This window comes from Manihot esculenta, chromosome 7, assembly GCF_001659605.2.
Source record: "Manihot esculenta cultivar AM560-2 chromosome 7, M.esculenta_v8, whole genome shotgun sequence".
Lineage (NCBI taxonomy): Eukaryota > Viridiplantae > Streptophyta > Magnoliopsida > Malpighiales > Euphorbiaceae > Manihot > Manihot esculenta.
In genome coordinates, this window is record NC_035167.2 from 5,781,069 (window position 1) to 5,835,283 (window position 54,215).

At 35.4% G+C, this 54,215-nt stretch overlaps 6 protein-coding genes across 16 annotated transcripts; 4 read left to right on the forward strand and 2 right to left on the reverse strand.

Moving 5' to 3' along the window:
• Window positions 1–975: 975 nt before the first annotated feature.
• On the forward strand, window positions 976–3,189 carry LOC110619668 (ABC transporter I family member 17). Of its 2 annotated transcripts, none has more exons than XM_021763202.2 (4): window positions 976–1,299; window positions 1,377–1,712; window positions 2,400–2,587; window positions 2,730–3,189. In XM_021763202.2, the coding sequence occupies exons 1-4, from the start codon at window positions 1,224–1,226 to the stop codon at window positions 2,982–2,984; spliced, it is 855 nt and encodes a 284-aa protein (XP_021618894.1). In that variant the 5' UTR covers window positions 976–1,223; the 3' UTR covers window positions 2,985–3,189. The 2 variants fall into 2 exon arrangements, with proteins under 2 accessions (XP_021618894.1, XP_021618895.1); XM_021763203.2 differs by having other exon boundaries at window positions 2,406–2,587.
• A 336-nt stretch (window positions 3,190–3,525) lies between these two features.
• LOC110619667 lies at window positions 3,526–6,830 on the reverse strand. 2 transcript variants are annotated; one of them, XM_021763201.2, is made up of 10 exons: window positions 6,580–6,830; window positions 6,314–6,378; window positions 6,163–6,224; window positions 5,118–6,059; window positions 4,943–5,018; window positions 4,729–4,851; window positions 4,517–4,642; window positions 4,347–4,436; window positions 4,049–4,254; window positions 3,526–3,961 (listed from the first exon to the last, which is right to left on the reverse strand). In XM_021763201.2, exons 1-10 carry the CDS (start codon window positions 6,728–6,730, stop codon window positions 3,721–3,723), a joined length of 2,082 nt encoding a protein of 693 aa, XP_021618893.1. In that variant the 5' UTR covers window positions 6,731–6,830; the 3' UTR covers window positions 3,526–3,720. The 2 variants fall into 2 exon arrangements, with proteins under 2 accessions (XP_021618893.1, XP_021618891.1); XM_021763199.2 differs by having other exon boundaries at window positions 4,049–4,263.
• A 633-nt stretch (window positions 6,831–7,463) lies between these two features.
• Window positions 7,464–10,911, forward strand: LOC110618809 (squalene monooxygenase SE1). Of its 2 annotated transcripts, XM_021762054.2 has the most exons (8): window positions 7,464–8,653; window positions 8,761–8,872; window positions 8,970–9,144; window positions 9,282–9,450; window positions 9,570–9,791; window positions 9,885–10,160; window positions 10,274–10,552; window positions 10,644–10,911. In XM_021762054.2, exons 1-8 carry the CDS (start codon window positions 8,423–8,425, stop codon window positions 10,743–10,745), a joined length of 1,566 nt encoding a protein of 521 aa, XP_021617746.1. In that variant the 5' UTR covers window positions 7,464–8,422; the 3' UTR covers window positions 10,746–10,911. The 2 variants fall into 2 exon arrangements, with proteins under 2 accessions (XP_021617746.1, XP_043814012.1); XM_043958077.1 differs by having other exon boundaries at window positions 9,570–10,160.
• A 6,684-nt stretch (window positions 10,912–17,595) lies between these two features.
• On the forward strand, window positions 17,596–20,934 carry LOC110619422. 6 transcript variants are annotated; one of them, XM_043958076.1, is made up of 3 exons: window positions 17,596–17,879; window positions 18,246–18,389; window positions 19,036–20,934. In XM_043958076.1, exon 3 carries the CDS (start codon window positions 19,063–19,065, stop codon window positions 20,812–20,814), a length of 1,752 nt encoding a protein of 583 aa, XP_043814011.1. In that variant the 5' UTR covers window positions 17,596–17,879; window positions 18,246–18,389; window positions 19,036–19,062; the 3' UTR covers window positions 20,815–20,934. The 6 variants fall into 6 exon arrangements, with proteins under 6 accessions (XP_043814011.1, XP_021618553.1, XP_021618551.1 ...); XM_021762861.2 differs by having other exon boundaries at window positions 18,291–18,389; XM_021762859.2 differs by having other exon boundaries at window positions 17,598–17,879; window positions 18,956–20,934.
• A 986-nt stretch (window positions 20,935–21,920) lies between these two features.
• On the reverse strand, window positions 21,921–27,379 carry LOC110619555 (LL-diaminopimelate aminotransferase, chloroplastic). 2 transcript variants are annotated; one of them, XM_021763066.2, is made up of 10 exons: window positions 27,172–27,379; window positions 27,013–27,083; window positions 26,804–26,871; window positions 25,712–25,828; window positions 25,363–25,425; window positions 24,853–24,957; window positions 24,702–24,752; window positions 23,324–23,644; window positions 22,487–22,693; window positions 21,921–22,383 (listed from the first exon to the last, which is right to left on the reverse strand). In XM_021763066.2, the coding sequence occupies exons 1-10, from the start codon at window positions 27,249–27,251 to the stop codon at window positions 22,090–22,092; spliced, it is 1,377 nt and encodes a 458-aa protein (XP_021618758.1). In that variant the 5' UTR covers window positions 27,252–27,379; the 3' UTR covers window positions 21,921–22,089. The 2 variants fall into 2 exon arrangements, with proteins under 2 accessions (XP_021618758.1, XP_021618757.1); XM_021763065.2 differs by having other exon boundaries at window positions 27,013–27,089.
• Window positions 27,380–46,091: 18,712 nt separating this feature from the next.
• LOC110619763 lies at window positions 46,092–49,480 on the forward strand. 2 transcript variants are annotated; one of them, XM_021763311.2, is made up of 4 exons: window positions 46,092–46,453; window positions 47,263–47,437; window positions 48,496–48,736; window positions 48,843–49,480. In XM_021763311.2, exons 2-4 carry the CDS (start codon window positions 47,269–47,271, stop codon window positions 49,159–49,161), a joined length of 729 nt encoding a protein of 242 aa, XP_021619003.1. In that variant the 5' UTR covers window positions 46,092–46,453; window positions 47,263–47,268; the 3' UTR covers window positions 49,162–49,480. The 2 variants fall into 2 exon arrangements, with proteins under 2 accessions (XP_021619003.1, XP_043813915.1); XM_043957980.1 differs by lacking the exon at window positions 46,092–46,453 and adding an exon at window positions 46,483–46,504.
• Window positions 49,481–54,215: the final 4,735 nt, after the last annotated feature.

The following is a 54,215-nucleotide window of genomic DNA, read 5'->3' on the forward strand; positions in this document are numbered from 1 at the left end:
AAAATAAAATTAAAATAATCAAAAATTTTAAAAATAAAATTAAATAAAATTAAAAAAATTAAAAATTAAAATAAAATTTTAAATTAATTTAATTTAATTAATTTTTTAATTTCAACCTAATATTATTCGCACCTAATTATAAGGGATTTAAAAAAATACTTTAAGACGATATTTGCCTTTTTAGACATTTCACCCAGAGCAGTTGACCTAACATTTCAAATGGATAGAATGGTTATTTTTTAATAGATGACCAGAAAATACAAAGATCCAAGTGTTTTGTTTTAATTATGCTGGACTGTTTTATTAATTAAATTAAAATTTAAAAATTAAAAATATAATTTATTTTAAAAATAATAAAAATAGGAATGACTACAAAATATATTTATTTTTATTTAAAATTGACAAAATAAATTATATAAAAAAAATTAAATAATATAATCAGCTTATAAAAATAACAATTTATATTATAATAATAAATAATTAAATATAATTAATTAAAAATTAACATATTACATCATAAGAAATTAATAAAACAATTATATATAAAAATAAATTATAAATTGTGCGAGTAAATAACGTGAACATTGGAATAAATTAATTATTTCTAAAGAAAAATTATTATTTATTTTTTATATTATAAAAAATTTATTAATTATTTTTAATTATAAAAAATATACTCAAATATTTTATTATTTTAAGAAATTTATTAATTAATTTTTTTATAAATTTAATTATTAAATATTTTAATATTTAATTTTTATGATTTTAAAAAGTTATATTAATTAATAGATAAATTTAAAAAATTAATTAATAATTTTTTTAAAAAATTATAAAAATTAAATAATAAAATATTTAATAATTAAAATTAATGAAAAAATTAATTAGTAAATTTTTTAAGGTAAAATTTTTTAAAAACAAAGCTAAGTACCAATGAGTTGCAAGCAATAAATATTAAATTTCCCATTTTTAAATAATCAAGAAAGAAAGCAATGCCGTGAGAGTTTAACTCCAGAGAGAATGAAAGTGAAGTTGCAGCAGAAAAGAATTGAATGATCTAAAAAAATCTCTGCAATTTGGAGTGTTGAAAATGATAATGTCTTCATACAAGAGAACTAGAAAATGGAAGAAGAAATCTTGTATCTTGATTCTTGAAGGATCGTCTGGTGACAGGTGCAGGGACGACCAGGGAAGGCTTCTCTGGCTTTTTCTTTCGCAAAATAGCAATGGCCGCTGTTTCCCCTCTGGCCATTGAAATTCCTATGGCTTCCGGTTCAATCTTCCAACCTGAGGCCTCTACGGGTACGCTTCTCATCTTTTCTTGATTTCTTTTTTGGTCCCCATCAAAACTTTGACCGCTGTGATTTTGATTTGGGTAGATGATGATTCTCAAGAACATTTATTGGCTGCGGGAGACATTGAAGCAGGTGGAGATGATGCTCAAACCAAGTTTCGTATACGCAACTTGACCAAGAAATCCGATGCCGGCGTTACTATTCTCGGCGGAGTCAACTTGGACATACCAAAGGGCGTTGTCTTTGGGATCATAGGTCCTAGCGGAAGCGGTAAATCTACGCTCTTGAGGTCGCTGAACCGCCTGTGGGAGCCACCGCCCGGTACTGTGTTTATGGATGACCGAGATATTCGGAACCTCGATGTTGTCAGCCTCCGCCGTAAGGTTGGAATGCTCTTCCAGATTCCGGCTCTATTCGAAGGTTAACTTTTTCCTCCCTTTTTAATCAGCATAGTGTTTTGTTTTCAATGATAAGTTTTTTGTCTTTATTTAATTCTAAATTAACATATTAGGGTTATGTTAATTATATCAGATATTATTTGTTCTGGCTATGGAGTGTTGAAAGACAAAATCTTAGAGAAAATGAAGGAAAATGAGAGAACCAAAAAGAAAGTGAAAAAGAAAATAAAAAAGATGGTTTGATTTAAAGCTACCTATTGATCCACCTGCTTTGATTAATATTTGCAAGTATTATCATTTGGTTTGATTTGATCTGGAAAAGTGAATTTTATAGCAAATGAAGCCTGACCCAAATAGAGCAAAAACAGAATTGAATTGGTTTGAATCAAATTCTGCTCACACCTAGGTTTATTGGAAATTCTCATCTAAGCTAGGTAGTAGATCAGACCATTGATATCGCAAAATTTTTAATTTTAATCAAAGCTTATAGTGAAGTACAATACCTTTGATGCTATGATGCCATGTAGAATAAAACTGAAATACCTTTGATGCTATGATGCCATGTAGAATCCATGAGAGATTTTCAGCGCAAAAACTTCTCTTTGATTCTGTGATTTTTTTTTTTCACATTAATTTATCTTCACTTTGGATGTGCCATACATGACAAAGCATGCTAGTGCCTGTTGAATGTTGGCTTTCATCTCTTTAGGTACAGTCGCAGATAACATTCGATTCGGACCACAATTGAGGGGGAAGAAACTTACTAATCATGAGGTGCATAAGTTGCTTACACTTGCTGATCTTGATTACTCCTTTCATGAGAAGAATGGTAGTGAGTTATCTGTTGGTCAAACTCAAAAGGTTGCACTTGCTAGGACTCTAGCTAATGAACCAGAGGTAAACCCAGTTTGATAATTTTGCAAATTTTTATTCCTTTGCACCATATTATGATACCCATTATGCATTTCTTTTAATTATAGATGTGAACTTTCTGTTGGAATTATGTGTTGTACTTCTAATTACATCCCGCCTTGTAAAGGTTTTGCTACTAGATGAGCCAACGAGTGCCTTGGATCCAATATCAACACAAAATATAGAGGATGCTATTGTGAAACTGAAGAAGAACCAAGGAATGACAATTGTTATGGTTTCTCACAGTATCAAACAGATCCAGAGAATTGCTGATGTAGTTTGCCTCCTTGTAAATGGAGAGGTTGCTGAAATTTTAAAACCTGATGAACTCTCACAAGCCAACCATTCCATGGCACAAAGGTTTCTTCAACTCAGCTCTTGAGAATTTGTCGTTGTATGCTTTCTTCTTATCTTGATGTTTTTGTCTACGTAATTATCTTGTAAACTATTTCCTGGTATTTTAAGTGCTTGTTTGGCATTGTAGTTGAAGGGCCAAATCTGCTTTGAGGAAAAACCAAACATACTTAATGATTTGTTTTTAGAGAATGTAATGATTTTTTGATGCATGTTTGGAAAAATTAAGAATACAGTTGTGTTTTGATAGTTGTCGGTTATTGGTATTCAGATTTATGCATTGTAACCGACTTAAATGACTACTTGTTTTGAGAATGTAACGATATTCTGATGCATGTTTGGGAAAACTAAGAATACAGTTGTGTTTTGATAGTTACCGGTTATTGGCATTCAGATTTGTGCATTGAGCCCTTAAATGTGGCAGCATTAAACAAGAAAAAAAAAATTCCCTAAATCATTTGGAGAACTGGAGTACCTGACCCGGGAGGTTCTCCCTTTAGGTCATCCCCGTCTCTCACATTCTTTGTTGAATAAAATGATTTCTCTTATTGCTAGAAAATGAAGTGTTAATGATAGCAAGCCTCTCTTGTTTATACAATGGAATACAAATCATAGTATGAATACTATAAAAATTGCTACAAAAAAATGGACCTAGGACTTCCTCATGTGGCCTGATAAAAGAATTTGTAGACAACACAGGATTTGCTGTAAAGAAGATATAATTCAATGAATGAATTGAACGACAATGAAGATATGGGTTACACTCAACAGGTAATTTGAACCTTGGTGCAGCTCTTTGGCACGTGGATAGTATGAAAGTTTGGTTCCTTTGGAAGGGTTTTGAACCTTTTCCCCTGTAATGAGGGCCTGGAAGCAGGAGAAATGAGACCTTTGGTCACCAGGGAAGCATCAGCACCACTTTCGGTTGGTGCAGCTTCCTTGGCTTTTAAAATTGTTGGTGAGGTTTCCTTTATTGTGCCTAATTGACCTGTTGTCACAATGGACCTGCAGAGAGTAGGCTCCTTAAATTTAGTACAAAAGGGATTATCAATTCTTCATTGATGAAAACATTTTAAGACAGGGTAAACTCACCCTTGAGTCCTAGCAAGTTGTCTGATGCATGTTGATTTGGTCCTTCTCGAGCTATTTCCCAATTTTAGACTTGAGTTATCGTGGTTATGTTCCTTCTTCGAAGCCACAAGCTTCCTTTGAGAAGAAATTGTATGTCTCTGAGGAGTTGAAGATATTTTTTGTCCCACCTTCTCTTTCGAAATTTTCAAGCTAAATGACTCCTTTTGCTGCACAAGCTAATATTTATCATTTGGAGGCTTTAGCCAATGTCTATTTACCGCATGATTGCTTTCAAGTGTCCATAACGAGAGAGACTTACACACTGATCCCTCTGTGCTCTATTAGTTTCCTTTTGGATGTCTTCACATGAGTCGTGATTTTCCGTTTGCTCAAGGAGCTTTCCATTTTTCTGTAATCATAAACAGCGGATCAGTCCATTGAACCAACAATAAAGGCCAAAGAGCTCGCATTCTGAATGAAAGAACCCACCTTGAGTGTATTTTGATGTTTTTTCTGTGAGTTTCCTCCTGTTACCCTTGGGACTGGTGTGATTTCACCAAGAGGTGCAGGACAGAGTTTCTTTTCCAGATTTGCTTCCTTGAGAATTCCCCTTTCCTATATTAACACAAATTCTACTTAAAAAAAAAGGAAAAAAAAATATTTCAAAAAATAAGAAAAACATTATAATAGAATGCACATACATCAGTTCTTAGCCTGAAAGGCTTTGGATTTGTAGGCTTAGGTTTTTTATGCTTCAGCCCTTGAGCACTGGTGGCAGCAGTTGTGGAGCTTTCTTTATAGTGCTTACTTTTTGCTTCAGTGCGCTGTAGTATTTTATGTGCAGAAAGAAATCAGTAACTGAAATGAATGAAAAGTACTTGAAAGCAGATATGATTATGTATAAAGCTAAGGTACCTTTAGATTGCCCTTGGGTGTCTCATGCTTGCCTTGAATGTCATGTTCTATGTTATTAGTCTTTAGATCCGTTTCTCTGCACCCAGAAAGCTCACCAGTAAATGATGGGAGAAAGCATTAACAATAACCTTAGGAGAATCTGTCAAGAAAGAAGAAAGAGGAATGAGTTTCTAACCTGTTATCATCAGAGGCTGATGCATTCTCCTTATCATCATTTTCCATTACTTCATTATCATTTTCCTTGTCATGAGATGTTGAACTATGCCTTTTATCATCATCTTCTGGGCTCCGCCATTCAGAATTTGACAGGGAGTTGGTATCACTATTGATAGCATCTGATGGAGCTTCAACTTTATTCTCATCCAATGATGGTTTTGAGACTTCTATAGTTAAAGGCTCTTCATTTACATTTCCTTCATCGATCTTAGAAGTAGAGCACACTTCCTCAGAACCATTCTCCCTTTTGTCCTCAATCTCCTTACCACTGAAATCATTTTCATCTTTTTCATGAGGCAGAGAGTTACGAAACACCCCTAAGTTCTTTTCCTTATTATTTTTCTTCACACATTTAGAAGATTTGGCTTCCACACCCTTGTGATTTTGAGAACGTAACCCATCAAAGACTCTGCTCTTAACCTCTCTTCCTCTCAATTGTTTTTTAGCAGCATCAGGAGGCAACAGCCGAGGATATCCCAACACTTGCTTTTTTGCGCTAGTGATCTCAAGTTTCTTCATCCCAGCACACAATTTCCTTACGGGTGAATTCAATTCTAACGAACTCTTTATTCTCACCGACTTCATAGGTGAATGAAATACCAAAGTCTTGGCTACTACTCTATTCTTTGGTACTGCAACAGCTGTTGTTTTCGTGTTTCTAACGCTCCGAAATGCATCTGGATTTGATAGCTTCTTTTTCGTCCTCTGAGTAGTCAAAGCCTTGGCTACAGAAGAAGACTGCTTTGTCTTTGCATTTGGTGTTGCACTTTGCTTAGAAAGGGGCTTCACTTTCACTTTAGGATCAACTATCCTTTTAGATATTGAAGAAATCAGGGCCATTCTTGATACTCTAGACCTCGAATGTTTTGCAGGAACTGTCCGCGGACATTTGAGTTGGGTACTATTGCATAGGAACAAGTAAATGACATTTAGTGTATGCTTAGCTACAGCTATAAGAGAATAAACAACTGTGTTGTAGATACTGAAAGGCTTTGTAAACTCACCCTGAATCCTTTCTATACAGTGCTTTTCGAAGCCGTACATTGGGACTTCTTGCAGCCATAACCTGCAGGGTTCAGTAGCTTAATACTCAATTCTTATGATCTTCCATAGAAACCAATATTGAGAACAGATATATATAGAAATTGTAACTACCCGAAGAACAAAATTTCTGTAGATTGCTTCGGAGTCCATTTCTTCTTCATGCTTCTGGTCACAGCCTGGGAGTCGCAATGAATGGAAGCATGGAAATCGAGAAATTAGAATTCAAAGAACTGTGAACATATCAAGTTGGAGCCTAATTTTCTCAATTGTAGTTGAATCTAACCACAATTAAAACATACACTCTTCCTTGACGATATTCAACAACCCAAACAGAGCATATCGCAACTTTAATCTAAAAGAGGAAATATTTAACTCACCAAAACGCGAGCAGAACCAGTAGCGATCATCGCCGGGGTGGTAGGGATCTGGTGCGGTGAGGTCGACGAACTTCGGAGCCTCGATCTTCTCGTAGAACTCATCTCCATTCTCTTCTTCCCCGATGATATGCAGAGAATCAGATTCGTCCATTGCGTAGAGAGAGGGAGAGAGAGAGAGAGAAGGTGCTTAGAGGAGGAGCGTGTAGAAGGTAAGATGGGATTGAAGTTTGGTAATGGCGAGACACCGAAGAGATTTTAAAATTTGGCCTCACTGTAAGTAGCCGTTAAGAAAGGCAACATTCGGACAAGATGGTCATAGTGACTGATCTCAGGGTATTTTCGTAATTCTAATGTTCAGGCAGGGGTGGATTTTAATTCGGGTCCAACAGACATTTTAGATTCTTGTATTGGGCTAAGCCCCGCCTTTATATTTACTTTAACTAAGGCTCCGAACCTCAGCCTCTTGATGAAAATAATAATACTTTTTTCCTTTTATAATTTTTGTCCTTTTTTTATTATTTTAAAAATTATATTTATTTGTTATATTATAATAATATATAAATTAATTATTATAATTTATTTTGTTTTTTAAATTTTTTTTAATATATAATAAAATATAATATATTTAAAATAATTATAATAAAAAATAATAAAAAATTATTTTTTAATATATGTTAAAAAAGAAAGTGAGTGAAAAAAATTATAAGAGGAAGAGAGTAATAATAATAAAATTAATTATAATTTATATTTTAATTTAAATATTTTATTATTGATAATAAAAATTTAAAATGTTCATTTGAATTAAAATATAAATACATAAAATAAATAAGTAAATAAATTTATTATTCTTATATATAAAATTTATTTTTTACTTTTGCCAGTTATCATTTTCCTGACTTTTCCCGGTTCCCGCAATTTTCTTAGCAACCAAACAAAAATTTACCAACTCGTTTACCAATATCAAACGGTTTTTCAAATGATTCAAAGTCGATATCAAACTCTATAACCTCAAAATAAAACAAAACTGTGAGATTAGAAGCTTCAAACTGCTACAATTGCTAAGTATTGCAGGCCATTTTTCCGGTAGGCACTGCCGCCATATGTGGACATCATTGATTGCTGGTGACTCTTAGAATCAAAATGTTCGAAAATTCATTCTAACACTCTGATTAGATCCCTATGAATCAAACACAAAATGTCTATTCTGAGTTTCCTCTCCTCTCCTGCTTCCTCCTTTTCACCTATGGAGTAATCAATCACATCAAAACCCTAAACTTGTCAACTGTGTTACGGATGAGAAATTCGACTATTGCGAACCTTAATGGTGTTTTTGTTCAAATTCAGAGTAACATTGAGGCAGGTTCTTTTTTTTTTTTTCCTTCTCTTTCTGTTCTTCTTAAAATTATGTATGCCTAGAAGGGAGAGATACAGTGTTTGATTCATGGACTAGAGAAAGAAAAGGGAATTGCAAAAGATAGAAATTTTCTTTACAACAAGTTTGGGTTCAATAGATCACACAAGAAAATGTCAAAGAAATACTCTTGAAGGTGAATAGGCCTTGCTTTACCCATTTTACAGTTTCAAGTCAATTGTCTTGACAACATTTTTGACCTCACTTGGGAAACTTTTATGTATGTATCTGTCCACATCCCACTTTACAAAATTTACTTCATCCATTTGATTATTTTAGTCATGCAGTAGGAGACCTATTCTCAAGCTATTCTTTGAACAACTAAACTATATAAATGAATGAAAAGATCAGTTTCCAACACAAGTTGCAAATTCACCACCTCCAAAACAGGGAAAAAAGTGTCCCATCTCTTCTGCAATATTAGTTTTGGAAATGGAATCTGAATATGTAATAGGAGGAATCATGGCTTTTCTGTTGGGGTTCATATTTTTTTATAAATCAGCAGGAAGGAGAAAAATTGCCATTTCAAGGGAAGTTGTGAAATGTGAAACGTTGAAGTCTTCTGAAAATGGAGTAAAGCAGGCAGAGAAACCTGCATATTCAGATATAATTATTGTTGGAGCTGGTGTGGCTGGTTCTGCTCTTGCTTATACTCTTGGCAAGGTGACTCTCTCTTTCCATATTAGTTGGTCCATCTGTGTATCTTGCTTACACTTTAATCTGTGGGAGGATAAATTATTTAAACAATTGTTTCCTTCTTTCAATTGCAGGATGGAAGAAGAGTACATGTAATTGAAAGAGACTTGACTGAGCCTGATAGAATTGTTGGAGAACTCCTACAACCAGGTGGCTACCTCAAACTAATGGAGTTGGGCCTTCAAGGTAAACAAGAAATCAGCTACAAACTCATTTATAATACAACCTTGAAAATTTTATTGCTGCATACCAAAGTTCTTAGCCTACATACATGTGAATGTAGATTGTGTGGAAGATATTGATGCTCAACAAGTATTTGGATATGCTCTGTACAAAGGTGGGAGAAGTACTAAACTTTCCTATCCCTTGGAAGGACTTGATTCAAATGTGTGTGGAAGAAGCTTTCATAATGGACGTTTCATTCAAAGGATGCGGGAAAAAGCTGCCTCTCTACCTAAGTAATTTTCCTTTTCATTCACATACCATCTAAGAATAATTGCTCTGTTTAGTGGTCCAACCTGTACATATGGAAGGCCATTTCCTCTTTCCTTCAATAGCTAATGCAAAATCTATTTGCTTTTTTTTTCCTTTACAGTGTAAGATTGGAAGAAGGAACTGTCACATCCTTACTTGAAGTAAAGGGAACAATCAAGGGTGTGCAATACAAGACAAGGACTGGTCAAGAACTTACAGCTTGTGCACCACTCACAATAGTTTGTGATGGTTGTTTTTCAAACTTGCGACGTTCTCTTTGCAACCCCAAGGTCGAGATTATGCTCCATTCCATGAGCATATTTATAATTTATTTTATGTTTGTTGCATTGAACATCATAGGTTCCTTTCAAAAATTCTAATGTTTAGTCTTACCTGGTTATGCATGCAGGTTGATATTCCCTCCTGTTTTGTTGCTTTGATATTAGAGAATTGTGAGCTTCCATATCCAAATCATGGGCATGTCATTTTGGCAGACCCTTCACCAATCCTGTTTTATCGAATCAGTAGCTTAGAAATTCGTTGTTTGGTTGACATTCCTGCTTGCCATCAAATGCCTTCTATTTCAAATGGTGAAATGACCAACTATTTAAAATCCAAGGTGGCTCCCCAGGTATTCAAAGTTTCTTTAATTACTGGGCTAATATATTATTTTCTTTTTTCGATTTCTGATTCCAAAGACTTAACAATTTTTTGCATGTTTCAGATTCCACCTGAACTATTTGACGCCTTCATTTCTGCGATTAACAAAGGAAACATAAGAACAATGCCTAATAGAAGCATGCCTGCAGCTCCTCATCCCACTCCAGGTGCTCTTCTCTTAGGCGATGCGTTCAATATGAGGCATCCTTTAACTGGAGGGGGAATGACTGTGGCACTCTCCGATATAGTTGTCCTAAGAAATCTTCTCAGACCTCTATGTGATTTTAGTGATGCCAAAGCCCTTTGTGAATATCTTAAATCGTTTTACACTCTTCGCAAGGTAACCCAACTTTTGGTTTTTATGGTCTTTGGAAAGATTGTGAACAGCTAATCTTCATTCTAACAAAGAGAGTAAATTCGTACTAACCGCATGAATGCATTTCTTTTCTCCAGCCAGTGGCATCTACAATAAATACATTAGCAGGAGCCTTATACAAGGTATTTAGTACATCTCATGATCCAGCACAGAAAGAAATGCGTGAAGCATGTTTTGACTATTTAAGCCTTGGAGGTGTATTTTCGAATGGGCCAATAGCTTTACTATCAGGTCTTAACCCTCGCCCATTAAACTTGGTCATACATTTTTTTGCTGTGGCTATTTATGGAGTTGGCCGCTTGATATTTCCATTGCCATCGGCTAAGCGCATGTGGATGGGTGCTAGAATGATCTCAGTATGTATAACTAATCACAGTAGTTTTTGCTGAAACATAATCAGTATTATATTTTTGTTTGCTTGACATGTTTTTTTTTCCCTTCCAACAGGTTGCATTAGGGATAATATTTCCAATAATAAGGGATGAAGGAGCTCAGCAGATGTTCTTCCCCAGAACCATACCAGCATTTTGCAGATCTCTTGTTGTTTGAATGCAAGAAACAGAAGGAGCAATAGTAATGAAACTTGGCAGCTTTGCACTTCTTTTATTAAGTGAATGAACTAACAATTTTTGGGTTAGTTTTAAAGTAGGGTTAATTGCTTAAATTTTATAATTTTTTGTAATTTTATTATATATTTTAAAAATAATTAATTTAAGTCTATATTTTAAATTTTTTAAAACTTACACCTAATTATTAAAATCTTTTATTAATACATCAACAAAAATATCACTATCACTGGTACGATATTTCATATTATCTTAATATAATACAAAATAATTATAAAAAAATCTTTTACTTTATAAGCTTTTTATAATTTTAACTCTATATTTTAGAAGTAGCTAATTTTATTTTGTGTTTTTGAAATTTTCATCCGACCGTTAAAAAAATATTAATTAGAGAAAGGATAATTGTTGGACCTTTGTTAGCTAGCTATAAAAGAAAAGCTTACAGCCAAAAGCAAAGTTCCTCATATTTGCCTGCGAATGAAGAGCATTTTGTTTCACCCTTCACCAGATAATTCCATTCAGATCAAACATAAAAATTTATATAAAAATTATTTAAATTAATCCATTTTATTTTTAAATATTGGCTAAAAAAGTCAAGAAATTCAAAATTTTATTCCGACTTTATCCAATTTTAAAAATCAAATTGAAAAACATGTATATTATTTTGAAAGATTTATTATTTAGTTTATAAGTGTTATCATTATTAATAAGTCAGTCTCTATATTTTTAAAAATTTATTAAAACATCCTTATTTTTTATTTGCATTAACGAAATAATTTTTTTATTATTTTTTTCATTAAAAATAAATAAAGGATAAGAGAGAAAATTTTTAAAATTCAATTTTAACTTCAAATAAAACCCCTTATTTAATTCTTAGATATTATTATTATCAATAAGTCAGTTTTTATATTTTTAAAAATTTATTAAAATATTTTTATTTTTTTTTATATTTATTAAAATATTTTTATCATTTATTTTCGTTAACGAAATAATTTATTTTTCTTCTCGACAAAAACAAGAAATAGAAGATGCCGATGGTGATAATGAAAGAGAAAAAGAAAAAACAAAAAGAAAGAGAAGAAGAAAATGATAAAAAAAAGGAAAAAAAAGTTACCTCCTTAAAAAAAAAAATAAATAAAGAAAAAAAATTAAAAAAAAAGAAAAAGTTGAAGAAGAGTCAACGAAAGAGCAAAAGGAGAAAAACAAAAGAATTGAATAATTTAATTTTTTATTATATTTTTAATGATAAAAATAAATAAAAATTTATTTTATTAATAAAAAAAATTTTAATAAATTTTTAAAAATATAAAAACTGACTTATTAATCATGATAATATTTAAAAATTACACTATAAAGTTTTTCATTATTTTCTCATAAAATCTTGAAAATATCCCTAATTTTACCATGAATAAATTTCTTTTACAAGAAAAAAGTCCATGTCTCATGTAGAAAAAACAAAAAATGCACACATAAATTTATATTTAATATGGAAAATTAAATGAAAGAGAGTAAAGTAATAAGCCTATTCGAAAATAGACCTCCAATTCCAAAGCTCAAATAGTCAAAAACATCAATTCATTACCTTCAATCAATTAATGCAATAAACAACTTTGCACAAAGGCCTTACCCAATTCATTTATGGCAGATGTCAATTGGCTATAATTACTATTTTCCACACACTTCTTCATGAAAGCAACAAGGCTCAGCATCCTCGTGGAGAAGATAAGTGCTTTGAGAAAGATGGTTCTATTAGCTTCTTTTTTCCATAGAATAATAATAATAATAAAAAAAAAGCAATGCATTACATTCTTGCAAGATGATTATCTGTCTGATGATCTCCAGACTTTTGATAATTGGGATAAGATCGAATCTAAATAAATATAGATTTAAAATTCATCAAATCATCTTTAAACAGATCGATTCAATACCAAAAATTCTAGTTCAAATACATGGAGCAAGTTAGATCAATTATAAGTGGATAAGATCGGATCTAAACAAATATAGATTTAAAATTCATCAAACCATCTTTAAACAGATCGATTCAATACCGGAAATTCTAGTTCAAATACATAAAGCAAGTTAGATCAATTATAAGTAGGAATCCAACGAGAGATAATTCGGCTCAGTAATATGATGTGAGGGAAAATAGCTGGTCCGGTCATTTTGCAACTCTATTCGTATATGCATTGGGAGAATTAAATAGTCACATGACGTGTCATATGTAGGGCTGAGCAGAATTCGGTTCAAACCGAAAAAATCGACCGAACCGAACCGATTTGAAAATTTGGTTCGGTTTTTTATACATTTCGGTTCGGTTCGGTTTTAAATTTCAGAAATTCCGGTTATTTCGGTTCGGTTCGGTTTTGATCAGAAAAAAACCGAAAAAACTGAACCGAACCGATTAGGGATAATAATATATTTTTTCAATAATATAGAGAAATTAAATTATATTAAAATTAAAATATTTTAATTAAATTTTAAAATACTAAAAATAAAGAGTAAAAAATTAAAAAAAATATTAAAAATCGAAACCGATCAAACCGAACCGAACCAGACCGGTTCGGTTCGATTCGGTTTCTGACCAAAATCGGTTCGGTTCGGTTTTCATAAAAACTAAAATTTTAGTTTTCGGTTTATTCGGTTCGGTTCGGTTTTGAACCGAACCGACCGAATGCTCACCCCTAGTCATATGTACGGATCTGAGTGACAAAAATAGATGTCGAAAGACGATTAGACGTTATTAACAAATAAAATTAGACCATCATATATATGGATCTGAATGACAAAAACAGATGCCGAAAAACGATTAGACGTTACTAGCAGAAAAAAAAAATAAAATGAAAGAAATGTCTCTAGCCAAACTTACACCCAACCTGTAATACCCGGCTAGACCCCGGTATCGGAATTCCTACGTTCCGGCGGATTTTCCGTTGGAAGTCGGGATTCGAGGATGTCGGAGCTTGCCCTAAGGGTATAAGAAAGGTTTTTAAGATGTTTTTAAAGTGTTTTTATCATGTTTGCATGTTTTTTAGTTAAGCAAATTGAGTTTTGACATGAAAAGGCCAAGGGGACAAGCCAGGTTCGGCCGCCGAAGGTGAAGTTCGGCCGCCGAAAGTTGCATGGTTTCGCATGCACGTTAGGCCGCCGAAGGAAGAGTCGGTTGGCCACTACAAAAGCCCCTTTGCCCGAGACTTGAGTGGTAAACACTCTGTTTTTGGGTCAAAGGTGGGTTCAAGCTCTCCTTGGTGTGATTTCTCATGTTTTCCTCAAATCTTGCATGTTTTAACTTGATTTGAGCTTTGTTTTAGAGTTTTGAGCAAAAGGAAGCAAAGTTGAGCACTTGGAGCTTTTGATTGAGTTTTCCCCCATCTCCAAGCTTGGATCATCAATCCTCTAGTTCTTCAAGAGGTAAGCATGGATCCTCACCTCCCCTTATGTTTAAAGCAAGTTTTAAGAAGTTTTGGAGAGTTTTATGGCATGTTTTGGGGTATAAGCATGAGTTTGAGCATATGTTGAGCATATGCGTGTTGTTGTTTTTGGGGCTTGAGCTAGGTTTTAGGCCTCTATATGCATGAGATATGTTATAGGTTAGTTGAGAAGTGTTGGTATGCATGTTATGGGTGTTTGATAGGATTTTGGAGGCTGAGAGCATGAGTTGTGCTGGATTCTGCCTTTCTGGAGAATCCAGGTTCGGCCGCCGAAGCAAGGTTCGGCCGCCGAAGCAAGGTTCGGCCGCCGAACCCCTTGTGGAGGCAGTTTCGGCTGCCAAACCTTGCCCCCGAAAGCTAGGCTTTCGGGTAAGAAAGGGACTTTCGGCCGCCGAAAGAGGGAGTTCGGCCGCCGAAAGTGCATGAGTTTCGTCTCTGGAGGGGGGTTTCGGCCGCCGAACCAGCCGCCGAAAGTGCCCTGTCCAGCTTTCTTTTGCCCATTTTTCCATGCATGCCTATGATGTTTTAGAGGGGTTTTGGGGAGATATTAAGAGTTATGTTTAAGTAAGTTTGGTCCTCATTTGAGTCCACCTGTGTAGGTGCGGACCCGAGAGACCAAGGAGGCCCACAGAGTTAGAGTTACAGAGACTGCTCAGTAGTGGACAGAGGTGAGTGGAACAGAACTTTGTTTTAAAGTTACGGAATGTTTTAGCATGATTCATGCATCATTATGCCATGTGTATGTAGGATGCTTTGCATTGCATTAGTATTCACCAAGTTGATGCATTGCATTATTACTTGTATATGTGGATTGGACCGAGGCGACTCCAATAGCCCATAGTCTGTCATTATTGTATGTCCTGTGTGAGCTCCTTTGGGGCCGGGCATTTTACTTGGATAAGTCCTGTGAGAGCCCTTCTTGGGTCGGGCACCATGAGTAGAGTAGTGAAAGTCCTGTGTGAGCTCCTTTGGGGGCCGGGCACTGACAGAGGGAGTTCTGGGGTCATGTCCAATCTGAGCTGTGAAATGTTTGTGCAGTGACGCATTTCATTATAGCATATTTTAAATGTTTTTATGGTTTCCGCTCACTGGGCTCTAGTAGCTCATCCCTCTCCCTAACCCCATTTTTCAGGGCCTCAGAGAAGAGAAAGAGAAAGAGAAAGCAAGGGTAAAAGTATATGTAATAGCATAGAGTAATGGACATGATGTACAGTACATAGTTTATGTAATGTATAGAAATGATGTAATAGCAAGTTATGTACTGAGTTATAGAATTGTGCTTGGCCCAAGTGTATGTTTATCCCTTTGCACATGATCATTTTATGATTGAGATAATGTTGTTATGATGCGCTAGGCTTGGTGCATGGTAGTCTTTCTATCTCTGTAGTTACTGTATGGTACCATAGCAGGTATCACTCTTCGAGTGCATACAGACAGAGCATGCATAGTCCAGGCTTAGTTGATGAGAAAAGTTTCAAGAAAAGAACAGTTAGAAAAGCAAAGAAAGAAAAAAAAAATAATATAGAGAGAGTACGTGACAGTTTTACGTTTAGCTGTGATCATGTATGGGATTTATCAGGTACACAGAGTTGACAGTAGGCTTACTACGGGTCCCGGCGGCCTTAAACCGATCTGGATCCTAGTGCCGGTGATGGTCCGGTAAGCGGGCTGTTACACAACCCCAACGATAACCTTATATTCTAAATTTTAAAATATTATCGCAATATATAATAATTTTTTTAAATTAATAATAAATTGTAATTATTTTTTAAAAAATTTTAACTTAATGTAAAATAAAATTTTAATACAAATAATTTAAATGTTAAAAAATTTTTCCTATCATGAAAGTTAACTATAATTTAAATGTTAAGAGATTTTTTATTATTTGAATTTAAATAAAATATTAATATAATTAAATAATTAAATTAAATATTTTTAAATAATAATTAAATTATAATTAATAAAATATAGTAAGAATAATTTAAGAAGTCTCAATATTCTCTTTTTTCACTCTTATAATATAGATTATAGAATATATTCTATAAAAATAAAATTAAAGATTTATTGAAAAGTAAATATTTATTTTTTATAAATAAACAAGGTTTGGTGTTTTATTTTTCTTTTAATTTTAATAAATTTTTCAAAAGATTTTATAAGGATTAAATAGTAAATGTCACTTAAAATTTACTATGACATGCTATGACGAAAATACCCCCATACCAGAGCTGAAGCAATGGTAGCACCATTAGGGCTGTGCAATCGGTCGGTTCGGTTCCGAACCGAACCGAACCGATTAAACCGAAAACCGATTTGTTAAAATTTATAAAACCGAAAAAACCGATTATGAAGGTATAACCGAACCGAATCGAACCGATAAAAATCGGTTCGGTTCGGTTCGGTTCGGTTCAAACCGAAATCTGTATTTTTTTTAATTTTTTATTTTTAATTTCAACAAAATAATTTAATAAATATTCTATTAATCTCTGGATCTAATACCTCAAACTCCACTTCTATCGCCGCCTGCAACTCCTCTAGCTTACTCACCTCCTCATCCAACGCTGCCACCGTAGCAGCATCAGACGCCGACGCAGAAACCTTCTCCTCGAGCTTAAATCCAGCAGCGGACGTCCCGCCGGAAGCCGAAGAAGCAGGTAATGGGTCCCTCTGGTCGATGATGGTACCAGCAGCAGTGGACCCACTTAAAGCATATGAAATTCTTAGTTCCCTTCCCACATTGAATACCCAACAACTCAACTCTGTTTCGATGTTGTGAGTTACTGTGCAATGCATGGCTGTGTCTGTGTGAATTGAAGGTCAAACTCAAACCCACTACCTTCGCCTTTCACCATTCTACCTACGACACCTCCCATGTGTTATTCCTCTTTCTTCCATTGAATAATAATATTCTTCACAAGAATCTAGACAACCCACTTTCCCCCCTCCGTAGATTTGTGTCTCAGATTTCGATTTTACTTTGGTTGATAATATTTAAAATTCCTCTTGTCATCTGAGTCTCTTCTCGCGTGTGAGCCGTTTCGACGGTGTAGACGAAGAGCTGGATGTCGAGAGCCAAACTCTTCTTCACCGTCTTCATCCTCGTCACCGTCTTCCTCCTCGTCGTCGTCATCGTCGTCTCCGCCTTCACCATCGTCATCTTCATCGTCATCCTCGTCGTCGTCAGCCGACTGAACCGGTTCGTAGTCTTCGTCGTCCTCATCTTTCGGGAGAATAGGGGTGGGGGAATCGGGAGATCGGAGAATGTGGAAAATGGGATGGAGGGGAGGGGTTCGGCGAAAGGTATGGAGGGGGTTGGGTTGCTGGCCTGCTGGGTTGGGTTGGGTTGGGTTTGGTTTTTCGGTTTGATCGATTATTTAACATGTTTAAACCGAACCGAACCGAAAACCGAATAATTTTAAATCTACTAACCGAACCAAACCGATTTTTCCAACTAACCGAACCGATAAACCGAATTTAATCGGTTCGGTTCGGTTTTTCGGTTTAGACCGAGAATTGCTCAGCCCTAACTGCACCATCATACTGTGACATAATCAACCCTAATCTTTAGTCCAAATTCCGTAACTGTTCGCAGATATACATCCGTTCTCTCTCTCTCTCTCTCTCCCCCTGAGCTCTGTTTCTAATTCTATCCCCAGAGCTTCTGCTTGCAGACCTCTGTTCTCGAATCAAAGGTCAGTAAATCTTTTGCAAAGCAATCTCACACCCATGGATGCATATCGTATATGGCTTCATAATTTCTTTTGAAAAAAAAATTCTTCCCTTTTCACTGGACTCTTGTTATGTAGCTCTGATCTTCTGCATCTAAGGGAAAATTTAGAGGATGGTTTTTTATAATTCCCTTTTCTGTTTAATTTTTCTAGTTTTTTCTTGTCATTTTAGTTCTGAGTTTGTTTTGTAAATATGTTCAAATTCATCTTTTTGCCATTTTGTTTTGGCAATTGATTACAAATATAGCCTCTATCTGGAATTTTGCCTTTGCTTACCTTTCTTCACCAGCTTGAAATGAAATGAGTATTCTTTTCTTTTTCTTTTGGAAGGATTTAAAATTGAGCTCTAACATGCAAAAGCATGGCAATTTGCAGCTGCGTGGGCTGGAGGATCATAATTGGGTAATGGCCGTTTAATCTCTAAGAGCAACATAGGCTGCTTCTTTTTTTAACATTTTAACACAAAGCCAAATGGTAAGTGTCTTTCTTTTTCTTTTTTTTTTTCTTTTTTTTTTTTCTAAAAAAGGGTTCATCCTACTTTCCTGAGTACTAGAAATTAGAAAAAAATGTGTAAATATTCTTGATTTATTGAATTGTTAATAGTAAACGTTGGCAATAAAAATGCCATCTTTGAATTAGTAGTTATTGTACCGTTGACTTTATGATAAATTCTTCTTTAAGGAAATGATGTTTTGATTCATGCTTAGTACACTAGGTCCTGGGAAGTCTTCTAATACCATCCATAAAAATTTCAAATTTTCTAGTTTATCAGCTTTTTTTTTCCCTTTGAGGTAGAAAGAGGGGGCATGGCAGTCTTCTTGGTTATGCACTGAACTAATGAAGTTCTGTTTATAGAAGTACTTTGCATTGTAGTCGTTTTGCATATATACAGTCAACTTAAGCTGATAATCAGTTGAGTAGATTGATTCTTTTATGAATGAATACTGTGCATCCTATGAAAGAATTGAAACATGATTTTGTGGCATATTTCTGGCCTTATCCAGATGGTTGCTGAAGCAAGCTTATGTTGGAATGTTCAGGCAATCTTGAATATATTCTTCAATGGTGGTGTTGGCGCAAATTTTTGTGGGGTTAAATGACTGATCAGTTAATCAAACAGGTGGACTTCTGCTTTTGATTTGTTTCCATGGAGGACCACACTTTTGTTGTTGGTCAGGAGTTCCCTGATGTCAAAGCTTTCCGGAATGCAATCAAAGAAGCTGCAATTGCACAACACTTTGAACTTCGTATTATAAAAAGTGACCTGATTCGATACTTTGCAAAGTGTGCCTCAGAAGGTTGTCCATGGCGCATTCGTGCTGTTAAACTTCCTAATGCTCCAACCTTCACAATAAGAAGCCTTGAAGGGACTCATACTTGCGGGAGAAATGCACAAAATGGTCACCATCAAGCTTCTGTGGATTGGATTGTGAGCTTTATAGAGGAACGATTACGAAATAATATCAATTATAAACCAAAGGATATATTACATGACATTCATAAGCAATATGGAATCACCATCCCTTACAAGCAGGCATGGCGTGCTAAGGAACGGGGACTTGCAGCAATTTATGGCTCTTCTGAAGAAGGATACTGCCTGCTTCCTTCATACTGTGAACAAATAAAAAGAGCTAATCCTGGAAGTATTGCAGAGGTGTTCACTACTGGTGCTGACAATCGGTTCCAAAGGCTTTTTGTTTCTTTCTATGCATCCTTATATGGATTCTTGAATGGGTGTGTGCCCATCATTGGGCTTGGTGGAATTCAACTTAAGAGCAAGTATCTTGGTACCTTACTTGTAGCCTCATCTTTTGATGCTGATGGTGGATTCTTCCCGCTTGCATTTGGTGTTGTTGATGTAGAGAATGATGAGAGCTGGATGTGGTTCTTGTCCGAGTTACAGAAAGCATTAGAGATGAACACTGAGAATATGCCTAAGCTTGCATTTTTATCTGATGGACCAAAAGGCATTGTAGATGCAGTAAAAAGAAAATTCCCAAATTCTTCCTGTGCATTTTGTATGCGGCATTTGAGTGAAAGCATTGGCAAAGAGTTCAAAAACTCAAGACTTGTCCATCTTTTGTGGAAAGCTGCTTGTGCTACCACTACCATTGGTTTCAAAGAAAAAATGGCTGAAATTTCAGAAGTTTCATCTGCAGCTGCTAAGTGGTTGCAACAATTTCCTCCTTCTCACTGGTCCTTAGTGTATTATGAAGGAACACGGTATGGTCATTTGTCTTCAAATATTGAGGAATTTAATATGTGGATTCTTGAAGCCCGAGAGTTGCCTATAATCCAGGTCATTGAGCGGATTCACTGTAAACTAATGTCTGAGTTTGAGGACCGGCGACTGAAGAGTAGTTCCTGGTTTTCAGTGCTGGCTCCATCTGCCGAGAAACACATGGTTGAAGCTATCAATCGAGCATCAATGTATCAAGTCCTTCGATCAGATGAAGTTGAATTTGAAGTTATATCAGCAGAGCGCTCGGACATTGTGAATATTGGGACACGCTCTTGTTCCTGCCGAGATTGGCAGCTTCATGGGATGCCATGTGCACACGCAGTTGCAGCACTAATTTCATGTAGAAAAGATGTATATGCCTTTACAGAGAAATGCTTTACAGTTGCCAGTTACCGGGAAGCTTATGCAGAAGAGATACGCCCCATCCCTGAAAAAATGAGAAAGATCGGTGATGCTCCAATGGATGATGATGATGATTCTCAAGTTGTTCGGCCTCCAAAGATTCGTCGTCCGCCCGGACGTCCAGAAAAGAAACGAATATGCGTAGAGGACCTTAATCGTGAGAAACATACTGTGCATTGTAGTAAATGTAACCAGACTGGTCATTATAAGACAACTTGCAAGTCGGAGATTATGAAAGGCATTGAACAGTTTTAGGTGTAACTTTGTAACTTAATCATCTGATCAACTAGTTCTTGTAATCCTGAGTAGAATAGTATTGAAGGTATACCTGTTTTTCATGTATGTAAAATTGGAAATATGTCCATTGTAGTTGAAGTTTATGTGTAACTGATATGTTTAGCTTAGATTAATATGACAGGGAAGCTATGGAGTTTGACCCTCTACTTTTTACAGGAAAACATTCATTAGATTTGGTTAAGTGCAATCGATTACTATTTCATCCCAAATGGAGAAGCAATCATATGGAGCTTGACTTGATTAACAGCAAAAATTAGTTACCAAGCCACCACCATGTTTCATTCCCTGTTCCTGGTGTAAACAAACAAAGCAGACCTTAGCTTTACAAAACTAAGTTTGGTTTATCAGAATCTTTTTGAGGTGAATTCAAACCTGACTCGGTTCGAATTTAAAATTAATATCAATAAGCTCAATTTAGTTTATTTAGCAAACGAATAAAGTTTTTATCAAATAAATCTCAAATAACTCCTGATTAATTTATTTAAATTAAAAATTTTAATTAAATAAATATATTTATACATCAGTTTGCTGGCCTATGAATAAATAAACTATCAAATTTTATCGAGTTGAATATTTGCAAACTTAAATTAGACTCGAACTTAACTCATGTACAAAACAAATTATGGTGAGTTTTTATCAAGCCAAGTTTATTTATCAAACAACTTGATTCATTTATAGCCCTTTGTTATCTGTATGTGATGATCTCACTAATCCTTAGATGGGAAATGAAATGGAACACCCATCAACCTTTAACTACACATCTCTTGTTCCAAAAAGTTTCCATTAGAATTGGCAAATACCCTGTTAAAAGTACAATTCCTTGTTCCTGCGGAGAGATCCCTGGACTTCATTCCAAAGTAGGGCTACTCAGAACCAAAGAAGAAAAATCTTGGTATGCATTCGCATCTTGAACCTGGAATAAACATGGTACACGGAATAGCTATCACTATTCCAATGCAATGATTAGGCATCAGTAGACCTAGATCCACTAGTAATTATCATTGACAAACATTTTGGAAACCATGAATATGAAGAATGGAGCAATTTTGAGAGAAGTAGCAGCGTCACAGAAAAATCTAGACCTCCAGAATAAATGAGAATAGCCTTCTACAATTGCTCAATGTCTTGCATTTCATTGTTTGAAATGATCAATACAACTATAATCAACAACGTAAAGGAAGCTGCATTGATGTTCAGGTCAAAAAGGAAATAAAGATACAGCAGTAATCAGGTTCACTTGTAGAGCTGCTTGAACCTTCTGCAGGCTTCTAATACATTGTCCCTGTGACCAAAAGCACTAACCCTGATAAAACCTTCACCACCAGGTCCAAATCCGCTGCCTGGAGTGGTAACAACATGAGTCTTCTCAAGAATCTCACTAAATACATCCCATGAACTCCGGCCAGGGAAGTGAACCCAAACATATGGTGCATTTCTTCCACCGTACACATTAAAACCGAGTGAATTAAATGTATCCATTATAATATCAGCATTTTCTTTGTAAAATCCAACCACCTTTTGCATTGCCTGCATGGAGATGAAATCCATCAGTTTAATCATCATTTTATTATCACATCTGATGAATTATATTGGAAAATATAATAAGATAAGCTCAGACAGTAAAACTCACGTTACGGCCTTCTGGTGAAAGGCAAGCCAGACCACCAGCTTGGACTACATTGGATGCACCATTAAAGCAAGTACAGACAATACGGTTAAAGTCCTTGGCAACAGGAAAGCCATCTGAAAAGAGAAGCTCCTTTGGAACCACAGTCCAACCTAGACGGACTCCAGTAAAACCAGCATACTTGCTAAAGGATGCTGTCTCAAGTGCAACCTGAAGAAATGCAGAAACCAGCACATCACAACTCTGTGTCTATAGAGAGCATTTAGAAGGAAAGTCAAATATTTAACACATAATACATTAAAAAAAATTGTCTTATTCAAAAGTCAGCAAAACAATGTTGTGCCAAATAGGAATTTAGCAAAGCATTATCGTAGATATCATTTCTACATTACACAAGGTCTATCTAATTTATTACATAAAACAAATGCTATTCTTGCACCAAGGCATCAGTTAAAATGTCCGATCATACACATATCATAGCTCATTTCCTTGACAAATGCAAGCATTCTGTTGATGTAGAAACATACATGCAACATTTGCAGATGCCCATGTTTCCAATATCTTCATGTTAACCAGAAACCCACTCATGATGTAGAATTAGAACAACCAACCAAGGATTCATTTCACAAAAAGGAATCATAGAATGCAAAATCCTTAAATCCCACAATTATATTCTGTTTCATATTGCGTTATGTCATAACACATAGCTCCCATAATTCTTGTAGAACATTACGCATCTTCATGAGCTGACCAAGAAATGTTAAATATAAGAATTGGTAAAAAGAAAGAAACAAGCAATGAAATCAAGGCCACTCTGGCAGAGGAGAGAAAGTAGGTTACCTCTTTGGCTCCAGGAATTTCAAATATGGATCTTGGCTTATCTTCAGTTATATACATCGCATATGCTGAATCATAGACAATAATTGACCCATTATCCTTGGCAAACTGTACTAGTCGTGTCAGTTGCTCTCTTGTTGCAGCAGAACCAGTAGGATTGTTTGGTGAACAGAAAAATATGATATCTGTCCTGCTGACCTTAGATAAATCAGGAAAGAAGCCATTCTCTGGATTACACCTCATGTATTCAATATTTTGAAATTTCTCTGCATCCTTCTCATACAGTCCTGTCTGGCCCATGATGACACTTGAGTCTACATAAGCCTGCATATTGACAGACATCAATTAGACATCAACTCCTATAACTATCTTTGACTTCCACTAACCACCTTCAACTCATAACCAATTCTCCCTCCAAAATACGAGTCCCTAGCCTGCATATGCTTTAATCCCTTGTATGTGACAGTATATTTATAACATCAAGGTCAACCCCACATCAAGAGTGGGATGCCAGCCGGCCCAGCTCCAGCATCATGAGGTTCATACCTATTAGGAGCATTGGCCAAGAGATTAAAAGGGAGGGGGGGAGTCTATGGGAAATTAACAAATCCACCACTGAATTGTTTATACAATATTGTCATACAAATCCACTACTAAATTGTGTGTACAATGATTAGGGAAAAAAAATCAACAAAACAGATAGAATAGCTCACAGCAGCATACTATGAACAAAGCTTGCCAGATTAAAAGATTAAACAGTAACAGCAAGATAGAAGCATTAACTGACTTTTAGCTTAACTACCTGGGAAACATCTGCATCTAAAATACAAGTATTTAAATTCAGTTGTGGCGCAAGGAAGGGAAGTGATATGGTAGAAACAGTAAAATATAAGTTCATCATGAGCATTAAGCCATTACTATAAATTGTACATAGTACAGGATTTCATAAGATCACAGCCTTAATGAAATTTTATCCAAAAAAAAAAAAGCTATGGCAACAGAAGTCCAACTCAGCCATTGTCTAACATGGAATTAAAATTGAAAAAGAAAAAAGAAAAAAAAAAAAAGAGTTGTCATCCATTGATCCTACAAAAGGCCATGTATTGGAAAGGATTCGGAGACCATCTTCTCCAGTACTTTTTATTAAGCAGTTGTTTTGAGGCCTTAAAATGATAACCTATAACCTCCAGCTTGCAAGTTTTGCAAGTCCAAGGCTTTTACCATTGTACCAGATTTCCCTTGCATCTAATAGGTCAAATAGACAAATAAACACAAGCCTTTGAAGGAATGTTAAAGACAGAACAAAAAAGAAAAGAAAGTGGGAAAATAAGACAGGAAACAAAATGTCCAATTATACTCCTAATGGAGAAACATAAATTACCGGGTATGATGGATCTTGCACTGCAATAGTGACTTCAGACCCAAAAAGAACCTGTCACAAAATTAAAAAATAAAGTTTGATAAAATGTGGAACCAGAAAAAAAAATCACAAAAATGAAGCAAAAACTTAGAAACAAATAAGTTAACTAAACCTGAAGGCGGGATATGTCACATTTTGCACCATCAGAGACAAAGATATCGTCTTCTTCAATGCCGAGCCCTCCATAAAATGTTGAAGCAATCGCAGCTCTCAATGGCTGCACAGTTTAACAATTTATGTTACACCTCATGTGCCTCAAATTTAATAGTGTAAACATTTTTTGAGGGGAAGGGAAATGAAACAGAAGACCACAAATACCAGACAAATTTTTATTGTTTGTTTTTGTGTGTTAATGCCATTCCCCGTTCTAAATACATTGATTCTAACAAAATAAAAAAAATATCCAACAGCTGAAGTTTAACTATTTGAATAAATATTTTTACAATAAATTATATTTACATAGCTGATCTGATGTTGCTGTTTCTGCCAGTCTAGGCTCTTGTCTGCACAAGAGTTATTGACCATGGCCAGAAAAAAAAAATGAAATTCAGAATAATAATAATAATAATATATAAACTAAAATTCTGAATTCTGTCAGCCAGTTATCAAGATTCCCACATACTTTTTCACCTTGTTCAGCTCCATAACCGCTGTAACCCTCAAGAGTGGACAATGCTTGTGATCTCTGTCAAGAGGGATAGATTTCTTAGTCTCAGATAAATAATATAAATCTTCATCTTTCAGTTGAGCTGCATGCTCACCACATGCCCATACACAAGAATTAGCTTGAGATGAAAAATTAAACCTTAAAATTACAATCATAATTCTAGTTGTTGACTACTTCATTTACAAAAAGTAAACATCACATCAATGCCAAGAAAAGTAAAGGGACTAGACATCTAATAAAAAATAGTACATATGCAATGATTTGAGCAACAGTAATCAACAGGTTAATTGGAAGGAAGCCGTACCTTTGCCATTGCAGAAGTTATGACTTCTGGAATGGGTTCAGTGGTGTCACCAATTCCAAGGCTTATTACTTTTGAATCAGGGTATTTCTGCAAGTGGGCATTCCTCCTACGAGCAATCTTCACAAAGATGGACCAAAAAGAAGAGGCAAAGGAGAAAAGTGAATGACCAAAGCCAAAAATCCCAGAAAAGATAATACTAGTAGAAGAAAATAATAACTGTTTTGAAACCATCAATTTCTTACAGCCATTTAGACATATAAGCAATAAACAGTCTAGAAAGTAATAACATTTCAGCCTTCATGGACTCAATCAATTAACTGAGATTGGATATACATATTAAATATCAGGCAGTAACCTTGAATTACTCATGGCTCCCACAGCCCAAATCCCGCCTCCTTAGGAGTGTGCTCAATATCTGAGGCGTGGGACTGGGAGGTGACTAGTGATACCATCAGTAATTTTAACTGAATAAGCAAATGAGAGACAAGGACAAGGATGGAATATGAAAAGTAAGTCTGCCCCTATAAATAGATAAACAGATCAACATGAAGGAATCTTTCTCTCCTCTCTAAATCTATATTATTCTCTATTGGCTACTAACTTTAAGCATCAAAGATGGCATGTCCTGGCACCTTCCTTTATGCTTCCTCTCTATTTCGCAGGTTTGTTTCGCAGCTACGGTTATTCCTAGTTAACCAGGAATTTGCACCATCTATCATCGAGTACACAGGCACACAGGAGGAAAAAATAATACCTTTACAAAGATTATACATAAGTTTCCTTTTTTGTGCTTATTTTCCTCAATTGTTGCTTGGAATGAGATTGATGCGGGCGTTTTTCACTAACAGGTAAAAAAACTACTGTTCAAAGACATCCAAAATTACAATTCTGTTTATAACTTAAAACATTCAACTTCAGCAAATATAGTAGAGGACTATGGGACAACTAAAAAGAAGAATAATGGGAGGCCACGTAGAATTGGATCACATCTAATAAACTGATTTGGTTTGAAACCCAAATGGTAAGGACAAACATGTTATTCAAAGAACGTTTTAGCAGCAGAAAACTTTAGAGATAGTACCAAATGCAGACCTCTGGAAAAAGGTATCCAGCTTGAAGCTTGGCCATGTTTGCATTACGAGAAACCTTTGTCTTGTAGGCTTAACGGCAAACATGAACAGCACAAACAAAATTTATCAAAAACAGAAGAATTCAGTCCAATCCAAACAACACCCAAATAACACCAAATATAACAGCATTTATTTCTATCAAAATCCCAACAATCATGGGGGAAAACTCACTGATCTTCTCTTCCTGAGGGATTGCTACACACCTACAAATCCCAAAATTTTTAGAGGGAAGCGAAACATCCCTGTTCCTACAAAGATAAATAGGAGAGAAAACAATGAAAATGTGATTTGGGCGCCATGAAAACAAAGATAACTAAGCAATAGAAGTACCTATAGGTGAAGCCTGAAGAAGCTAAAAAAGAAGATGAAGAAGAAGAGATGGAGATGGAAAGATGTTGGGAGAGCGACATTGGGCCTGTGAATTAATCTGGAAGAATGAAGAGAGCAAACCCGCAAGAGCTTCTTGCTGAAACCAAAGAAGACAGAAATGAATGGTAGGCTAAAAGGCGACGGCTGCTTTGAAAGCAAAGGTGTTATTTCCAGGCAAATGGACCCTTAACCAATATTTAAAGGGTAGATGACAATTTAATCCTGAATTTTAACATAATTTGATTAGTCTATATTTTTTAAAATTAATTATTTAAATTTCTTTATAATTAATTCTCTAAATTAAAATATTCTGTCTAAATTAATGACCTGTCAAAGAAAATATAAAAATTTTAGTTATAAAATTTTAAATAATTAAAAGAAATAAGAATATTTAAATCTCAGACTTATGTAATGAAGCGTTTTATCTTAAATAAATTATATTTTAATTTTTAAATTTTAATATAATTAATAAACTAATTTTTATATTTTTAAATTAAATTTTTAAATTTTTATATATTTAGTCCGTTCAAAATTAATGAATTGTTAAAAATAGAAAAATATCTACAAATATAATTTTCTTTTTAAATACTCTTCGTATAAATCTACACCTTACTAAGTTTTTTTTTAAATTAAATAAAAAAATTATTTTAAAAAATTTTAAAATTATTCAAACATTTTAATAAATGAAAATAAAAAAAATATTAAAAATTAATTGAATGTAATAATTTAAATAAAAATTACTAAAAATTTATGTATTTTTTAAAATAAAAAATAAATAACTAAAGTGGAAATAACTTCTTAACATTTTTAATTTTAAAAAAATAATAATAAATATATTCCGACACTTTTTAACCGTATAAATATAGAGAATTGAACTATTCAGTTTTTAAAAGTATATAGTTTGATTTTTAAAATATAAGTACTGTTTCACTGATCATAATAAAATTTAGGTCAATTAATTTAAAAAGTTTTAATATTTATATATATTTATATTTTAATTTAATTTTTTTAATTTTTTTTAATTTAATTGGTCTAATTTTTATATTTTAATGTAATTTTAGTTATAAATTTCTAAATTTAATAATTTATATAATAATTTAAAAATATAATTGACATATCACGTGTATTATCACTATTATTTTTTTAATTAGCTGATCAGCTAAAATATACCTAACAGTTTACCATTTTGCATTTTAATATAAATATTTAAATTTTATATAAATTTGCTTAATATTTACTATTGTTTATAACTTTAGTCAATTTTAAAAATTAAAATTAAAGATATACAATTTAATTGTTAAATATATAGTTTACTGATAAAATTATATTACAGTAATAACTATAAATATATTATAGCAACATGTTATTTAATCTAAAATAGTAATATATATAAAATAATTAAAAATAATATATTTATTATAAAATTTTCGTAATTATTAATATAAAATAAAATTTATTTACAGTTAAAACTATCAACTCTATATTTAAGAGTTAGATTATAATTGACTTTAAAATTAAATACATCATTTAACAATGGTTAAATATGAGTTAATATTATTTTCATTTAATTTATATTTAAAAATAATAAAATATTATATTTGACATTTTATCATAGATTTTACATTTTAATTTTTAAAAATTAATTAAATATATGCAAAAGTTGAATCAAATTTATCTAAAATTTAAAAGTTTGAATTAAAATGAAAAATATTATAAATGTTGGGATTTTAATTATTTGGTCATTAATTAATTAATTAATTAATTAATAATAATAATAATAATAATACTGTGGTATGCTTAGTTAAACCATCAAATTGTCACATATAATTATTAATTTATGAATTTATAAATAGATTAAAATTGTACTAAAATGTAAAAATTGAGCCAATTAACTAAAAGTAAAAGAAGTTTATTAAAATATAAATACGTGTAAATATTAAATTTTTTTAAATTAATGGACATAAAATTAAAAAATTAAAATATAATTTATTTTAAATATTTTAAATATTAAATCTCTATTTTGAGATGTGGACTAACATAATTATAAATAAAAAAAAATTTATAATTTGGATGAATTACAAAAAGTTTAATTGTTCAGTTTTAAAAATAAAAAAAATAATTTATTAATTACACTAAAATTTAAGAATTAAAATGTGATTTATTATATTTAAAATGAAATAATTTAAATATTAGTGAAAAGAAATTATTTGCTTTCTAAATTTTATTTTTTATAATAAAATTAAAATTTTAATATTAGTGGGGACTAATGAACTAAATTGAATTTAAAAATTTATGATGAATGATAACATGTTTTTGAAGTTTTATTTAATTAATAAAAACAATTTTTTGAAATAAATATTTTTATTTTAATTATATTTATTAAATTAAAAAATATTCACTTTTGTTAATTATATTATTTCACTTCCTTAAAAATTATAGAAATTAAGTTTAAAATAATATAACATATCTTAATTTTTTATTAATATATATTTAAAAAACAAAATAACATTTTTAAAATTAATTTTAATAATATTTAAAATTTATTTTCTCTCTTAAACTTATTTATATAATTTTCAATATTATTGAATATATAATATTCTATATAAATATTTAATTAAACTTTATACGAATTATCCTGTTGATATACAGTAAATTTTAAAAAAAGTAAATTTAGATTTTCCTTCATTTCTGATCATCAAAAAAGTAAATTTTAAATCTTAAAATTTATTTTAAAAATTCCAAAGTATCACAAAAAAAAAAATAATATTATTAAGATATAAAAAATATAATAAAAATTTAAATTATAAGGAATGCTTTATATTTCTTGATATAATTAATAAAAGCTATAAAATTATAAGAGTTATAAGATATTTTTATTATTTTTCAATTATATCATAGTTTCAATATTATATTTATATAATAAAATAAAAATAAAATTTTAATATTTATATATATATTAGTTTTTATTATTTATTTTATATATAAAGTAATAATCACTATTTTTAATGATATTTTTAAATTTTTAATACTAATTTTATGGTTAAAATTTACTATTTAGTTAATAAGGAAATAGACTTTCAACAACACCTGGCTGACCTGGAAGAGGTCTTCATGGTATTGCAACGATATAGAATGAGATTAAACTCAACAAAGTGCGTCTTCTTCATGAAAGGAGGAAATTTCTAGGACACATGGTCAGTGGGAAGGGCATAGAGCCAAACCCGAAAAAGATAGAGGCTTTACTGGTAATGCTTGAGCCAACTTGTATAAGGGATATATAGAGGCTTACAGAAAGAGTGGTAGTACTCAATAGGTTCATGTCCAAATCAGCAAAGAGATGTCTACCTTTCTTCAAAAAGTTGAGGGAAGTTCCAAACTTTGAATGGACAGAGGATTGTCAGGAAGCCTTTAGAAACCTCAAAGAGTACCTCAACTCCCCACATGTGCTTAGTAGTCTCTTCGCAGGAGAGGAACTATTAATTTACTTGGCTGCATCTAAGCAGATAGTGAGTGTCGTGCTGGTGAGAGAAGAAATAGGGAACCAAAAGCCTATCTTCTACGTTAGCAAGGTGCTAAAAGACGCCGAGTTCAGGTACATGAATATTGAGAAGCTAGCATTTGTTTTGTTATTGGTGGTAAAAAAGTTCAGAATGTATCTAGAAGGCCACCAGAGGGTGGTAATGACTGACCAACCCCTGAAGAAAATCCTACACAGGCCTGAGACTTCAGAACGAATGCTAGCCTGGTCTGTGAAAATTAGTTTGTACTGCCTTATCTACCGACCTCGGACGGCCATCAAAGCCCAAGTCTTAACTAACTTTATAGCTAAATGCTCCTTTAGCTCGAATAAGAAAAAAGCAGAATGACACATCACCGAGTTCAGTAGAAGAGAAGGAGGGAGATCAATAACCACATGAATTCAAATGGAACCTATTCATAGATGGATCATCAAGTTTCACGGGTAATGGGGCATGAATCCTATTGAAAGGGCCAGATAAGTTCAGAGTGTGCTATGCCCTACGCTTCGAGTTCTCGGCATTTAACAAGATGACAGAATATGAAGCTCTCCTAAACGAGATGCAGATAGCCTTAGGAGTGGGAGCAACCAACCTCAGAATAAACAGTGATTCTCAACTTGTTGTGAACCAAATAACAGGAGTATACCAGGCGAAGGATTCCATTATGCAGAAGTACCTAGCCAGGGTACAAATTCTAGAAGCTAAGCTTGGTGGGCAAGGGATCATTGTTCAGTATTAGAGAATACCTCGAGAAGAGAATGAAGAAGAAGATCTACTCAGTAAGTTGTCTATGGAGGAACTAGAACAACTTTTAGACGAAGTGTATGTGCAGTAAATTGGCACCCCCACCTTTGAAAAGCTAGCCCCATCATGAAGATCGATGAAGAATGAAGCTGGATAACCCTATACCTAAAGTACTTTGAAACTGGAAAATTGTTCGAGGATAAAGCAGAAGCCTGGAAAATCGTAGCTAAGGCTGCCAATTACGAAATAGTAAAGGGAACCCTATACCAAAGGGGGAAATCTAACCCGTGGCTCAAATGCATAGGCCCAGAAGAAGCAGCCAGGGTGATCCAAGAAATACATTAGAGGGTCTGTGGAGTCCATGAGGGGGCAACTACGTTGGCAAACAAGATCTTCCGGCAGGGATATTACTGACCCACAGTCAAGAAAGAAGCTGGAGAGTTTGTCAAAAGATGTGATATCTACCAGAGTTTTGCCAATGCTATCAACAGTCCGGCTACACCACAGTCAAGTATATCAAACCCTAGTCATTCTCTCGGTGGGGGATAGACATCTTGGGTCCATTTCCTAATACTGTGGGATAGAAGAGGTTTGTGATCATAGCCGTAGAGTACTTTTCCAAGTGGCCTGAGGCAGAAGCTATACCCACCATCATAGCCCAGAAAGTAATAGACTTCGTGTGGAGTAACATTATATACTGATTCGGGATATCCGGATGGCTCATATCAGACAATAGAAAGCAGTTCAACTGTAACTCTTTTAGAGACTTCTTAATGAACATGGGCATATGGTACAAGTTCTCCTTAGTGGCTCACTTGCAGACAAACAGACAAACTAAAGTGACAAACCGAATTATGCTCCAAGAGCTAAAGAAGCGGTTAGACGGTGCTAAGAAAAACTGGGCATTCGAGCTACATAGTATCTTGTGGATATTTCGGACTACACCTCGAACACCAACAAGGAAGACACCATTCACGCTAACATTTGGAACAGAGGCTGTAATCCCTATAGAGCTGCAAATTCCTACTCATTGAGTCCAATTCAGTGATGAAAGCACCAACAGTGAGAAGTTAAGAAGCAACCTGGATGTTCTTGAAGAAATAAAAGACGAGGAACAAATAAGAACAACCGCTTATCAATAGAAGGCAGATCAAAACTACAATCAGAAAATCCGTGAGAGGAACTTTGTAATACCCGGCTAGACTCCGGCGTCGGAATTTCAACCTTTCGGCGTCGGAATTTCAACCTTCCGACGAAATCTCCGTTGAAATCCGGAATCTCGGATGCCGGAACCTCTTAGAAGGGTAAAATATGTTTTTACAAAATGATTTTCATGGTTTTATTGTTTGATTTTGAGTTAAAGTTTTAAAAGAAAAAGGATAATATTTTTTTGGAGGAAATCCAGGTTCGGCTGCCGAACATGGTGCTACCGCAGGAGCTCCCCTTTCGGCTCCCGAAGGTGGTCTGGCCAGCCACCTATAAGAGGCCTCCAGTCCGAAAATGGGAGAGTTTTCTCTCTCCATTTTCGGGTAGAGGTGAGTTCTTGCCCTCCCTTTGATGATTTTATGTTTTTCCTTCAAATCCTTCAAATTTTCATGAGTTTTCATTTGTTTTTAAAGTTTTAAGCTTGAATCCAGGATTTTAAAGTTTGGAGACCGTTTCTCCTCAACTCCAAGCTTGGGTCACATCTACCTTAGATCTTCAAGAGGTAAGTGTAGATCCTTACCTTTTCATACGTTTTAAGTAAGTTTTAAAAAGGGTTAAGGGTTAAAAATGCATAGAATGGCTAGATCTAAGGTTATAGGCTTTAGGTTGGTTCTTGATGAATGTATGCTCTCTCTTGTGTTTTATTGTTGTTTGCCTGGGTTTAGGCTAGTTTTATACCCCTTATGCATGTTGGAGTGAGTATGCATGTTGTGGAAAGTTGGGTGTGAGGATTTGAGAGTTTTGGGGCTAAAATACATAGGGCGGAATCGGGTTCTACCTTTCTGGAGGACCCAGGTTCAGCCGTCGAAGTAGGGTTCGGCCGCCGAACCTGCATGGGAGGCAGCCTTTTGGCCGCCTAACCTGCCCCTGAAAGCATGCACTTTCAGATCTGTGAAAGGGTTTCGGCAGCCGAACCTGCCCCTGAAAGTCCCTGACTTTCGGATCTGTGGAGGACTTTGGGCCGCCGAACCTGCCCCCAAAGGCCCTAACTTTCGGATCTGTAGAGGACCTTCGGCCGCCGAACCTGCTGCCGAAAGTCCTCTGCCTTGCCTTCCCTTACTTGTTTTGTATGCATGTTTTGTGATGTTTCAAGGGGATTTTGGGGAGTTGTTTAGAGTTATGTTTGGTCCCTCACTTGAGTCCACCTGTGTAAGATCGGACTCGAGAGACCGTAGAGGCCAGCAGTGAGTCAGCTGCTACAGTTGTAGTCAAGCGTCAGCCAGAGGTGAATAGAACTAAACCAATTTATTGTTTTAAAGTAATTAAGCTTTTCAGCATAATCATGCATCACGAATGCCATGTATATGTAGTAGGTTGTTTTGCATTAGAATTTACGAATATGATACATTGCATAATTTATTGTTGATGTGGATGGATGTTGGATGATCCACTAGCCCTTGGGATGTTATGATATGATATGATATGGAAAGACCAGGGCTTGCCCATTTTACGCCCCTGGCACAATGTAAGAGAAAGACTAGGGCTTGCCCATTCTATGCCCCTGGCATTTATGGATATGTTATGTTATGTTTAAAAGGAAGTCCTGAGGAGCTCCGTCGAGGGCCGGGCACATTGGATATGTAGAGGGTTACTGGTGACAAGTCCATCTTGATGTGATTTGTTTGTGTTGTGATGCATTCTATATGAGCATTTATTTATTAAACAGTTTTTACGTTCTGCGGACTAGGCTCTTGTAGCTTATCCCTTTCCCCTAACCCCATGTTTTCAGGGTCAAGAATAGCTCGGAAAGTCGGCTAGAGGCTGGTATAAGTTTATGTAATAGAATAGTAGTGGGCATGTACTATGTAATGGATTAGATTTGTGCTTTGCCCTAGTTTATGTTTTTGTAAATCCCTGTGAACATGATTATTATGTAAAAGTTTTAATGATGAGTTATGCTGAACCAAGCTTGATGAATGTGATGTTGACCATACTAGAGCATTTGATGAGGGCTCTAGTGTGGGTTTTATGTATATAGTTTATGATGCATGCATAGGTTGAACTTGGTATATGAAATGAAATTTTTTTATGAAAATGTACGATCATATATGAGATTTTATCAGGTACACAAGATGCACAGTAGGCTTGCTACGGTTCCGGCGACCTTAAGTCGATCTGAATCCTAGCGCCGGTAGTGGTCCGGTTTTCGGATCGTTACAAACTTGAAGGTCTGGGACTTAACCTTGAGAAGATTAGAAGCAATAGGAAAGAGAGCAGCTGTGAGGAAGCTAGCGCCAACCTAGGAAGGCCCATTCAGAATCACCAAGGTAACCAGAACTGTGATATATCGAATCAAAGACTTGCAAGGGAATATGAAGCCTCACGCCTGAAATATTCAACATTTAAAAAGGTATTTCCTATAAAAGTGTACAATGTAACTACTATTCTTGAAGATATGAATAAAATTGTCAAATTCTCCCCTCCTATTAGTATTCCTGAGCAGGTATTGAAGCTCTCAATGAGGTAGGTGACCGGTCTCGAAATATGACTGTCGGAACCACAAAACCGATTGAGGAGATGAAGACCAAAATGAGGTAGGTGACTAGTATCGTAACATGACTGCTGGCACCACAAAATCGGTTGGCGAAATGAAGCCCTCAATGAGATAGGTGATCGGTCTTGGAACATTACTGCCGGTACCACAAAACCGATTGAGAAGATGAAAACTCCAGTGAGCTAGGTGATCGGTCTTAGAACATGATCGCCAGCACCACAAAATCGGTTGTAGAGATGAAGACCCTAATGAGGTAGGTGATCGGTCTTGGAACATAACCGCCAGCACCACGAAACCAGTTGGAGAAATGAAGCCCTTAATGAGGTAGGCGATCGACCTCGAAAATAAGACTGCTGGCATCACAAAACTGGTTGAGGAGATGAAGGCCCCAATGAGGTGGGTGACCGGTCTCGGAATAAGACTGTCAGCACCACAAAACTGATTGGGGGGATAAAGGCCCATAACGAAGGTTCAACAACAACAAGACTATAAGCCCAAGGAAAGGAAAACTAAAAAATACGCTACCAACCTCACAAAAAGGCCCGGATTACAGGTACACAAGTGAAAAAACCTGGGTTCGACCTCACTAAAGAGTGCACATCACATGAATACAAACAAAAATCCCGGCTCTGGCCTCATAAAAAGGCCTGAATCGTAGGAACACAAGTGATAAAACCTAAGTCCGATCTCACCAAAAGGCACAAATCACAGGAATACGAAAAGAAAGCCTATCTCCGACCTCACTAAAGAGCTCAGATCATAGGAAAATGAGATGCCAATCTCATAAAAGAGCCCGATGTGTAGAGAAACTAGCTTAAGGCGTGGTGCCGACTTCACAATAGAGCTTGGCACATGAAAAATTAACCTAAGGCATTATAATGCCAACTTCATGACAAAGTATTGCCCACTGAAAAGCTAATTTAAGGCTTACAAAACCAAAACACCACGCCGACCTCAAAAATGAGCTCAGTGCTCCTAAAGCCCAAAGAAAAGCAAAGTCAAGGTAAAATTAAAATAAAAGCAAACCTTATCATTAAAATCCAGAAGCAAGCATGCAAAGGACAAAACATGAATGAGGCAAATATATGTAACTTAGAAGCAATACAAATTGAGATGAAGGGTTGCATAAAAAAATATACCCAGATGGCTAAAAGCTTTAAGAAAAAAAAAAGCCATTCAATAGACAGGAAAAATAATACAACAAGGCAAACACTCTATAAGCAAAGCAAGTTAACGAGCTGCCAGTCCGGTACAGTTCACAAGCAATATACATAAAAACAGTCTAAGTATGAAAATGCAAGTAAATTCGATAAATAAAAAAATAAATAGACAGAGAGAAAATAACAAAAACTCAAAGTTTTATTAAAAGTTGGAGTGAGTTATAAAGGCAGCAGGGGAAGGGGGAGTAGAACTAACTAAATCATTTACAGGGTTATTTACAGTATCTTCCCCTTGAGGTCCAGAAGCCAAGCGAGGAGCATTCTTAGGCAAATGGTTGTCATCCTCTCCGTAGCACACCTCCTCGCTATCAGAGTCCACATCAAGAGCTCTCAAGTCTGCCAACAAAGTGGAGGGGCATCCCTAGCCGATTTAAGGCCCTGATTGTAGCCCAAAGCGAACATGCAGAAGGCCTCCTTATGCACTCTTTCTTTCATCTCTGCAGAGGCCTTATACTCCTCTAGTTGCGCTTCGCAGGCCTACTGGATCTTGCCTTTTAGCTCTGCAAAGTCCTTGTACTCTTTGCATATGCTCCTTGCAAGCTTGCTGGAACCTGTCCTCTGCAGCCCGGGCATCCCTTAGTAACGCAAAATACCTCTCCTCCAAAGCAGTGACCTTGGTGAAGTTGTTGCTGGAGGCAAGGCACCTCCGTTGCCAAAGCCATGCCTTTCAGGTCCTTGATGTGTTTATTGAGCTCCTGCTGGAGGACAACAGCATGAGCTAAGGCCTCCTCATGTTGAGCTCTGGCCTCATCACATTGGCAGCAGGACTCCTCCAAAGAGGATAGTTGTGCTAAGGCCTTATCTCGCTGAGACTCAGCTGTAGAAACTCGTTGGGAAGCCTGGGCAACCTCTCCCCTCATCTCCCTCAGTTGCTTAGTGAGGTCCTTGATCTGCCCTTGGAACTCAATGATCTGTACGTGGGCCTCACTAGTGGCAACAATATTTTCATTCTACCGCTCCTTAGCAATGCACTACTCCATTGAACTCTAGAAGGACCGATTCTGGGCATTAATCTCCATGAATATCATGAAGGCCTACCACAGAAAAATAAGAAAAATAAGAACAAAGTTAAAAAAGTTAAAGAAGTCAAAAATATCCTTAAGAAAAGCAGATGACTTACCATGAGAAACATCTCCCTCAAGCTATCCTCGAGGTCATCTAGAGGATGAGAGCTGAAAACTACATGTTGCTTGGTGGAGCATGCGAGGTGGCTGACAAGGGCCAGACAACGGGGATCAGAGGCATTTGGGATCCCCTCAAACATCTTCTCACAGAGCATCTTGGCTGTCGAAGCTGGCATAGACTCAAGGGTCACTTCGATGGCATTCAAGAGCTCATTATCTGGAGCAAACCATAGCTACTCCACTGCTTTCTTCCCCTTATCAGTTGGGTGGGGAGGGGCTGTAATACCCGGCGAGAGTCCGATATCGAAATTCTACTTGTCGGTGGAATTCAGGATGTCGGAACCCTTTGGAAGGGTAAGAATAATGTTTTTCTAAAGTATTTTAGAATGTTTGTATGTTTTAAAGTTAAAATGGAATGAGTTTTTGAGAGAAAAACACCAAGGAAGAAAAGCCAGGTTCGGCCGCCGAAGGTGAGGTTCGGCCGCCGAACATGCGTGGCTTGTGGTTTCACGTTAGACCGCCGAAGGTGGTCTGGCCAGCCACCTATAAAAGGCCCTCAGTCGGTTGAAAGGATAAGGATTGCCTTTTTCTTTCACTTTTAGAGGTGAGACCTTGTCTTCCTTAGGTATGCTTCATGTTTTCATCAAATCTTGCAAAGGTTTGATTGGTTTTAATGTTATTTTGAAGGTTTTGAACTATAAACTCAAGTTTTGAAGTTTGGAGAGGTTGAACGAGAGTTGCTCCATATCTCCACGTTAGGATCGTTCATCTTCTTGATTTCAAGAGGTAAGTGAAGATCCTGATCTTGTTCTTATGATTTATGGAAGTTTTATGGAGTTTGTGGGTAGAGTTGCATGAATAGGGTAAAGAGTGAGGTTTTGATGTTTTAGTGATAAAAGCATGGTTATGTGTTATGCTTGGTTGTTTGTTGGGGTTTTAGGTAGTTTTTGACCCCTTTGTGCATATACTTGAGTATATGTGTGTTGAGGACTTGTGGAGTTTGAGTTTGGAAGAGTTTGGAGAGTTTTGGCGTGAGGCAGAGCAAGGTTCTGCCTTGCTGATGAACCCAGCTTCGGCCGCCGAAGAATGGTTCGGCCGCCGAATGTGCTGAGGAGGTGGCTTCGGTTGCCTAAGCTTGCCCCCGAGAGTTTGGACTTTCGGCTCTGGAGGGGAGTTTCGGCCGCCGAAGGTTATGGACTTTCGTCTCTGGTGTAACAGCCCGGAAATCCGGACCGCTACCGGCGCTAGGATCCAGATCGGCGTAAGGCCGCCGGGACCCGTAGCAAGCCTGACATATATCCTGTAAACCTGTAAATCCCATACATGATCAACAAAACTCATAAACCTGTAAACATTCTCATATAACCACCAAGCTCAACCTGTACATAAACATAAACATATCATAAACCTCCACTGGAGCCCTCATCAAATGCTCCAATGGGGCAACTCATCATACATAAGCTTGGTGGAAACATAACCTCATATCTCATATCATAAAGACCATGTACATACAAGTGGGATTAACAATCTGCATTGGTCAAGCACAACTCTATCCTCAATATTCAAATTACATAACATAACTTAAAACACTTTTACATTACATCATAATACAATTGTCATGTCCACAATCTAGCCATTACATAATATCACTTCATACTCTGGCTAACCTCCTGGTCTACCCTGTACCTGCACATCTGGGGTTAGGGGAGAGGGGTGAGCTAAAGAGCCCAGTGAGCAGAATAGAGAAAACATATATTAAAATATTTCATGCTTCCATGAAATGCAACACATCACAAACATATCACATAAGGATGGTATTGTCACCTATAGTCCTCAACATAGTCCAATCGTGCCAGGGGCGTAGAATGGGCCTCACTGGTCTTTCTCTTACATACATAACATAACATAACATTCCAATATGCCAGGGGCGTAGAATGGGCCTCACTGGTCTTTCTCTTAATATAGTCCAGGGGCGTAGAATGGGCCTCACTGGCAATCCATACCGTATCATCATCATATCATACCATAGGAGGACTAGAGGATCATCCAATAGCCAATCCGCATCCACATCATATTATGCAATGCAACATATTCGTGAATACTAATGCAAACAACCTAGAATATCACATGGCATATATGATGCATGAACATGCTCCAAAAAGTTATATTTCATTTATTTAAAAACTTAAGGTTCATTCCACTCACCTCTTAGCTGAAGCTCAACAGACTCTGAAGCAGCTATCTCACTGCTGGGGTCCCTGATTTCTCGGGTCCGAACCTACACAGGTGGACTCAAATGAGGGACCGAACATACATAAACATGACTCTAAAACTACTCCCCAAAAACCCCCTAGAACATCATGAAAACACCACATAGAAATATGCATGAAATGGCTGAACAGGGCACTTTCGGCGGCACCTTCGGCGGCCGAAAGTCCTGGACAGATCCGAAAGTCAGGCACTTTCGGCGGCACCTTCGGCGGCCGAAAGTCCCAGACAGAGACGAAAGTCTCTTTTCGGGGGCAACTTCGGCAGCCGAATGCTGCCTCCACAAAAGAGGGTTCGGCGGCCGAAAGTCACTTCAGCGGCCGAACCTGAGCTTCTCCCGAAGGGCAGAAACTCAGCTCCTCTATGCACATTTTGCCTCCCAAGCTCAAATCATGTAAAAACTAGTTCTACAACATGCATACTTCACATACATTACACCTAGGGGTCTCAAACTATCATATACCCCATCTACAACACTTCCAACAACACATAAACAAGCTACATTGTTCATCAAAACATCAAAACCCATAAACTCAACATATACCCTAACATGCATTTCTACCCATAGATCTTGCATAAAACTTATTTAAAACACATAAGGAGCTTAAGATCGGCTCTTACCTCTTGAAGATCGAGAGGGAGACGACCTAAACTTGGAGATCCACGAAAATGAGCTCCTGAGTTCCCAAAGCTCCAAAACTTGTTGCAAAAGCTTAAATCTTCAAAACCAAGGGAAAACAAGTGAAAATCTTGAAAGATTTAGAGGAAGAACATCAAAAATGGGTGAGGGGCGGCGGAAAGCTCACCTTGGCCGAAAATGGGGAAAACTCGCCCGTTTTCGGCTAAGGGACCCTTTTATAGTGGCTGGCCAGACCACGTTCGGGGGCCGAATGTGCCTCCGCATCCATGCAATGTTCGGCGGCCGAACCTGGACTTCCCTCACTCATGCTTTCGGGGGCCTAACGTGCCTCTAAAACGCATGCATGTTCGGCGGCCGAACTTGTCTTTCGGCGGCCGAACCTGGGTTTTCCTCCAAGGACTTTTCATGCAAAAATTCATTTAATTTCATACTTAAAACCATTAAAACATGAAAACATTTGTATAAAACATGATTCTACCCTTCTAGAGGTCGCCGACATCCGAGACCGGAGTCTAGCCGGGTATTACATCTGGAGTGCCTTTCAGCCCTCGAAACTTGCCCCCGAAAGGGTTCAGCTGCCGAAAGTAGAGATTCGGCCGCCGAAGGTGCATGTGGCTCTGGAGAGGACTTTCGGCCGCCGAACCTGCCGCCGAAAGTGCCCTGTCCAGCCTTCCTTTGCATGCTTTGTCTGATTGTTTTAGGGTGTTTAAGGGGATTCTTGGAGAGTTTTATAGAGTTGTTCTTGAGCTAGTTTGGTCCCTCATTTGAGTCCATCTGTGTAGGCACAGACCAGAGGAACCAAAGAGAGCAGCAGTGAGTACTGCTTCAGAGTTTGCAGAGTCAGTCCAGAGATAGCCAGAGGTGAGTGGAACTCAACTTAAGTCTTTTAATTGAGAAAATAATGCTTTTAGCATATTTCATACATCATGAGTATGCACTAAGTTGATTGCATTAGAAATCACGAATATGTTGCACTGCATACTTACTTATTGATGTGGGCGGATGCTGAATGATCCAAATAGTTCCTGAGAAAGACCAGGTGCCCATTCTACGCCCTGGCAGGTATAGAAAAGACCAGGTGCCCAGTCTACGCCCTGACACAATGGTAAGTACAGGTGTTATATACACATATAGATATACATGACAGGAAGACCAGGTGCCCATTCTACGCCTTGGCACGGAAGTGATACTGGGACTATTGTGGTGACAGGTTTACCCTTGATGTGAATTGTCTGTGAGATGATGCATTCCATAAGAGCATGTTTTAATGACCTGTTTTATTGTTCTACTCACTGGGCTATAAAGCTCATCCCACTCCCTTAACCCCAGTCTTGCAGGATCAGTGTACAGGGGAAGTTCAGCAGGGTACAGGAAGAGAAAAGAGTTTTATAATAGTATAGTGTGGACATGTAATGTTAAAGAGATGTAATAGTTGTTTATAAAGTTAGAATTGTGCTTGACTTAATTAGTTTGTGTTGTAAATCTTTTTGTATATATGGTCTGTTTTATGTATATGTCCAGTTGATGAGTATGAATGACCAGGTTTAACATATACTGTGTGGACTCAGAGAGTCTGTGTACAGAGTTAGTGCATGCACAGGTTGAGCCTTGGTTCAGAGAAAAGTTTTTAGTTTCACAGCAAATATATGATCATGTATGGGATTTACAGGTACACAGGGAGTATAGCAGGCTTGCTACGGGTTTCGGCGACCTTAAGTCGACCTGAATCCTAGCGCCGGTGGCGGTCCGATTTTCGGATCGTTACAGGGGCATTCTTCGTAAGCTCCATAGTACGAGCTTGTTTAGCAGCCCTGCTCTTAGTAGCAAAATTTGAGGTCCGAGCCCGCTTGCTAGCTGCCCCTGCAATCACTATAGGCCCCACAGCCTAGCAGAGGTGGGATGTCCAAAGGGGCAACTCTAGTGCCCTCGTCCGGACTACTCTCGGTGGACTCGCTAAGTGCGATGGGCTACTTGAAAGTCTGTTTAGGAGCTGTTGAAGTTTTGGTTGAAATTGATGCTTTGGCAGAAATGGACATCCTTGAGATTGTAGACCGAGAACCCCTTACTGTAGGCACCAAGGCCAAAGTAGGGGCAGGGGCAGTAGAACGATTTGCAGCTGCTGGGTCCACCGCTTGAAAGACCTTTTGGGTTACATCGGCCACCATCTTATTGGCCTTAAAGGCCGCTAGAGTCACCTTCATGCTTTCCCGAGACAAAGTGAAGTTTTATGAAAGCTTGATGGTGTCCATGGATGCGGTAGAAGCTGAAAAGAAAATACCAATCCGGTTAAAATCCAAAGCAACAAGAGAAAAATGCAGCAAGAAAGAGAAATAGAAAAATAGTAATACCAGCTTTCCTGCAGTCCTGAAGGTTGGACATGAACATGCACTTCTCAACGTCATACTTCTTCCTTACAGAGGTCAGCCAAAGAAGTCCAACATGGTCAACCTGGGGAAGTCATTGCAGCCCTGAGGAACTTCTCCCCAAGAGAGATCAACATCCTAGTTGATCCCCGAGCTCTCTTTCAGCTTAACTACCACAAAGGCCTCAACCCAGTCTTTTATTGAGTCCTTGTACTTGGCAAAGATGGACAACCCTACCAGGGGACCAAAATAGTAGAACTCGTGGTTGAAACTGACGAGGCGAAAGAAGGTACAGAACAACGCAACAGAGGAGACAAAACCCCAGCACAGATAGATGGACTCAAAGCATCACATAAATAGGATGAAATTAGGAGAAAACATACGGGGAGTCACCCTGAAGTGATGGAAGATTTCGATGAAGAAAGGTGTAAAAGGAAAGGTCAACTTGACAAAGAAGACCAAGCTGCGCCCCTGCTGAGTTTCTATTAAGCCCACAGGAGGTGGATTGGGAAGGACAATCCTTTCATTAGGAAAGGGAGCCCTAATCCTATAAATGGTGATATCGGCATATTCGCTGGATAAGTAATTAGAAAGGGAAGAAGGGGTGATGGAAGACACCAGACCCACATCATCAGGGACTCTAACAGAAGTCATGAAAAGAGTAAGATATATCTCGAATTGAGAAAGCAAAAATTACAAAGAAGGAGAGCAAAGTAATAGAAGCAGTAGAAAAGGTAGAACCGTGAGTGAAATCAAAAGTACAAACTTGAAATGGGTAAAGGCGAAGAGAAGACGTTTGACAAAAGCACTCTTAGAACCGCGCAGTAATAATCGAAACTTTGGAATTTACCCCCTCAATAATCATGAAATAATTAATGAGCGGATAAAGGGGCACTTGATGACTACTAGGTCTTAGATACCAGGTTATGACTGAGCCCATATTGGAAGGTCAGGCAGTAACCCCATTAAAGCCCAATACATAGGTCTGTCCTTCAGTACGCAGCCCAGATCTCGCTTGGACAGGGCAGGGATCAGGACCAAGTGAAGGAGGTCTAGCCCAACCGGTTTGACGGATTCATAGGACAACAAACTCCTAGACATCCGTGATCGTATCAACATGGTGTCAGAGGGAATTAAATGGCTACCTGATGATGGGAAAGAATATAAGTACGGTACTGTGTGACAATAATAGGATGTGCAGATGCAGGACATCGATTATGTATTACTAGAGGACAAAAGGGAAAAGAATAAAATAAGGAAGACATGAGCTAACCAAACCAAACTTACCAAAATATACCTTGAGTCTACCATCACAGGATACCAGGACAGATAAAATATAATATTTTAAAGAGAGATTTATAATTTAGTCCCTAGGTATTGCTATTATTAACAAGTCAGTTCCGACATTTTCAGAAATCTATTAAAACGTCTTTATTTTTTCTCTCCATCAACAAAATAGTCATTTCGTCCTCTTTTCCGTTAAAAATAGATAAAGGATGAGAGATAAAATTTTTAAAATTCAATTTTTCCCTCAGATAAAATTTCTTATTTAGTCCTTGGATATTGCTATAATTAACAAGTCAGTCCCTACATTTTCAAAAATCTATTAAAACGTTCTTATCTTTTCTCATATCTATTAAAATGCCCTTATCGTTTATTTCTGTCAACGAAATAATCCCTCCTCATCGTTTCTTTCTGTCAACGAAATAGTCCCTCCTTACATTTTCAGAAATCTATTAAAACGTCATTATCTTTTCTTATATCTATTAAAACGTCTTTATTGTTTCTTTCCATCAACGAAATAGTCCCTATTTTTTCTCACATCTATTAAAACGTTCTTATCGTTTCTTTCTGTCAATAAAATAGTCCCTCCTCCTCCTCCTATTCCTCCTCTTTCTCCTAAAAAAAGAAGAAAAAGAGAAGAAGATGATGATGATGAAAAAGAAAAAGAATCACCTTCTCCTCCTCCTCCTTAAAGAAGAAGAATAAAAAGAAAAATCGAAGTAGAATCAAAGAAGAAGAATAAGAAAAAGAAGAAGAGAAAGAGAAAGAACCGATGAAAAATGAGGAGGAAAAAAAAGGGTAATTTAGTCTTTTATTATATTTTTAACGGCAGAAATAGATGGAAGAACTATTTCGTTGACGAAAAGAAAAAATAATGACGTTTTAATAAATTTTTAAAAATGTAGGGACCGACTTATTAATAATAGTAATATTTAGAGATTAAATTGTAAATCTTTCTATTTTGAAATGTTAAAAAAACTTAATTGAACATAATTTAACAAGTCTACAATGATTTTTATAAAAAATCTATTATTTTCTGTGGAGTAAACAATTAAAAGAAAAGTTAAATTTACCGGTAAAAAAACATAATTATATTGTAAATACTAAAAATATATATTAAATTAGATATCTGCAAAGTAGATTATTTTCACCTAAAATTTATGTTAAAATCATAGAATTTTAATTAAAATTTAAAAAATTTATATAAAAAAAAAAATTTAACATGATAGTGAAAAAACTTAATTAATTAATAACTCTTATAGTAAAATTTTGTAAAAGTCGACTATTTTCCGTAAAGTAGGATATTACAAAGTTTATAAATTTAACGGAAAATAATATATATTTAAATAAATTAAAATAATATTCTTTTTTTTATTATTTTACTTTTTTATTTATATTAAAAAATATATTTTTTATTAATTTTTTAATTATATTCATATTAAATATATTAAATTTTATTAAATATAAAAAATATTTTAAAATTTTTTAAAAGTTAAATAAAATTATAATAATTAATTTATATGCTATTATAGTCTAAAAAATAGATAATAATTCTTAAATAATTAAAAAAATAAAAAAATTATGAAATCGAGTACATAATTTTATTATAAATATTAAAAATATTAAATAAATAAATATGAAATAAAATATTATAATTTTATGATTAAATAATAAAATTTATAAATTTTACATAATATTTTAAGATATTGCAGACAACTTAATCTTTTAATATAATTTAACAACTCCTACATTAATATTTTGTAAAAGTTTACTTTTTTTTGTAAAGTAATAAATTATAAAAAATTTATAAGTTTAATGAAAAATGTTTTTTTAAAGTAAAAAATACGTAGTTTTATTATAAATATTAAAAAATATTAAATTAGATAAAACGAAGTATAATAAAATTGTAAGAGATTGCAAAAATTAAAAATTTATCAATTTCTTACATTAAAATATTTTAAAATAATATAAACAATTAAAAATGTTAATTAAAAGGTAAACAATTAACTAATTAACCAAACCCTTCGATCCTTATTGAAAAAAGAAAACCCTTAAATCCCTAACATTTCTCAACTCTCAACACTGCCGCCCGTCCCCTCCTCCTGCCCCCGCGGCATCTCCGCCTCTCCCTCAGGTACAGCGGCGCTTCTCCAGCCGATCCTCCCTTTGCTCCTGACGCTGTCAACGTCGTTGCTGCGACTGGTCCTCGTTGCTGCGTCCGTTGGTCCTGGTTGCTTCTTTGCTCTCCTCCGCCGCTTCCTCTGGCCCTAGTCGCTGCATCTGCTGGTCCAGTCCTTCTGACGTCCGGTGCTGCTCGTTAACGCTGGTCCTCGTTCTAAATCACGCCGCCGCTGCTCGTTGCCGCGTCTTCAGTCACTGCAGGTTTGAATGGGTCTTGAGATTGTAGTTTCAGATGTCTGCTTTCCAATATTTGTAAGATCTATTGATGTCGGTTTCTGAAATTTATGGATATTTTAAGATTTATGTGGATGTGCTTGGGCTGTATTTGTGATATTTATTGGAAATTTATTGAAATAAAGACTATTGAATGGATTGAGAGTTGTTTTAATGAGATTATTGAATGAGTTTCTGAATATTATTGAAATGTAATGTGAGATTTCTGCAATTCTTGGAAATGCTAAGATTTATGTAAATGTGCTGAGGGTTGTAATTTGTGAGATTTATTGAAAATTTGTTGAAATAAAGACTATTGTGAATGAATTGATATTTTTTTGGGAGACTATTGAAATGGGTTTCTGAATTTTGTTGAAATGCTAATGGAAGATTTTGTGTGAAATTCCTTCTTTTTTTTTTATTGGGATTATGAGTTAATTGGGTTTGGGTAGTAATCCGTAATGGTAAACGGGTTTGGACGGATACAGGTAGTGAAATTCAATTTCTAAAAGTGTTTGGGTAGTGTATTTGTGAACAGGCAAAACTCTACCAAGTACCATCCCTAGTCTTTAGGCTAAAGAAATGTCTGCCATTTATGTGTTCTGTGTCGAAAGATAAATCTTTCTCTCAGTTGTTGGACCAGTACATGAGGAACTTATTGCTTTCTATAAAAGAAGGCTTTTAAAGTTCAAGACAAATTGTTTCTTATGGAAAAAAAAATGGAAAATAACTAGTTTGTACCTCCTCCATATTTTATTCCATGAATTTACTCAAATATTCTAGATCTTCTTTTTCAGACTTTGATGGATCTGGAGACGGAGAACAGAATAGCTGCAATTCTTCTGAAAGAAGCTGCAGAACTGCGGCGACAAGCTGAGAAGGAAGGTGTTCATGTTTATCTTCAAAAACCTCAAGTAAGGGGTCGCCCAAATTCCCGGTTCCTCACAGCAACTGTTCTTGGAGTCCAGCAAGGTATGTGTTTTATTTCCTTATCTATATCTGTGTTTATATTTGTCTGATTTTATATTTGAGTGTATTTATATAAAAATTGTGTTGCAATCCCACATTCCACACCTGTTATATTGGGTTGTGTTGTTTGTGGTGGGTGGGGTTTGTTGATGTGGGTAGATAAAGCAGGGAGCTCCATTTGCTAACAACTAGCTTTAGGCAAGTCTTCTTAAAGCATTTCTCAATTGCTATCTAGGCTTACCTCATAATACAACTCAAAACTCAGTGAGGGTTTACCTATTATACCAGATTAAATTACTAATTGACTATAGGGTCATATAGCTTGGCCAGAGTTGATTTAGTGAGCATCATTGAGGTTATTAGTTGCAGACTGGTGCCTAAATTTTATGGCCTTAATATCCCGCATCGTTTATATACAGAGCTTGATGTGGATAGATAAAGCCTTGGATTCTCTCCCCTAGCAAGTGAGGCTTTAGGGACTTATTCTTCGAATGCATTTATAGAAGTGTATATCATTCAATTATGCATTTGCCTACATGCTTGAAGGTGTTACATCTGGGTGTCTTTGTTTTTGTTCTAGCATCAGTAGGTGTATTGTGGCTGATACGTTTGAGTTGAAGCCTCTAATTGTAATTGAGCAGTGAAATTGTGCTCAGTAATGTGACAGAAAGCTATTCTGTTATAGGGGAACTTGAGATAAAAAATATAGGGGCTGCATTTATCAGCATTGGTTAAGCCATCAAATACTATTAAATAAGGAGCATATCTTGATGTGAGAATGCTTTAGTTTGCATGTGAACTGCATGGAGTTATCCTATTGTCATTCTTCTTCTTCTTCCTTTTTAAATGGACACCAGAAATGACACCCATTTTTGCTCTCATTCAATGCACTTTTCGTGCTTGCAGTTACTTGACTATTTTGTAATAGCTCAATCAGTTCCTTGTTTGGAGTATATTGGATTTACTCTCTCTCTCTCTCTTCCCTCTCAAATATTGCATTTGCTTTCTGTTGTGGCTATTTGCTAATGTCTGCATATTTTGTCTATTCAACTGGCTTTCAGCAAATCGAGCCGTGGAGGTCAATGAGATGTGGCGAGTCCGGCAAAAAGAGATCGAGCTAGATGATAGGCTTAAGGGGAGATCAAGACATGAGAATGGCAGCAGCACAAGTAAGAGGCATGCTAGAATTAATGACAACACCGGTGCATCATGTTCCTCGAGTAAAAGAATATCTGGGAACTCCTATTCCAAACAAGATGAAGGCTTAAGGGATGATGAGGTTGAGGAATTTTTGCATTCGAGGTAATTGCATTGTAAAATATTGAAATTTTTTTAACATAGTTTTGCTAAATCTTCTCATATGTCAGAAAACTTTTTCTCAGATGTTTGACGTGAATGTTTTTGACAGGTTCAAGCGCGGGCGAGGTGCAGTGGGTTCAAGGATGGATGAAACTGGACCTTATCTTTTGCCTTCTCCAGAAGCCAAGGAAAAGCCACCCACCATCCTGGACTCAATGAGGGAACATCGTGTTGTTCTAGGTCCAGAGAGGCCCTCATCACTAAAATCTCATGAATCTTCCGAGGAGGATCTTGATGAAGATAGGAGGAAGAAGGCAAAGAAGGTTCAGTCGAGGAGTTCAGATGAGAAGCACTCTAAGAAGCATAGAAAGAAGGAAAGGTCTAGGGATAAGAAAAAGAACAGGAAGGAGAAAAGAAGCAAGCACTAACATATTCCTCTCTGATTCCATATTTTCAGAAGTTAATTGTGATGAATGTGACAAACACTGAGTTGTAAATTTATGTGTACTCAAATTGAATATGATGCTTAACACAGTGCTGGTGTGCACCTCCTGATGCCATTCTCTTGGATTAGGTCCATGAGGATGTATTTCGAATTCGAATGTGTACTGAAGTTAAATTTAGGAAAAGATGTATATTTTCAATACTCAGGTAAATTGCTTCAGCTAAGCGTGTCGTCATACAGAACCAGGTTGTAATCAATGTTTATATCTTTTATATTATCTACGGTGAGATCTTTTTTATTTCCTTTTTCTTTTCCTTATCTGTTTGGAGGAGATGGAATAAAGTAGGATTTTATAAGGTAAGGTCTTGTGAGGTAAGGTGTTTTTATGATTTTTAAACTTTAATGATTTTTTGTTATTTGAGAAAAAGATTTTTCTAAGGGATTTGAATGTTTTCAAGAGAACCTTATGCAAGCCTTTCAAAAATCTTCAAAAACTTTATTTCATTAACAATCGCTACCTCCCAAATACAATTTCAAAGTTTAAAAGCTTTAAAAAATCTTCCATTATTTGGTAGAAGATACAACCAAGGCCTGTGGCCGAGAATAACAATGCAATGGGAACCCTTGAGGTCGAATAGGAGGAGTAATCTATTAGCAATGCCAGCCATCTCCAGGATAAGGACGTTATCATCCAATAATCAACTGTATTAGCTTCAGCTAGCAAGTTAACCTCATGTTCAAATGCTGAACTATCATTCAGAATCTGCAAGATTCTTGCACGTCAATCTTCAACCCAGACCAAACATGGGTGAAGAAATTAAAAACATCAAGAGGGAGCAGGGCTTTTCTATGCTGGTTTTTGCTATTTAAGGGACCAAATGTAGACATCGGCATTGTGTGCGTGTAGTGGAAATAAACAAAGTAGAGGTACCGTTGTTTGTAAAAATGGTAGAGCTCTCCAGTTTCGATTTTATCTTTGAAGTGTTGCTTTTCTAAACAACTTCATAGATTCTTTCCATCTAATCCTGCAAACAAAAAATACATACCCATGCAAAACTAGATTTACAAATCATCCCTCACCCTGTTTCTTGAAATTTTCTTGAAATTTGAAAATAGAGATAAAATAAGAAAAACTATATACACTCACCTAAAAGTGAAAGATGGATAAACCTACTTCGAGAATAGGAGGAGACATCTCTCTACTCGTCAGAGGGAAGCCTCCTAAAAATAGAGAGCACTGACCGACTGTATCGAAAGAAAAGAAACCAAAGAAAAAAGGAAAGAGAAATCAGAAAGTTCTCTTTTATTATGGATCTGAGCTAACTATCTTACATGGATTACATGGATTTTGATTGTCTTAGACTATCTCCAACGCTGTGCTAAATCTCATTTTAGCGTTAGAGATGACTTTCAATGCAGCACCAAAATTCAATGAGATTTTGGTGCTGTGTTATAGTGTTATGCTAAATATGGCGTGATATGTAGTAATGCCATTTCCTTTTTTCTTTTTTTTTTTTAAATTTATAATATAATCCAAAATTTATATGTATTTTCAATTAAGTTCATATTTTTTCACTCTCATAATTTATTATATTTTTAATTTATTTTATATTTTTATAATTATTAAAATTTAATTTAAATTAATATATTCTCAATTATAAATAGTATTTATAATAAATTTATTTATTTATAATATATTATATAGAAAAAGTGGAGTGAAATATATATTATAATTGAACAATATATATTAATTCAAAATACAATCATCAATAACACATTAAATATTTAATATTCCGGAAGGTCGGACCTATATCCAGTAATATCATTGAGATATTGACCATATACATTAGATGCAGATGACGGTGGTGGTTGTTGACGTTGAACTCTTTTATCTGATATTTGAATTTTTTCTTGGCGAAACGTTTCAGGAGCAATTGGATCGGAAATAGAATTTAAATCGAGTAGTAAAATTTTATTTTCTTCTTTAAATTTCTTTAAGTTCAAAACTCTGCTTTTTATTAGCCTTCCCTTCTCTCTTTCTGCAGTTGCATTCGCCAACGATTCCACAAGTTTTTCATTATCAGCATGTAAGCATTTTAGAGTGGATAAAAAAGATTCATCAAGTTTTTTCTTCAACTTTGCTTGTTTGACACCAAGAGGTCGATCCGATAATGTATAATCTCCTGCAATATCCTTATTTAAATGAATTGAAAATAATGATAAGTTTGAAAATGGTACCATAGGTGAGTCAGGAGTAGAATTGTTTGATTCTGAGGACACATATGAGAAGCTTTGATTTTGAACTATTTTTTTTTAGAGCTACTATCTTTGAACTTCTCAGCATCTTTTATTATGTACCAAACATGGTCAAATTTAAATCCTTTTTTGTAGTTTGGATCTTACATTAGTAAAGTTTTTGTTTGATGGAGCTGCATAATTAGGAAAATGTTAAGAAAAATTCTAAGATTTATTTACAAAATAATTACAAAAAAAAAAATACTCACCATATCTTGTTCTGAAGCACCACTAGAATGTAAGTTTTCAACTTGTCGATAAAAACTATTCAATTTTATTATAGCCTTCTCAATAACTTGCAATCGACATTGCAAAGATCGTGGGTTGCGGGACTCCCAAAACTCATTCTTTGCAATTTCATATGATTCTGTCACCTGACTCCAAAAACGTTGACTAGATTGTTGTTTATCTATAATGGATCTTGTGAAACATCTAGATAAACTCTGCATAATAGCATATTTTCATTGGTAGTATATCCTGCAGATCTTGAAGTCATCGTTTACAAAGTGATTAAATATTGAAGGGTATAGCTAACTTATGGTAAGTTGTAGATGTTGGCATTCCAATATATATAAGTCAGATAGAGTCTTAAATAATAATTAAACCAACAGTATTCTGATAGATCTCATCTTAAAATCGACCGTTGGATGTATTTTATTTCGATTTTGACCTTCGGATAGTATGCATCCTACCTCCATATTTTTCAATGAAGTTAGATGGAATCTTAAATGATAATTACACCAACAGTATTCTGATAGATTTTATCTTAAAATCGACCATTGGATGGATTTCATTTCAATCTCGACCTTCGGATAGTATGCATTCTATCCCCACATTTTTCAATGAAGTCAGATGGAATTTTAAATAATAATTACGCCAACAGTATTCTGATAGATTTCATCTTAAAATCGACTGTTGGATGGATTTAATCTCGATCTTGACCTTCGGATAGTATGCATCATATCCCCACATTTTTCAATGAAGTCAGATTGAATCTTAAATAATAATTACGCCAACAGTATTCTGATAGATTTCATCTTAAAATCGACCGTTGGATGGATTTCATTTCGATCTCGACCTTCAGATAGTATGCATTCTATCCCCATATTTTTCAATGAAGTCAGATGGGATTTTAAATAATAATTACACCAACAATATTCTGATAGATTTCATCTTAAAATCGACCATTGGATGAATTTAATTTCGATCTCGACCTTCGGATAATATGCATTCTATCCCCACATTTTTCAATGAAGTCAGATGGAATTTTAAATAATAATTACACCAATAGTATTTTGATAGATTTCATCTTAAAATCGACTGTTGGATGGATTTAATTTCGATCTCGATCTTCGGATAGTATGCATCCTATCCCCACATTTTTCAATAAAGTTAGATGAAATCTTAAATAATAATTACACCAACAGTATTCTGATAGATTTCATCTTAAAATCGACTTTTAGATGGATTTCATTTGAATCTCCACATTCAAATAGTATGCATCCTATCTTCATATTTTTCAATAATATGTTGCAAGGCTTCTTTATATTGGTGAGCAACGTGGCTTTCCTGGAATGTTAGGTAGTCTCGATTGCATGCATTGGAAATGAAAAAATTGTCCTACTGCATGGGCTGGCCAATATACAAGTCATAGTGGATCGCTAACAATTATTTTAGAAGCTGTAGCTGATTATGACCTTTAGATATGGCATGCATATTTTGGAATGCCTGGCTCTAATAACGATATTAATGTTTTGGAGTCATCACATTTATTTTCTGAGCTTGCTAAAGGTCCTCTCACTCATTATGTTATTCAAAGAAAAGTATATAATACGGGTTATTATTTAGTTGATGGTATAGATCGGAAATGATCAACTATTATGCAAACTATTCGTGAACCACAAACAAGGAAGAAGAAGTATTTTACAATGAAACAAGAATCATGTCAAAAAGATGTTGAACGTGCTTTCAGAGTGTTGCAGTCATGTTTTGCAATAGTTGCAAGCCATCACGTTTTTAGAAAAAAAAAGTATTGCATGATATTTTAACTACATATATTATCATGCATAATATGATAATCGAGGATGAACGTGACCTTAGTGCACCTATTAAAGACGGTAGAGAATTTTCAGCTCCAACTGTTGAAATGGTTGTCGATGAAACTACTCGATTTGAATAATTTTTGGCTCGACACAAAAAAATTAAGGATAAAGATGCTCACTTTACACTTCGTAACGCATTAATAGAGCATTTATGGGAGTAATATACGAATTCAAATGGTCATCTAAATTAGCTTGTATTTTTTATTAATAATTTAATATGTATGAGTCTATTTTATTTTTAATTTGCTAATTAATATTTAATTAATGTATGTTTATAATTAATGTTTAAGTAATATTTTTTATAATTAATATATTTTTATTTATCTATAATATAATTGAATATTTAAATATTGAATGAAAATATAAAATATACAAAGTATTTGGGGCGAATATATAAAATTATATGAATTTTTTGAGTGAAATGTATAAATAAAGTTAAAGTAAAATAAATAATATAATATTAAAGAGAAAAAAGAATATAAATAAAAATTTTTTTTATGTTAAAAAAATTGCAAAAAATTAGAGATAATATTGTGTTATTTTAATGTTTTGCACTAAAATAATATAGTCTTATATGTTCACACTTTCCTTAATGTTTCTTATTGGAGTTTAAATCCTAAAAAAGAGAGAGAGAATTTAC

Bases quoted from the DNA above. Each gene is read 5' to 3' on its own strand.
- LOC110619668 (XM_021763202.2), top strand. From the start codon at position 1,224: ATGGCCGCTGTTTCCCCTCTGGCCATTGAAATTCCTATGGCTTCCGGT. The intron at 1,300-1,376 runs GTACGCTTCTCA...TGATTTGGGTAG, and splicing joins CCAACCTGAGGCCTCTACGG to ATGATGATTCTCAAGAACAT. The intron at 1,713-2,399 runs GTTAACTTTTTC...TCATCTCTTTAG, and splicing joins GATTCCGGCTCTATTCGAAG to GTACAGTCGCAGATAACATT.
- LOC110619667 (XM_021763199.2), bottom strand. From the start codon at position 6,730: ATGGACGAATCTGATTCTCTGCATATCATCGGGGAAGAAGAGAATGGA. The intron at 6,225-6,313 runs GTAGTTACAATT...TGAACCCTGCAG, and splicing joins ACAGAAATTTTGTTCTTCGG to GTTATGGCTGCAAGAAGTCC. The intron at 5,019-5,117 runs GTTAGAAACTCA...TTCTGGGTGCAG, and splicing joins TCAGCCTCTGATGATAACAG to AGAAACGGATCTAAAGACTA.
- LOC110618809 (XM_043958077.1), top strand. From the start codon at position 8,423: ATGGAATCTGAATATGTAATAGGAGGAATCATGGCTTTTCTGTTGGGG. The intron at 9,145-9,281 runs GTAATTTTCCTT...TTTCCTTTACAG, and splicing joins AAAGCTGCCTCTCTACCTAA to TGTAAGATTGGAAGAAGGAA. The intron at 9,451-9,569 runs GTCGAGATTATG...TTATGCATGCAG, and splicing joins GTTCTCTTTGCAACCCCAAG to GTTGATATTCCCTCCTGTTT.
- LOC110619422 (XM_043958076.1), top strand. From the start codon at position 19,063: ATGGAGGACCACACTTTTGTTGTTGGTCAGGAGTTCCCTGATGTCAAA.
- LOC110619555 (XM_021763065.2), bottom strand. From the start codon at position 27,251: ATGTCGCTCTCCCAACATCTTTCCATCTCCATCTCTTCTTCTTCATCT. The intron at 24,958-25,362 runs GTATGTGGGAAT...TAAACTGTGCAG, and splicing joins GAGCTGAACAAGGTGAAAAA to CCATTGAGAGCTGCGATTGC. The intron at 24,753-24,852 runs GTTTAGTTAACT...ATTTTGTGACAG, and splicing joins GTGACATATCCCGCCTTCAG to GTTCTTTTTGGGTCTGAAGT.
- LOC110619763 (XM_021763311.2), top strand. From the start codon at position 47,269: ATGGATCTGGAGACGGAGAACAGAATAGCTGCAATTCTTCTGAAAGAA. The intron at 47,438-48,495 runs GTATGTGTTTTA...ACTGGCTTTCAG, and splicing joins TGTTCTTGGAGTCCAGCAAG to CAAATCGAGCCGTGGAGGTC. The intron at 48,737-48,842 runs GTAATTGCATTG...TGTTTTTGACAG, and splicing joins GAGGAATTTTTGCATTCGAG to GTTCAAGCGCGGGCGAGGTG.